Source organism: Brienomyrus brachyistius, unplaced genomic scaffold (genome assembly GCF_023856365.1).
Source record: "Brienomyrus brachyistius isolate T26 unplaced genomic scaffold, BBRACH_0.4 scaffold75, whole genome shotgun sequence".
NCBI lineage: Eukaryota > Metazoa > Chordata > Actinopteri > Osteoglossiformes > Mormyridae > Brienomyrus > Brienomyrus brachyistius.
In genome coordinates, this window is record NW_026042350.1 from 253,067 (window position 1) to 325,155 (window position 72,089).

General features: G+C 47.9%; 3 protein-coding genes across 3 annotated transcripts in view; 2 read left to right on the top strand and 1 right to left on the bottom strand.

Annotated features, from left to right (window-relative positions):
- Nucleotides 1–19,617: 19,617 nt before the first annotated feature.
- Nucleotides 19,618–38,487, bottom strand: cdk12 (cyclin-dependent kinase 12). The gene is given in 19 exon segments (XM_049003136.1): nt 19,618–20,325; nt 20,328–20,404; nt 22,243–22,674; nt 23,417–23,640; nt 23,722–23,853; nt 24,228–24,344; nt 24,457–24,534; nt 25,349–25,450; nt 25,627–25,683; nt 25,769–25,958; nt 26,585–26,755; nt 26,865–27,004; nt 27,162–27,256; nt 27,258–27,326; nt 27,328–27,340; nt 27,725–28,083; nt 28,085–28,430; nt 35,418–36,702; nt 38,324–38,487. Coding segments are annotated over 18 exon segments (4,329 nt in total). The 5' UTR covers nt 36,665–36,702; nt 38,324–38,487; the 3' UTR covers nt 19,618–19,845.
- A 2,519-nt stretch (nt 38,488–41,006) lies between these two features.
- On the top strand, nt 41,007–54,877 carry fbxl20 (F-box and leucine-rich repeat protein 20). Its single transcript, XM_049003137.1, has 15 exons — nt 41,007–42,227; nt 44,084–44,145; nt 45,378–45,432; nt 45,646–45,720; nt 45,986–46,080; nt 46,172–46,240; nt 47,723–47,818; nt 48,726–48,852; nt 48,939–49,013; nt 49,404–49,534; nt 49,952–50,012; nt 50,504–50,548; nt 50,779–50,835; nt 51,692–51,904; nt 53,006–54,877. Exons 1-15 carry the CDS (start codon nt 42,186–42,188, stop codon nt 53,111–53,113), a joined length of 1,311 nt encoding a protein of 436 aa, XP_048859094.1. The 5' UTR covers nt 41,007–42,185; the 3' UTR covers nt 53,114–54,877.
- Nucleotides 54,878–66,481: 11,604 nt separating this feature from the next.
- The window catches only part of LOC125726725 (SH3 and cysteine-rich domain-containing protein 2-like), an 18,243-nt gene continuing 12,635 nt past the window's right edge, over nt 66,482–72,089 (top strand). Inside the window, exon 1 of the mRNA XM_049003138.1 lies at nt 66,482–67,126. Coding sequence (XP_048859095.1) covers nt 67,034–67,126 — 93 coding nt within the window. The 5' untranslated portion in view covers nt 66,482–67,033. The remainder of the gene's footprint in view (nt 67,127–72,089) is intronic.

Consider the following 72,089-nt stretch of genomic DNA (forward strand, 5'->3'; position numbering starts at 1 on the left):
TGTGCTGGTGAATGCAGTGAGAGGGAAGAAACAAGAATTCAATGCATTCCAAAAATTATCCAATAACATAATGTGTCTTCTATTTATCATTATTCCATCCATCCATCCATCCATCCATCCACCTTCTAACCACGTATCCTAGTCTGGGTCAAGGATGTATGTCTTTACTATTTCTTAATTTCCAAAATTTATCACAAAACAAAACATTTAACTAACAATGCCTTCTGAATATTCTAATTTGCTATACACAGAAGTATTCTGATAACCACATTTTTATGACTATGTCGCTCAGTGGAGGCAGCCCAGGAAATATCTGTCGGAGATAAACATGTTTATTTTCATTCCATGGCTGCTTTGCCGATGCTTCCGTAGCCACTGATAAATAACCATGTATACAGCGGGAAGGGTGAGTGCGCTCAACGGGCCAAATGAACCAATAACCTTCGAAGATACAAATCCGGGTTGTAAACTGTGAAGCCATTGGCCACCCCGGAATCTGCAGCTTACAGTATGCAGGCACCCAGATGCGGACCTTTCGATGCACAGCGGGGCGTTTTACCGCTGGGCTGAAATCCCTGCTACCACGGTGACGGGGGTGCTGATTCACTGGCGGGTCACTGCAGCAACAGAACACAGTTATTAACATCCAGTGAAACTACGCAGATACCTTTTTCACAAACTGAAGATTTAAAAAAAAAAAATAAGATTCAAAAATAAAACAGAAAAGCACAACTATACAAAAATTATAAATACTGATTCTGAAGCTAAATAAAATAAAAACGAACAACAAATATGCCTCGTTACTGTTCTAATCTACTATTTAGGCGGCTTTTTCTTTTCTTGACTGGTCTCGATGTTTCTTGTAAACCATCAATAACCTGCCACGTTCTGCCCATTTTGAGCACATTCATACATCCTCAGACACACAGAATAGTTCTACAACTTTCAGTCAATCGCTGGAAAAGAACTGTAAACTATAAACTAAATAGTGATGTATCTTTTAGAAAACCAATAACACCACACTGTAAAGCTAAAACTGAATTTTAAGCGAAAATTTAAAATGATATAAAAGAAAGCAACATAGAAAATGAAAAGCATACTAACAATGCCTCAGAACATGCAGTGGAATGGGGGGGGGAAGGCTCCTAAACCCATAGGCAACCCCTTCACTGGAACCCAGTTCACTGGAGGTGCCCAAAATTCCGTAAAGCTTTGGGGGCTGTCGTCTTCTTCCTTTTATTTATTTCTTTCTTCCACCCCCCCCCCCCCCCCCCCCCCCAATGCCCGCTGGCACGTCGGGAACTGTGCCCCATCCCCCCCCCCCAGATGCCAGCCGATGGTCCCTCACAGTGTGGCGCACCATCTGCCATTTTCTCCCCGGCTCGGGGACCGCTACCCACAAGCCACCTCGCCCTCCGTCGCCGCGCCCGCTGCAGCCAATGGGAAGCTTGTGCATGGATCACCTCGCCACCACCCCCCCCCCCCCCCCCCCCCCCCCCCGACACTGCTGGCAGACACGCGCGCCGTGCGCGCACACACACTCGCACGTGACGCATCCCTGTGCACAAGTGTACGTGTGTTGTGGTCTGTGCCTACTTATCTCTGTGGCTATCAATTGTACGAAGCTATAGCCAATGGTCTAAATATCCCTTAAAGCCAAATCTGTGTCCAAACAAGGGGAGGAGGACGCAACAGGAGAGCATTTCCCTGGTCGTCTTTGTTTACCTGCCTGTGACATGTGATCAGAGGCACACAAACACACACACACAGAGAGGCGTGTTACACCGTGGCATCTTTGGCCCATTGCTGTCAGGAGGATATTAAAATAAAAGGGAATCATGCTGGGAAAGTGGCACACCGCCCCACACGTGATCTCTCACATAAACACATGCACTGATCCCGACATGCACTTATTTTGGGGACGCGGCGCATGTTTCCATGCACACGCAAAAGCTGCCCTGTCCGACAGACACACGCCCGCAGATCACACTGCTGGAATCGCTGCGCATCGACATCACGAACATTTAACCCCAGGAACGGTAACACGGGGGTGCAGTCATGGAACTGCCAACACCCCCCCCCCCCCACAATCACACTTACACTCTCTCACGCACTCCACTTTTAGGAATAAAAAGATGAATGAGCGCCAAAAGGCTAATTAAATGTTTGTTAAACTGGTTTGCGTCCCACCTCCCCCCCCCCCCCCCCCCCCACCCCCCCCCCCGAGAGCCAAAACGTGTGGAAAGAGGCGTGTGTGTTTGGCTATTTGTACTCTGGCAAGTGTGTAAAGAACGCAGGGAAGGCAGGTGTGTGTGCGTGTGTGTGTCTGAGAGATCAGAGGGGCAAGACAGATAGATTGGGAGGCTCGCCTTTATTGCATTGCCGCAAATTCAATTAATCTGTCCCAGAATTCAATGCCAGCGCCTTTCCCGAGCAATATGGCCACCTCCCCCAGAATCCTCAGCGGCGGGGCGCTAACTTCGTTAGCCTCTCGCGCCGCCATCAGTTTGCGGCTGCTAATGAAACGTGTACCGGAGATGATCTGAATACGGGTCCTTTGTGTTCCACTGAATTGCCCGATTTTCAGCCTGGGGGGGGTGGTTGGTGATGATAATATTCTTGTACATGTATGTATGTTACTTTGTGTGTGTGTGTGTGTTGGGGGGGAGGGGGGGTTAGAGCTCAGTTTTCTCACTTCGCTCGTCGACCGCTCATTTTTCCTGCAGTGAGACTCTGAATCGATCCCTACATTGTTCTATGTCCAATTTAAGACGGAAACGGGGGTGTTGTGAATGAGAAGGTGCGCAGCAGAGAGTGAGAGAAAGTGAGAGAGAGAGAGTGAGGGAGGGAAAGGAGAGACACAGAGTCCATAGAGACGACGAGCGAATTTTAGGCACGAAAACCACGGAAGGAAGAAAGTACGAAGGAGAAGGTGTCGCTGGGCATCCGCACGGCGTTTCCGTGACATCAGCCGTCCGGGGCGGCGACAGACCGGCCAAATCCAGCTCTCCATGTTGTCCTCGCCGTCTCTCTCCTCTCTGCCGGATTCGCTACCTCCCTCCCAGTTCCCAAGGTGCCCTCCTGGCACGACACGCCGCATACGGACCCAGCGCATTTTCTGTTTTCCAGTTTCTATTCTTGTTCTCCGTTCGCTGCTCCTGTCCTATTATCTGCCTCTCTTTGTCTGAGTCTCGTTCGCCATCTTTCTCCACGTTAATAATTCACCCATCTCTTCTCCACACTCCTGGCTCCCTTCCAGGCTCCCACATGTCTCCAGCCCCGCTCCCGGTGCACCTTGGAGGATGCCGCGTGTCAGAGGTCCCAACCTCTATGCCAGGCCTCTGTGAGACTCCCGGTCAACCATTAAATACATGCCTATGTATGTCTAAATCTCATTGGTGGGGAAACAGTCTCATCGTCGGTAACGTGGCTTCTGATTGGGCGCCTCAGGGTACCACCCGAGGGTGGGCGTCATGGCCGCAACGAATACGGACCATAGCGAGTGCATTAGCGTCGTGTATGTTCATCCCCTTCTGTCTCATCTTTCAGATTCCACCTACCGTTTCGTATTTATATCTAGTATTATTTACTCAATGGGCAGACACTTAATGAAGAGTGACTAACGAAAAAATAAAGACTGAAAACAATGTGTAGGAAACAAAAGGATGTTCACCATCCAACGCCTTATCCATTTCAGGGTCAAAGTGAGAAGAATAATCCCATGCAGCCGTGGAAAAATTTAAGAGGACCGCAGTACAATTTTTTGTTTCACTCATTTCTCAATATATGTGTCTGCGTCTGTGAATAATCTATTTTTTTTTCTGCAAACTCCAGCCTGGCTCTTCCCTGCTCCTCACTGAAGGGCTTCTTCCTTGCTTTATGGGTCTTCAGTCCTGCTCATAGGAGCCTGATACGAACTGTCCTAGCAGTGCACTTCACACCTGCACTTAATGGTTTCCATTCCGTTAGAAGGTCAGTGTACCTATCTGCCAGGATTAAACCAGGATTTAAAAATACAGATTTGTTTAAAAATATACAGCGGTCTCTAAATTTTACCCATGGCTGTATTTCCACATACGTCAAAACATGCTGCATGTCACTAATATAATGTATACAGTGAACACAGCATGATGTTGTGATGCGTTAACCTAAGAGGCAGACAGAGCTACTTCTTCGAGCCAATGACTCTCCAAAATCTTTCTATTGAGCACATCGTCAAATAAAGAAGCAGACGACAGGCGAAAACATCCATGATTCATTAAAGGAACATCAGAGGGAAATCCACGACACAGACACAGTTACCGGTAGGAATTTGACCGCTCCTTGCAAATTTGTGGTACAGTGCGACCCAGCTCTGTCAAGCACATCTCACCTCCCACTTGCACCTGGCACCCCGCTGCCGCCCCCTGCTGGGCCGGGTCTCTCATTACTCAGAATCTCTCACCCACGTCCCGCTGCGGCCGCCTACCGTTCGTCTCAGGCCCCACCGTATCGCGGCGGGAGCACAAACCCGCTGAGATGCTCACCTGAAGTTCCACCCTGCCGGCTCCAGACAAAACGGCAAAGACGCTCGGGATCTTGGGACTTCCGGGCTCTCTGTCCGCTCGGCAGCCGACGGTCCGTTCCTAACAGGATGCGTATTTGCACCCCACCCCCAGGGACTTGGACTTTTGTTTCTGACCCCCTCGAAAGTGGCTGAAGATAACAAAGGGCGTGCTGAGTTTGACAGGAAGGCATCCTGTAATTCCCCGTAACCTTGACTTACATGAAAACACACTAACCACACAAATACAACTGGCACCAGTGAGTCAACCAGTTAGATGCATCGATCCATTTGAATGAGGAAAGAATTCTACTTGAACCACAATGGCAAGTTTTATCTCTTCACTGGTTTCCTTTACAGCAGTGGTTCACAAACCATGGGTTACGACCCCCCTGGGATGGCGGTGGGGGGTGTCACCAAATTATTTGGAGGGACACCAAGATGATTTTCTAAATACGCTAACACACCCCACACTTGCTCAACAACTTTTGTTACTCACAATACATCAGCAAATTTTGTCACTGGAGAATAATACTGGAGAACCCCCTCCCCCCTGTTTGCCGAATATTATCATATTAAGGGGTCATGAGTCTTCACCAGTGTTTTTTTTTTTTTTTTTTTGGGGGGGGGGGGGGGGGGGGGGGTTCCAGACCAAAGATTTGGAAGCACTTCTTTGCAGGAACTGGCTGTTTTATTGACCTGCTGTAACATTTGAGACACTTGACTTAACCTCATCTTGCCTTTGGCGTTGTGTCTCTGGGAGTCGACCCATGATTTCTGTGACCTGGGGTGGATTAAGCGATGGTTGAAATTGGACAAAGGTGTCACACAGCTCAAGGGTTTAACCAGGAAGACATATGAGAGTAAATAACAGCAGACTAGGAGAGAAACACTACACGTCCAATTTATATCCACATATATGTACATATGTCCACCTTAACAGGAGACAGGCTGAGTAAATGGACAGCGTGTCTGACAGCAAATTCTCAACACGGACTCTAGTAATAAATCAAAGTACAGATGGGATACTCACATCCCACCAGGAGCACAGGAGGAGGGAGGCAGCATTTCGCATCCACTACTGTGATCTTCTACATATTCATGATGCGGCTGGACACCAGTGGACACTGTGGGCCCGCTCCAAATCCCAAACAGACATCTTTCCTGGGTGACAGGCACGGATTGGGTGACAGGCACGGATTGGGTGACGGGCACGGATGACTGTTCGGCAGGCATGCATCCTGTGGAATAAAGGGCGTCTCTTCCGTGATCGGGCACAAGGAATGGGAGTGGAGTTTTTATCACAAAATTCTGCACGCTGTGTTCTGGCTCAGTTAGGTCCGTGATTTGTCTCATACTTCCATAGCTTCTGGAAACTTCCGATGAGAAGACATTTATGTAATTACGCCTGATTCAGAGCGGTTCGATTTATTTCATTTTTTGAGACCCATTCCTGATATGGTTTCCCGAAGTTCTTACGAAAGAAGACGAACAGGGTTACACGTTCACGTAACAATTGTATCTTATCCGTGCATCTTCATCACATCCATTGAACCATAAGGATCACAATGACCCTGGATGAACTAATACAACCTAACACCTAGAGTGGGATAAGTAACCTTAAAATTCTGGGTAAAAGTCAGGAGATACTTTCAAGTGGAATGTGGTCAGTGATGCTTAGTCAGTCAACCAGCTGTGTTTTTGCACTACAGGCCTTGAGGGTGATATTTGTGCATCAAAATACATGCAAGAATGTGGCAGTATTGGAAAAAAAAAAAAAAAACAAAATGTGTAACCAACCTACACGCATACTGTACATCCCTATATATCCATGCATACAAATAAAGTACAAAGCATATACAGTATTATACATAAACTAAGACAAACTACTTTCTGGGAATTGTTTCGATGTGGGCATCAAGTTAGGTTCGGAGCAATTAACACTCCACTCTCCTCATCTCAGTGCATCCAAATGGGATTGATCACCGCTAAGGATGGTCAACACTCTCCAAACGCCTCTCCCGGTCCGCCTGCCCCCCCCCACGCGTCGCCAACTGAGCCACCCCCGGAGCAGCGGCACCCCCTCGCGCGCCAGACTAGCGCTGAATCACTCCGCGCCCACGCTCCCAAACACGCCCTCGCGCACCCCTCGGGACTGGATCGCGGCTCCTCTCGTCAAGTGTCAAGTACGCCATCCGCCGCCACCGGCGCGGGCTCATCATTGCCAATTAGTGGGTGGTTAATTGTTACCCAATACCGCGCGGACAGGCGCAATTCGGGGGCGCTATGATACGGGGAACACGCTCCGTTGCCACGGTCATCCAATGCTTTTCACTATATTCTATTTTTAAAAATAATGTTTTGTCATTATTACGCTCATTTATTTTAGCGATGCGACTCCGTCGACAAAAACAGCTAAAAAAATAAATTAAATAATGTCGATATATGAAAATAAAACGTCATGCATGAATATCAATGCTATGTGTGTGGATAAGTTTTGACTAGTAAGAACTCAAAACTACACAAGAACTGTTGGCAGCAAAAAGTGAATTTCCGCTTCCTGTGCAACTAGCCGCCTGGCCTGTGCCATTGGACTGTTGGAACCTTGGCAGTAATTACATTAAGTACTGTAAACACCCCACAGTGTAAAATCAAAATTATTTTTAATTCCATAGTGAAGCATTATAGGGTAACATGACACAGATTATGTTTTTGGAATTTACATTGCAAATGGGGTCAGGACCTCGTCGGAAAAAAAGCTCTAAAAAGAAAGACGGGGAGAAAACAGTGCAAAGTGAGAGTACATCAGCTAGACAAATATAATGTTTATAATTCTGTATTAAACCAATGTGTTTCGCATATCCGAATACGTTATGTTGACATAAATTGCTTATGTCCATGCATACACCCACAAGCGAAACCACTCACGCGCGCAGTAGTGCGCGCACACGCGCAGGCGCGCGCACGCAGCCGTGTAACAAAGCCGCCACCGCAGCCACCTCCTGGAACCCGCTCACATGCATGCGCGCAAACGCCCCGTCTGCGTGTGTTCCGCTCTGCTGTACTGAGACAGATGTCTACTCCCCCCCAGCCGAACCCCCCGCGACAGTATGCAAACCCCTAACCTGCGCTGTCAGAAAATTCGGAGATCGTTTGTGCGTGTGCGTGCATGTGCACGTCTGTGTGTGTGTGTGTGTGGGTCACCGGTGTTGACAGGTGCCTTTGGTAAAGAGAGGGCTCCAAAGCCCAAGCCTGACTGAGTGTGTGTTTGCATGTGTGCGCATGAGTGTGTGACAGAGAGTGAGGGAGAAGAAATAAAAAAATGGGCGAAAACTCCCAGCAGCTGTCGACCTAATTCCTCTAACACGGTGCTTGTGCTCCGATTAGAAAATGGATCTGACCCCTAATTTACTCCTGACACCGGCTAATGCGCTATATCTCAATCACTCCGTCCCTCATCGCCGCCACTCAGCCAGGCCCTAGCCAGGAATCCGCCTCTGACAGCAGCAGCCAGCCCCCCCCCGCACACCCACCACCGACGCTCACCACGCGAAAGGACGGTTCAGCACGGACGCGGGGTCGGGGCGCGCACGCTGCACAAGGAGCCGGTCGGTACGGACACGCACGTCACTCTGCGTGAAGACGAACGCTGATAGGATACCGATGTAACGTCAAGCAAAACTAGTGTGACAGTACTAAATACTCACTGCTTGGGTTTCATTTAAATATCGTGTCCACTGCAAAATCACTACAGTGATTTCTGCGCAGACAGAAAAACGCATTTCACATGAAATCTGCATTCATCGATGGAAATGTCAATGAAAACTTTTCACAGCGCCGACATAAAAACACATCTTCTCTAGCACCCCCTGATGGAGAAACCTGTTAATTGCAGCGTGTTTTTAATTTCTACCTAGTGCAAATATAATTCGGGTTGCTATTTTTAATTTAACAGTTTGGGCAAGCACCAGCGTGAGTAGTCATTATTTGAGCGTCAGCGTGAAAGGGTCAACGTGGGAATTCACGCATGTGCAATTGTGGAGGTGTTGGCTGCCTTTTATAGCAGTACAATGCGAATGTCAAGGCGTGAAAGTGAGTGTGTCGGTTATGAATAACATTTGTGTCCGCATGTGAGTTTCAGTCCAGTCTGTGAGGTACGTCGGTGTGTAAGAGTGGTGTGTGCGAGCTGTTCAGCAGTTCACTTGTCACTATGTACGGTGACATCCGAACATGTGTGAATGCATCACGGGTGTGTCAGGATTTATGCGCATACGCTTGTGTGTATGTGTTTTCATGTGCCGTTTCAGAGCGTATGCCTCTGTTGACCTGCCAGTGTCAGAGTGTCAGTGTGTGCGTGCCGTTTCCGTGCGGCACTGTCAGCACGCGCATGTGTGTGTGTGCGCGCGCAGTGCTGTTGCTGGGGCTGCCAGCTTGTGTGCAGCCAGAGGGAGTGGCAGCAGCACCGAGCAGAGCGGGAATCAGAGGTAAGGACCAGTGCCAAGTGGGTCCCTGGAGAGAGATTGAGAGGGACAGAGAGAGAAGAAAGAGGGAATAAACAAGAGGGTTTCTCTCTCTCTCTCTCTCTCTCTCACACACACACACACACACATACATACACACAGGCACGCGCGCGTACGGACTGGCAGACAAAGGCACACAAAAAACGCCCTGTCAAACATGCAGTCAAACACACATTCTGACACAAACCCACCCCACATGTGCGCAAGAAAAGAGACCGCAAACACACACACACACAAACGCAGGTCACACAGACACCACCTCCAAACACCAACAGCGGGTCAGAAATAGAACGATTAGATTAAACTGGGGAATAATGGTGCTCATGTTCATATTGGCGAAGAGGGGGGGGGGCAGGCAATAAAACGCACGGCCCTCAGCACACTGGACAGAAAGGCCACGCCGCGAGGTGGGACGATCGAATAACGGCGGCAGAGCCTCCCGCGGAAGGAGGGGGGGGGGGGCTGCCACGCGGGGAGCAGAGAGCGGGCTCAGGACGGCGCCCGGTGATCTCAGCGGGTCTGTCGCACGGCTCCAGAGATGGGCAGTGGGGGTGGGCATAGATGACAGGGAGGATGTCTGGATCGTTCCGGCTTCACCTCACGCGCGGCTGCCATGTATGTCCACATGGAGCTCCCGGTCTTCCTCGTGCGTTTGCGTGTGCGGCCGTCGCCTCGACCACTCTATCCTCGAGTGTTTTCGGCATCTCGTTGTACGAGGATTTAAAAAAAATTCTTGTACCGTTGTGCGTTATTTGTATTTTATTTATTTTTTTTCCCGGAGAGCAGTTTGAACGCGCTATGCAAATGAGATGGTTATTACCGCATTGCTCATCAAGCAGCACGTAGGAGACATTAATAGGCTGATGAATATGCATGTGAATTTGTTAATTAAGTTAATTATTCTGCTGAAAATGCATTCGTCTTCCAAGGACATCTTCCCTAGGATTTCAACCTGCTCCTTTCATTAGTCATGCAAAATTTTAAACATGGAGCGGGGGTGGGGGGGGGGGGGGAGGAGAGGAGACAATAGTTTTTAAGTTTTATTGAACAAAAAAAGCCCCAAAGTCACAGCAGTGGGAAAAATTAAGTTGGCATTTTATACTTGTCCTGGCGCAAGGAGGCCATTTTATACGGTTGAAGAATTAACCAATTTCCTTGTGAAAATTCTCAGTTCAGCCCCACCCAGTCCTACCCCCTCAGCTACACCCAGTTTGACTTATTTTCCTTCTCTCCCTCTTTGGTAGTTCTATCTTTCAGTTTTTCCTCTAATTGCTTATTAAAACCTCTTAAATGAACTTTTTGTGCCAACTTTCCAACACATTAATTAATTGTTGTAGCCAATTAAGTGCCGTTGTGCAAATGAGTTTCGGCACAAATGGTCCTGCAGGGCCGCCCTCCTCCCCGCCTGCCTGCTTTCCCACAAGCCCTTGCTCCCTTAAAGAGGCAGCAGAACACACACTCGGGGGCGGACCGTCGGGCCTCGCCTCCGGGATTTAGCCGGGGGTCGGTTCTGGTGTCGTTAATGTGGGGTATCTGGGGTCAGGACCGCTGCTGATGCGGCTGATACCACATAAGCAGACTTTGGAGGCTTTGGGCACAGAGGAGAAGCCTGGGAACAGATCTCACAATGCAGGAGGGGGCTGGTGTGTTTGTAGGGAGGGTGGGTGCAGGTGCCACCTGGCTGCCTCTTGCCCACTGAGCCCGAAGTTTAATGAGATGCCACGCTGGAGAGTGAGCAGCCTGCCAAGCTGTGGCCGCCACAACCACTGGGTGCGAGACGGACGGCACGAGCAGGACACACGCGGGGGCCGGGAGCGAAGCGCTGGAGCCGTGACCCTGCTTATTGCGGGAGCTCCAGCCTTAACCCCCCTAAACTGTGTACTAGTTTAGCGCATCGATCCCTGCGGGTCCCCTGAGCTGCCCGCTGAGCCGGCTCTTACTGTCACCGTGGTAGGACTGAGTCCCGATTGGCAGCTAGCGGTTGCTACAACCAACAGAAGACCAAGGTGAACTCCCATAGTAACGACCTAATGCTCTTACTAATAGGAGCGATTCTAGAATGTTTGAAGGTGGGAGGCACTAGAGGGGGCCAAACTTATCATTAGCCAATGATATGTTTTGAATTGGTGAGTGACGGGGAGGGGGCACTCTGGGGGCCAATCAGCTTTGAGCTGGGGCCAGTGCCCCTGTGGCCTCGCCCCTGTATACACCCCTGCTCACGAAGGCTCTCCGGTGAAGGCCTGTGTGTGTGTTGTATCCTGTCAACTTTCAGTTTGCCAGCTGAGTTGAGATGTCATTTTCGCCTGCACGATTCTTAGTTTTTCCGCCATTCATGAAGTAGATTAAGAAAAAAAGAAAACCAACAAACTTCGCAAACCAGAAAAGAACATTTTACCACTGCACCGCGTTATTTGCTAGGCCGGAAAGACTGAATAAAGTGACGTAGAATAAAAGCATTTAATGAATTTATAGCGGCACACGTAGTCTGGCGCGTTTGTCCTTGTTTTTTTTTTTACTTTGAGGTCCTTCTTCAAGGTGTCGCCTCAAAGCGCAACCAGCTGGAGAGCCGGCGGCGGGAAGATTGCGGCCCGTCGGACGACTGCTCGGCCCTTCAAAGCCGACGGGCATCAAATCAAACCGGCTGCACTTTCCACTTTCAGGCCACGCGGGCTCCGCGTGAACGTGAGACGGGCACAGATGTGCAAGCCCCCTTCGAGTTTCATGGACGCGTCCATCGCCGGCTGCATGTCCCCCCCAGTATTGAATTTGGCTTCATTCATCCCTTCAATAAACAGAGCTTTGTATTTAAATTATGAAGTTGTGTGCCCCCAATCTCAAACCATCCTGCAGATGTCCCCAAAATAACGAGACACCCCAGAATGACCTTCTGCGTGAGGTCCAGCGTGATTACGTTTCGTTGCAAGACCTCGTTTCTGCCATTCTCTCAGCCATGTTATAGTCTTACCTCATACGCCAATCACTACACGGTACAGCTGTAAATTTCAGTAGGCTAATTGAACAACGTTATACCGCACTGGGGTAACAGAAATTAAACAGGATTAAATAATGATAATTTCGCTCTCAAAGAGCGCTTGAACTGTGATACCAAATAGCTATTTTCTTGGTAGGAGCAAAATTCCAGAAAAGACATGGGCCCGGCTAACTACCTTAAGCCAGCTGTAGCTACTGCTAGCTAAGATTAGCCACCAACAGCCATTGCAAAGTACTATTAGTACAGTTAGCTACCGCTACCTACAGTTAGCCACTGTAAGCTACTGCTACCTACAGCTAGCTATCGCTACCTACTGTTAGCTACTGCTAGCTATTGCTACCTAGTTAGCTACTGCTAGCTATTGCTACCTACTGTGTTAGCTACTGCTAGCTATCGCTACCTACAGTTAGCTACTGCTAGCTATGGCTACTTACAGTTAGCTATTGCTGGTCACCAGTACCTACTACTAAATATTGTTAAGATCCTTAGTACCTACTTAGATTGAATGAAGATCTATTAGCCTACATTGGGCACTACAAAATACCACCCTTATTTTCATGAGGTCCTGGCAAAGGGTACAGCCAGGAGTCTTGGGAACGATGTTGCTGTGATTCTAGGTTGGTGCAGGTGACAGTTGGCACATGGGAGGCTTGGTGTGGCTGCCCCCGCTGATCATGGGCACATGAAGGCCCTGATCAAAGAGACTCAGTCATCAAACCTAGGATGAGATGCAGAAGGAGCTCAGTAGCGTGTCTGTCAACGCAAGAGCCCAGCAAAGGAGTGCTGACCTAAATTTCCTTTGGGATCAATAAACTAAGCAAGTAAGCATCCATCCATCCATCCAGACACGTGGGGAGGAGGAGCTAAGGGCCGAGCAACACCAAGAGGCTGTTGGTTTAAATCCCAGGAGAGACACCAATGGTCTGAAACTCCTCAGGACCACTGGGCAGATTATTAAATAATGTGTGGAAATATCTACACCCAACATTTTATTAAGCAGTCGCATTTTTCTAGGTGAGCGTGGCTTGTTTTTGGGACAGGATGTTCCAGTGAAGTGTTTTGATGCAGAGACCCCTAGCTGGAAATATTTATGAAGTGCTCAAGAACTGGCCTGTTTTTATAGCCGCGTCTGGGGAATTGGGATTTTCTATACATTGCAGTATGATGTATCTGCTACCATGGTACCACAAATATTTACATTATGTGTGCCATGGTTTACGGAAGCCTTAAAGAACTTACATCACTCACATTTCCCCGATTCTTACCAGTCCACGGTAAACCTCTCCCCCTTTCCAGATCACCAGACACTCATCACCCTCATCTCTCCGCCCCCCTACAGAAATATCCGCCCACTTCCTCTATTCCTATTCTTAGAGTCCCACCCCCTGCCAAACTGGCCACACCCCCTCTGTCCCACACCCGTCAAAGATAAAGCCCCCTGCCAGCACCCGCCTTTGAGGCTGTCACCCCCCCCTCCCGCCGCCCCCCGCCCCGCTCAGTGCTAATCACAGCCTTGAGCCTGCTAAGCCTGAGCAGGGGCCCTGCTGATCAGGGGGTCTTTGCCGCCAGCTCTCGGGCCGGTACTGCTGGGATTATGTTATTCCGCCCACGGATCTCGCATAATCTCACTTTCCACTCGCCGCCACCTGGGGAGCCCCGCCGAGAGGTTGACTCAGCCCCGGATTCGTCCTGGCAGCTCAGGCCCAAGTTACACTCAAACTTTTCACTGAGAAGAACTTAGAGCCCCGTCCACACGAGCGTTAACTGATGCTGCTGCTTTTCGTTTCTATTTTTTTATTTTTTTTTTTGCGAAAAGCTTGAAATAGACGAATAAATTTCCGGGTTTCTCGTGCAAACTTTAGGCACATGTCATGCGGATAAACCTGACGCGCAGTTATCAAGCGGGGGGGATTGAGAATTCGTTCTTCTTCATATGCAGAGTAATACTTTACAGTAGCGATTCCCAATCCGGTCCTCAGCGACTCACTGGCGGCTCACGTTTTTGCTCCCAGGGAGCTGGTAGGGAGCAAAAAGGTGAACCGTCTGGCATGGAGCTCTGAGGGAGGAAAAACGTGGACCAGCTGTGGGTCCCTGGGAACTAGATTGAGAAACACTGCTTAACAGAGGACAGCTTCCACACTGACCCTGGCCCAGTACTGGATAAGCTGAATGAATGAAGGAAGGATGGATGGATGAATAGGCACTTTATTGGGGCACCTTGGGTGATAATTTTGTCGCAAACACAGGATGACATTTTAAAGTGTTTGCGTAACTTGGCACCTGTGACCCTCTGTGCTAACACAGTCAGGGATGGACCATTTTCACTGGCTTCTGTGTTGGCAAACTGGCAGTGTACCAAGGTCACTGTCGCAGCTAAAAGCATCACTTATAGTTTCTCCTTAACCAAAACCAAACATGTTTATTTATCTGCTTACTATGTTACCCATGTTTTCATTTCCTTTGCCTGCCTGACCGTGAAAATCCTAGGTTGCCACACGCATTTTAAATCACACGGACAGTGGACACGTCCCTCCCCCCCCCACTTTTCTGTTAGTGGTTTGGTCCGGCCTAGGTGCTCCACCTGATTGACGGCTGCGGGACTCGTCCTCCCTCTTCCCCCGGCCGTAAACCCCGCCTCCTGCTGTATTCCTCCCCCCACGTTGGCACTCTTCCTCGTGTCCTCCCCGGGGTCTCATTAATGACCGCGCCGAGCTCGACACGCACGTACGCGTGCACGCACACGCGCACACAAACACGAAAATAAATAAGAATTAATAAACTAAAAACTTACACACGAAACACAGCTCATCCGCTCAGACTCGCGCGTGCTCGTGCACATGCATAAACAGTCTCTTTCCGAACACGACGGCAGGTGAAGATGCCCTCTGAACTCGGGCTCAGCTGTGCCCGCTGAGGGGCTGGGGGACGGGGGGGACGGCTGCTCTCTGCCACTCAGACCAAATGCGTCTGGCACGTGCCAAGCCAAGGAAGCCCGTTGCCAGGGAGACAGCGTTCCCCGGGTATCCATCCCTGGCCTGCATGAATCCGAGGCCCAGCAGGCCCATCATCCAGCTTGAGGGCCTCTTACTCTCTCAGCGTGTCCTTAATGCCCCCTCACGTCACCCCGCTCGTGTCCACACCGCACACTCACCACCCCAGCAGCCCCCTGTTCCCCATCAATCGGACGACTTCAGAACACCCAGCGTCACAGCGTAGGAGACAACTCAAGGACCTCGCTTACAAGTGACATTGATCCAGGTGAGCCAATACCAGACCGACCTCCTGTGAAGCTAATAGAACTTTCTACGGCTCCCCGACAATTATATTAAGAAGGTACCAGACAGATGTACAGCACACCATACAGAAAATGACACAATGGCAACAGCTATCAAAGATGTAGGTCAGCGACGTGGTTAAGGAAATATCTTTGCTTTGATATCCTCATAATTCAATGGAAAAGCCTGACCTTCTCCTTCTGGAAGTTGAGGTTGCCAGCTCTCACACATCTGGCGTGACAGGTTTTCAGACTCTCACAGTCACGCAAGAAATCTTACGGCGAATTTCTATTATTCCATCATAAAATTAAAATATGCTGCATCAAAAGTATTGAGGTAGTTTGCAAACCCTACAGACTATTAACAAGGTAATAAAACTGTCACATACATGTAAATGAATGTGAAGACTTGTCTCGAATTGAAAATCTCACGCCAGCCAGCTGACCGAAGCTGGCAACCCTGTAGGTAACAATTTCTTTGTAAGCAGGTTAAATATCATAAGTATGAGCTCGTACCTTGGTTAGATACTCTTGGATAGAGTTTTGCACCGCTAATGTGAAACGGATCTTACTCGCCACTTCTCGTCTTCGGGGTTTCAGGGGTTGTTCGTGGCGCCTGTTTAAAACTTCCCCGTGTTGATGTTCTGATAAAACGTAACATCGCTGTGTTTTATCAGTAGTTATTCATATAAAAAAAAAAAAAAACAACCAAACCACTGCTGGTGTAGCTACGAATGATAACATACGACAGATTTAGAAAAAGACGACATAAAATCATAATCAAAACATAGGCGTCCCGTGCTTAATAGCAGTTACAGAATCAATTTTTTTTGCACCCCGTACACTTTTGGTGACTAATTGCAATACATCTACGCAAATTTGCTTCCCCACCTATATGTTAAACCATGTATAAATAATTAGCACATCTTTAGCAATTATTCCACAAGTCTACAAGCATAGGCATAAGCGAAAGAGATGAATCGAGAGATATTATAGTCAGATCAGGTTGCGCCAGTGTCTGGCAGCTCAGATTAATTATATACATTTCCAGGAGACTGTGATCACGCTGAGGCGGATCCGATCCGCCATTGCACCTCGTCAGGATGTATTGCTCTTGAGCACTTGCGAAAGTGTGAACTTTAATTTGCCGTTTAATTTCCCTCCCCCCTGACGTGCGGAATTCACGGATACGGATACGCGTAATATTAATCGCACTGTAATGTGCGGTAATTACTTTTTATGGACTGAGCAATAACCTTAAATATCACTTTGGAAAACGGAGATATCCCTCATAACCAAGTTTTTAAAACAACTTTATTTAACTTAATTGTTACATTCGAATATATCGAGAATCCAGTAACCTATAGAGGTGTATTTGGACAACTTAGGGTTATATTGTATTGCTATTTTCAAATGAACGGGTGTCTCCCTCTAGCGGCAGTTCTTTTCAAAGCACGTTAAAGATCATTTTAAGAACAGTCTTCAAAATACAATAATTAAACTGCTGTTTGCTGAACGAGATCCTATGAAGTCTTCCTTCGAAGCTTCCCAATCCACTTTCCTCGTACTGTATCCACAAGGCTGCAATTACTCCTGGATTAACTCATTTTGTCTTCATATTCTCTACACGACAGTTAAAATTAATATATGATAAAATGGTGTCTCCACCCCTCGTCCTGGGGGCCCCACAGTGTATGTTTTCTTTCGTAGTGAAATCTTAATTAGATTTGATTAGATAGTTGATTAAATAGGAAAATCCCTTAAGTGTGTTTTTTGTTCCGTTTAGAATTAGCAGTGTTAAATTACAGTCAGTTATCAGAAAAAAAAATATTGCTTAATAATCCCCTGAACGATCAAATAAGAGCATGTCAAATAAGTGATTACGGAAGGCGCAAATGGAGCTCAATTTTAAATGTTTTCCTATTGAATGGCCTTTTAAACATCCTGCTCTTATTAACAGAAATCCTAGTTTACTCCGTCGCCAGGAATTAACGCAGCATGAAATCGCTCTTTCTAAAACACACTGTTTTAGAGATGAATCTTCGTCAGGTTTAAGACGAGCAAAAGGAGCAGCACATGCCATACTTCCCCGATTTCTGTCGTAGCTTGTGGTGATTTACCAACCAATTACCATCGTTTTAAACAACTGCTTCATTGTGCCTCATGATGTTTTCAGTAAAATAGAGCTTTTCCGGTTAAGAAAAACTCTTTCATAATGCCATTAAGTAGAGGCATTTCAGACAAACTCAGATGCGTTTCCCGCAGAAAAGGAAACGTAAAAAATGTCGCTAAATGTCTGGTCATAAAAACGTAAAAAATGTTTGGTCTAATTCACCAGATAAAATGTGGTTTAAGAAAGTGGGTGTTTCTCAATATCAAGAACGCAAAGACCGCATTTGTGGTCTTGGCAAGACCGGACTTGTTAGCTTGCCTCCCAAGAACGAACTTCGGGCGCAGTGAATAGTGGATTGATTTCGTTTAGCAAGAATGCAACCTATGTGTTTTAACATTTGAGAGAGTGACATCCGAGGATTTTTACCGTCCCCTGTACTTCTGTTTTTGAGTATTGGAATTGGTCTTGCAATGATCAGGCAATGGATGATGACGTAAACCGGGTACACGAGAACACGTATGGTCAAGCAGCGATGGAAAGTTCAGCTCCAAAAAGTAAATCTCCAGACCAAGATTTTGTTTCAACCTACCAGTTGAGTACCCTGACTGTGGCTCTTTATGCTCAACTGGTCGGTTGAAACAAAACCTTGGTCTGGATTTGTACTTCCTCAGAGTTGCCGACTTTGGTCAGATGGCTGGCGTGAGATTTACAATTCGCGACAAGGCTGTACACACATTTACATGATGCAAGAATTTTATTACCCAATGCTTTCGATGCAGCTAATTTTAGGTTTGTAGTGGAATAATATAGATTTGCCGTAAGATTTCACACGTGACCATGAAAGTCTGAAACCTTGAGTGCCTCCTCTGTGGTCAAGTACGCATATTGAGGGACACCCAGTGTTTCTCAACCTGGTCCTCGGCAACCCTCAGACGGTCCATATTTTTGCCAACTCCCAGCTTCCAGTCTGGGGGTCCCCGACGACTGGCATGAGATTCCTATGAAACTTGTGGAGAATCAGAGCAGCCTTTAAACCAGTAATTCCTTGGCTCAAAGCGCCACCTGCTGGTCGCACTTAAAACATTTAAGTAAAGACACGATTTTGGCCTTCGATTTCCTTTAATAAACAGAAAAGAAAACATATTACAAAATATCTTTACAGTCACAGGTGACCCAAAATCTGGCTCCTTATTTTCTACCATTTCTGAGCAGAAACAACAAAATCAATCTCAACTGTCAGCGTTAAACTTAAAAGTAGAAAAAAAAAACCTCACACACACCAGTGTTTGCTGGGTGGGGGGGGGGGGGTGGATCTATGGCATGGGACATGAAAGGTTAACGGCCACTTGAGACAGAACATAAATCAGACAAATGCAAAGGGCGGGGGGGTGTCGCCTAAAAAGAGTCTCCCAGGTATTTGTTACCATGGCAATACTGGACAGTTGACTCTTCCATGCTCAAAACGCCACCGCACAGCTGATAAGATGTCCCACAGACATCGGAAAGCAAAGCGGGAGAAGCGGTGGAGCAAACTAACGTCAGAAAACGAAGTCCACATTTGACATTTCGTGGGGGGGTGGGAGGGGGGGGGGGGGGTGACGGACAAACTCCACTGCAGCAACTTTGGCCCGAGACACCGGAAACAAACAAAAATACGATTATGCTAGCCGAAACGCGCTTTTTATATTAGGAGCTTTGCAATCACATGAGATGGGGTGGAAACAAAGTGACTGGGATTCTCTGAGGATTCAGAAGGAGGCACGTGGACAATCAGGGAAAGTTCTCTGCATTATTCAGTCGTATGTATTGGTACCCCCTGCAGCCACCCTACCGCTCATTTCCATGCATCCAGACAGACCCAGGGAACAGTCAAAAACAACTGCTTATAGAGAAGAGAGGAAAAAAAGGAGGGGGGGGGGAAATGAAACAAAAACATAGACTCCTGTACTTGACCCTCACAATGGGAAAACACATTGAGATGCCTCACATCATTCATTCTGTGTGCAAACAATCCATGGCAGGTTACATTCTAGGGCTGCTCTCTGCCTTCGCCTCGATACACACGGATGCTCGCTTTAACCAGGTGAAGACTGTGGGCGGAGCCTCCTCCCAGGGGCCTTTGCAGGACAGCCCCGCAGTAGCCTGGCTGGGGGGGTGGGGGTGGGGGGTGGGGGTGGGCACTTGGGGATTGGGGCTTACCAGACTGCCTTCTGCAACATCCCTCCAAAACCTTCAATGTTTACATGCCCCTCACTGTCCTCCCTTCCCTGGTCCCTTCTATTTTTCATCTCAGGCAAGTGGAGTATGACCAAGTACTAAACAAGCAGGTGTTCCACACTTGCTGTAACCCTGCCCCTGATTATTCAGGCTGCTCACATAGCGATAGATTCCTTAAGACGCCCGTCAGTAGGGTCCCCCTTTACCCCTGCCTGGACCCTGTGCCTGGGGTTGGCTGTTGCCCTGGAAGCCCTTGCTTCCCTGGCCCCAAGCCTCGTTACTAGGGAAACCAGGGACCCCAGGCTTGGCTGGGGCCCCGTGAGCGAATCGGAAGTCCTGGTCCCGTGGGAATTGCGCCGCTGTGCTGAGGGTCGGGACGGGCTCACCACAGAGCTGGGTCTCTGGAGATTTTGGAGAGTCTGAGGGCTGAGTCCAGGACACAGGCGCCCCCTGCTGCTGGGAGGACCGCGCCACAGCCCTGCCCTCCACAGACATCTCGTCTTTGTGGCCCGGCTGGCTGTCCTCTAGAAGCGGCCTGGGATCAGTGTCCGGCTGAGACAGTAACTGGAGGAGGGCAGCTGCTACTGCAGGGTTGATGTCCTCGCCCGTGTGCGACTCGCCAGCTGGGTGGAGCGGGCCGAGAAAGGCAGCGGGGGGGCGGCCCTGGTGGGGAGGGGGGGGCGTCTCTCTGAAGGCAGAGGTCCCTGGCCCACGCTGACCGGCTTCCGCCTTCTGACCGCGCTGTCTGAATGGGGTCAAACACAAACACGGGTCAGTCACGCGTCACGGAACCGAACACGCCTCCATCTTTATCTCACTCCACAATCTGAAGGTCACGTCAGGCTGCTAAGATTCAGACACTTCCTATCAGAAGAGCCAGTGCAAACTAAACACCATTTACACACACAGGCTCAGATGCAACACACACTGCAGCTATAGTCACCCAAGGCACTGCATGGAAACGCAGGCATCGATTTTAATCACAGTTTGCTAAACTGTGACTAGAATCTGCTTTGGATCCTGTTCCATCTACAGCACAACTGGCACACTGCAGACCCCTTAAAATGCAGACATATTACACTGCAAAAAAACACTGACAAAGTGGTTATGAACACCGAAATCCTGTGGTTAAAACACTAGACCTGGTAAATAAAAAGCACAGATTTCACACAGTTTTGAAGACATATACAGAACCCAGACGATGTAGCAGAATAACGTTCATTCACATGACAGCAATCTTAACAAAACTTAACAAAAACATGCTTCTGAGTTAGATTACCCCCAAACAAGTAGCCCCAGGCCCAGAACCGAATTCACCAAGATCGGACAATTATCAGTATGCAAACCAGTGAAAAGTTTTATTAATAATAATAAAAAAAAGACCTTCTGCATCAATAGTCTAGGTGGCAGTACGGGGTTAGAAGGTGACGGAGGAGGGTGTATTAGGGGGGGTGTGAACATGCCTTGAGAGTCGTCAGAGTTGGAGGAAACTCCAGTTGTAGTAGCTCACATTCAACCACCTCAGACTGAGTACAAACTAACGGTTCTGATTATCCTAAATCGGGATCGTGACTGCCGGCAGGTGGTCGTCCCACACAGTGTGGGGCAGAAACCTCGGTCATCCAATCATGGGTGGTTAGAAGACCGATTGACGTTAACCCCCAAATGCGGATGTGGCGGGTATCTTGTGGGCAGCACACAGCCACAGAATCATTGTGAAGGGCTCAGCCTGGCTGCCCGCAGCTCCCACTCCGAGGGGGGGGCAGACAGAGGGAACCCCTCACATTTAATCCTAATTCTCACTCTCTCAAAAACAAGAAAAGAAAAGATGAAGCACATAAAACATGATGGGAATGGAGTATATGGAGGAGAAGAAGGAAGACATGCAGTTGAGATCTATGGTTTAAAACATTTATTTTCAAATTATAATTTATTAGATTTTATGCATATAGACTTACAGACATGTTTTAAAAGAAAAACGTTGTAATAGGATGGGAAAAAAAAACAGAGAACCCAGTAGCCTTGAGAGGGTGGGGGCAGTGAGAGATAACAGTACGTGTTTGTACACCCCCACTGGTGCCCCCGTGCCCCCCCAGCTTAGGACTGCGCCCCTTCCAGTCCACGTGACTGACCCCGACCCCCCCCCCCCCCCCCCCCCCAGACAGATGTGTTGCGACAGGTGAGACAGGTGCTCTGCCAATCGTGACATTGTTGGAAGGGGTGAGATGGGAGACTATGGGTGGGGGGGGGGGTGTAGGGGGGGCAGAGTGGCTTGATCCCCTAGTTGAACTTCAGCTCCAGCGACAATCAGTTTGCACATTGAAGTGTCCGTTTAAAAAAAAACAAAAAACAAAAAAACATTCATTTAACAGTAGCGGATTTGTGCTTCTTTATAGCTGGAAAAATGTGTTTGCTTCAAAAATGTACAAATTCTAGAAAAGCAGACCCATAAAACATAAGCCAGCCGAGGGCGGGGCTGCGACACGCGGCTCCATTCTCGCCCGTCCCTGACCCGCCCCACGTGCTGGACATCAGTGCCCCGGTGCTCTCTCAGTGCCCCCTAGAGACTGAAGTCAGACTTGCCCTTGCGATCGCCAGCAGCGGCACCACGGGGGACGGGCTCCTCTGATTGGACGCCATTGCTCTCGTCGGCTTGCTCCGCCCCCTCGCCCGCCGGTTTAATCAGCTGTCCCAGCAGCAGCGCCAGGAAATTAGCCTGGTCCTCCTGGCTAAGGGACGGATCGGCCGGCGGGGCGGGCTCCGGGGGTTCCTCGGGCGCTCCCGCGGGCTCCTCTTCCAGCTCGGCTCGGAGCGGCGCCCCCTGTTGGTGGGAGGGCTCGCTGAGTACCGACAGCGACTGACTGAGGTTCTCCAGCTGCCGTTGGCTCTCGGGGTGGGCCGACACACTGAGCAGCTGGGCCACCTGCGGGAGGCTCAGGTCCGTCTGCCTCTGCAGAAGGTTCAGGAGCACCGCCAGCTCACTCTGGTTCAGCTGCTCCGTGGCCGCGCCCAGACCTGGGGACACATGGGGGGGGACAGAAGGGGGAAAGTTAGGGGAGTGTCTCTGTGTGCCGGGTCCTCATCCGGTCGTGGGATTCTCACCTGTAACAGGTTTACTGTGCTTCACGTGGTCCAAGGCTGGGGGCGGGGTCATCAACACAACCAACATCACCCACCTATCGCCTTTGACTAAACTCGCATCACAACGCTGCCCCCTGCAGCTCCCCTTAGCAACCGAATTGTCCTGTGGCCCGTCGCCACGGATAAAAGGAAATTTTGGGACACGCATACAAGGCAAATCAAAAGCAGCTGACGTCCTCGTGCGAGGTCGCCTAGCGACGCCGACCCGCGGGTCTCTAGCACGGCATGAGCCCCCGGTCACATGACACACGTGGTGCCTCGTACCTTATCTTTACTGACGCTTGTTATAATGAGCAAAAATATTGGGTTGACAGATTTAATCACGATTTGGGCCAAAATCCCAGACGTGTACAGTATCAGAAACCATGGACAGAGGTGGCACTGCCTTCCACAGAGGTTACTGTGTCACCGTGGACCTGGCAGTGACACATATTCGCTAAGGACCTGCTACATGGGGCGAGACAAGGGAAGGAACGACAGGCATGCTGGAGGCTGTCTGTCTGGAACCCCCTCCCATTCCCCCCACCTCTAGCTTAAGTGGACCTGCAGAGGCAAATGGAGGTGGCGGGGGGCTGAGAGGGCATGGTGGTCGGGGGGGGCAGAAAGTGCCTCTCACCTGCCAGCTGATTGTCGCCGGTGCCTGAAGACTGGGAGCGGCCCGGGGCGGCTGCAGGTGGGGGTGCCCCGGCGGGGCTAGCCGGGGGCCGGCTGTTTTCTCCACTGGGGGGCCCAGCGGGGTCCTTGCGGGGCACTTTGGGCACATCCTCAGGCAGCCCGCTCTGACGTTGCCGCCTACGTTTCTTGCTCCAGAGCTCATGGCAATCCTGCCAGTGCGGGAGGCTAGAGGGGTAGGGGGCCAGAGGTCATTTAATGGGGGGGGGGGAGGTCAGGGGTACATGCCACAGCAGGTGGGGCACTCACTCGGGCGGGGCCATCTTGCTGGGCTCTACGTCGATCAGGAAGTCGCTGTGGAGGGCCTGCTCTGCCGTGCAGCGCCGGCCGGGGTCAAGGGTCAGCATGTGGTCCAGCAGGTCGAGGGCAGCGGTGGGCAGGCTGCAGGCGGAGAGAACAGGTGAGACACACACAGGCGCCCACACACACAGACAGACAGGCACACACAAGCGTCTGTATTCATACCGTTGTAGGGACCATCCATTCCTTTCTATGGGCAAAGCCGTAATCCTAACTGATAACCTTAACCGCTACCCAGCCCTAACCATACAAACAAAACCAAAGACTTTCTGCCATTTTCGGTATTTGATTGCATTCACAAATTTTTTGAAAACTGAGTTATCCCTTGTGGGGTATGAGAAAATGTGAGTTTTTATGCTGCGGGGGACAATGGATCCCCACAGATAGACAGGCAGACAGGCAGGCAGGCAGGCAGACAGGCAGACAGGCAGACAGGCAGACAGGCAGACACCCACAAAGAGAACTCCTCGCGTAGCCGCCGCCTATACTGCTTCTTGGGCTTCATGGTGTTGAAGTAGGGCAGCTTGATGACATCAGGCCAGACTGCCGGGCAGGGGCTGCCGCAGAGGCGGCTGAACAGGGGACACAGGGACGGTCACTCCGTGAATTAAATGTTATACTCAAAATTACCGACATAATATGTAAACAGAAAAAAGAAGGTTCTTCCACAAGAGGGCGCCATACCTGATTAGCTCCAGCTGGAGTAGTTCCTGATTTGCCTGGAAAATGGGCTTCTTCGTGAAGAGCTCTCCCAGGATGCAGCTGTAATGGTACAGGGGGCGGGGTCACGAGCCTCTCACTGACACGCTGTTACCGTTTACTGCTGAAAGGATGTTTTTTTTTTTAAGCAGCCCAAGTGCTGAGGCTGTGAGTGGGTAGCAAGAGCTGGAAGAGGAATGCGGGGGGGCGGGGATGTCTGTATGTGTGTTTGGAGGGGGGGGGGGTATTATCCAGCCATAAGACTTAATAAATGCATTACAGAGGCAACTGGGACTTTAGTTTAAATTATAGAAGACCCGCATCAAATATTTAATTAGCTAAATTAGGGAAACAGCTAAAAAATAAACCCAAATAAATTAGTACATTTGTATAAATGGCGGAACAACGGTGACGATGGTGTTAATGTAGAATGAGGAAATTTAATTGGACATTTTAATTATTCAATAACAGATGGCACACAATAGTAAAAAGGTTTAAAGGCCATGATGAAAAGCAAACTGCTACTATGTGATTTAAATGTTTGTCCCCCCCCCCCAACAGAGGACAACTGAGACAGGAAATAAAATTTAAATACATAGTGCATATAAAGTAGAGGAGAGATGAACAGATGAGCTGCGAAGGGCACCGCCCACAAACATCTCACTGAGATTTGATTGGCTGTTTCCTAGAAAAAGCATCCAATGAGAAAGAATTATAGTATGCAGCAGTGGCTTGGCCAGCGTCGCATTGAGAGTGAGAGGGGAGGCTGTTGATTTGTGTGCATCAGAGAGGACAGGACATGTGCAGGTGGTTTGTGTGTGTGTGTGTGTGTGTGTGTGTGTGTGTGTTTGTGCGCGCGTGACGAGGGGGCACTGACCCGCAGCTCCAGACGTCAATGGCCGGGGAATATCTCTCCTCCCCCAGGAGCAGCTCGGGGGGTCGATACCACAGTGTTATCACCTTGTTAGTGTAAGGCCGGCTGTGGGGGGCAGGAGGAAGGCAGGGACAGTTACACCCGTGACAAACAGCTGAGTGTAGCTGCTCTGAAAGGCGGCACCACATGCTCAGCACGGCCGTCAGACACGGGCGACCTCGCTGTCCGCTGATCGCTGACCGCGCTGGGAGATCAGCGTACCATCCGGCCGTCGGACTCACCTCTCCTCCGAGTTGTAGAGCCGGGCCAGACCGAAATCCGCCAGCTTGATCTGACCGCTGTGGAGGAGGAGGAACAAACTCTCGTTAGCCCCTATTTGGGAGACGACGTCCCAACACCCCCTGCCCGAAATTCGGCTGGCACCTGTTGTTGAGCAGGATGTTGGAGCACTTGATGTCCCGGTGCAGGAAGTTCTTCTTGTGGCAATAATCCAGGCCCTCCATCAGCTGCCGCATGAAGCTGCGCACGTGCTCGTGCGAGAACTGCACCAGGCCCGACTCCAGCAGCCCCATCAGGTCGTGGTCCATGTACTCGAACACCAGGTAGAAGGCACCTGGAGGGGGCGGGGCCTGAACTGAGACCGCTGGCTCTTAGGCCAGAACCCCAAAAGTTTTCCTACCGTACGTGCGTGTGTGTGTGCGTGTGTGTTCATTCATTTAGCACTATAGGTGACTGATATTATCTAAAGGCACTTTAACCTATTTATATACAGGCAGCTCTCGACTATAAAATCAACTGGACAGTACGAAACACCCGACACGCAGAGTTCACGCAAGGCGACATGCATAAATTGCATTTCATCCTTTGCTTTAATATGTGTACTTCAGCAGGCATTGCAATACATTTTTGGCTTGGGGGGGGGGGGGGGGGGGGGTAAATCCGACGTGCGTAAAATATGACTCATGTTTGTGTGGGTTTCCAGTTACTGGAAATTTTAACGGGGAAATTCCAGTATGATGTTCCAGGAAAATACGGCAGTGTCGTGGCTCAATGAAGGATCTGCTCTCAATGCAGAACAGCGTGATCATGTAGGAGGCAGAATGAACATGGAGAATCCTGAGCCCGCAGCTGCCTTAGGTCTCCAGTCTGACTACAGTACTGCTCTCGTTTACCTGTGATATACTTATCCTGCATGATCCCCTCCCTCTTCTTTAAATACACTAAACAAGCCCCGCCTACCTTTGTCCTTCTTGAAGTCCAGGGCGTCCTGCTTGTCCGTGACGATCTCCTTCATGTTCACCACGCTGCGGTGGTTCAGCTGCCTCAGGATCTTGATCTCGCGGATGGCTGTGATGGGGAAGCCCTCCTTCTCGTTGTCCAGGCGGACCTTCTTCAGGGCTACCAGTTCGCCTGGGGAGGGACGGAAACAGCGCGGTGACTGACCTACGGAAGGGTCTAAACGGTCATGCAACTCAACTTCAAGCAAAAGGGGGGGGGGGGTGGTGAGGTGCAGGCCTACCAGTGTCCTTGTCCTTGGCCTTGTACACCTGTCCGTACGTTCCCTCTCCGATGATGCCGATGATGTCGAACTTGTCCACACAGCGCTTGCCCCAGTCGCTCTGGGTGTGCTTACGCTCGCCGTAGCGGGGGCAGCAGAACCTGGTTCGCCCATGATGGGGGGAGAGGATTGTAAGGGTTTCAGGAAGCCAATGGTTTTGCCCAAAGCTTAAAAGACCAGCCGGAAACTAGCAGTTGGTTGGTGTAGCTTCCTGCGTTTGGTTCAGCCCGGAAGGCCACCCCTCCCCCCCAAACTCACTTTGGTCTCTTCTTGAAAACGGGTTGCAGTGAGGGTGGGGCCTTTTGGACAGGAGATTGAGGGGGTGACGAGTCTCCACCGGCCAGAATGGGGGGGTAGCGGGAGGTCGCTCAGCAGCGGCCTGCTCCGCACCTCCTTCTCCTTCTTGTGCGGTCTTTGTGGGGGGGGTCTTCTTTGGGCTTCGGGGGTGAGAGAGGGAACATGGAGACGCAACTCTGAACAAGAGGAAATGATGGACATTAACACCCAAAACCTAAAACCATCTCATTTCTCCACGTTGCTATTCTGGCTGGAAGATTCTAAACGGGAACCGTCAGCATCCGTGCCGGCAGAACGGGAAGCCGGCATGGAAATCCGGTCCACGGGACGTGCTCCGAGGGAGACACTGCTTTATTTCTGTCGACAGCCGCATGGCCGGGCTTGTTGCGGGGGCGGTCGGCAGGGAGCTTTAGATTTGGCCACACAGATACAGAAAAATCACTAACTGCTTCACAAGGGGCGGCTGTTGGTGAGTCAATACAGCAAGGGGCTTATGGAGAGGAGTCAGCGTGCTGGCGACTCACCTGTCCTGTTCCCCCAGCAGCATAGGCGGCAAGGGCAGGGGGGGCAGCGTGGAGGTCTTCATGGGGGGCGGCTGGCGGGCAGGACTGCGTGTCGGCAGCACTGCTGGGGATTTGGGCTGAGCCGCCGAGGATGAGGAGGAGGAAGCGGAGGAAGGGGTCGTGTGAGTTGAGGCGGGCTGTGCGACCTCTGGGAGGGGCAGGGGCGGTTGATGTAGCGTGGCTGGTGACGGGGGCAGAGGAGGGGGCAGGGGAGGGGTCTGAGAGGGAGGCAGCGGTGGTGGAGGGGAGGAGAAGGGTGGCAGTGGCGGGGCCGAGGTCTTCTCTTCTCCGCGCTGATTGGCCGGCGGGAGAGGGGGTGGTGGCTAAGGGCGGGGCTTGGGGAGTTGGGTCAGCTGGAGGGGCCTTCTCCCTGTCGGGGGGCTCAGGCTCTGGCTTCACGGGCCGCTTCGCGTTGGGGGAGGATGCGCGGGTGGCCGCAGCTGCAGCGGCCTGTCGCTCCTTCTTCCGCCGGCTGAGCTCAGCGCCCAGACTGGAGTTGAGCGGCAGACAGGAGGTGGATGGAGAGCGGCTGGGGGGCCGGCTGCTGTGGGAACCACCACCGCCCCCCGCAGATGAGTGCTTCTTGTTACGCGAGCGTGAGGAAGAGCGCCGGGAAGAGGACGAGGAGAAGGGGCCCGGGGAGCGACTACGGGAGCGAGCAGAGCGCCTGTGGGGAGAGAGAGAGAGGAGGAGGTGTGGGACTTAACGGCACAGCTAGGAGAATTCAAACACACTGATACACAGTGAAAAGGTCTGGATGACTAGAAACATTTAAGGGCAGTAGCTGGTCTAGATTTTGGACATTAGTCATTTTTAAGGAAAAGAGGACAATAAAAATTTTACAGACCAATTCTCTACTGTCAGTCTAAAAACAGAAAGTTCATTTTCCACATATCTTCACTTCACCAAGCAGAAGCAAGCGTCAAACAACCTGACACATCCTGAACTGGACATAACGTGGAGGAGATCCCAAGCCGCATCATCAAAGCTCGCCGTGCTGAGTGCGCGGTCATCAAAGGGCCGACCGGGGAGACAGTGCCAGCACTCGTACTGGGGGGGGGGTAAATCTCATACCCAGTATTTTAGCATCTCTCCCTTCCCCCAGCAACACTAACTGCCAGCCGAATGCAACAGTCAATCCTGAGAAAGAACATTTTTGTTCAAGTCTGCTCAGTGCTTGTTTTTCACAGGGGTGTGTGGACCCAACGCCTGGCGAGGGATGAGGCCCAGTGAAACAGGGCGGCGTCTGTCCCATCCTGCCCCACACAGCAACAAGAACCTGCAGGCTCCTAATCTCCAGATCAGCTGTTAAATACTTCAAATTAATTTGTTATATGTCTGAAGAGATTTGGAACACCCGACCACAAAGTTGCGTATATACTCAAAACCCAAGGGCATGCCACACATTTTATACACATGTAGCAGCAATTACCAAACACAAGCTATTTTTTAAAAATAAATCAGTTCATCACATTTGCCAAAAATTGAAGGTGAGCATCACACTACTCATTTCCCCAATTAGAAAATCTAAAATATGAAGATATTAACACTGATTTGTAAAATGATGCACTGAAATATAAATGCACCCCCCCCCCCCAGTCTTCACACAACCAGCCTATTACTAGTGACAGTTTCGAAGAGGCTTCACAACAGCAGTAACTGAGAGGGATGGTTGCTTTTTTAAAAGGCTCTTATGAAACAGCCTCTTATAAAACAGACACCGGTCTTGACATGAAATCAAGCAGGAGGTCTGCAAACCACAATTACATCTTAATGCTGCCTTCTGCAACCTCTGCAGTCACCAGTCAAGGTGCCTGCACCCCCTAGTGGCCACACTGAGGATGGCTGGGAGTCGGGCTGCATTTGCAAAGCTAGACCACTGTATAATAATACGTTCGCCGCTTTTTCTTAACTTTCAGATCACAACCAGGCCGAGGCCTTTGCTGCCACTTTCGTCCTCACAGTTGGTCTCCACACGCAGTGCAGCCGTTCGCATTGAGCAGGCAGTGGGGAGGCTGGGCTCTTACACTGGTTCGCATATTTTTCGCGTGGATTTCCTCTGGGCCCTCCAGGTTCCTCCCACAATCCAAAGGCGTGCAGCTAGGCAAACTCGCATTCCTAAATTGCCCATAGTGTGAGTGAGCGCACCGTGATGGATAGGCATACTGTTCGGGGGTGTTCTTTTGCCTTATGCCCTCTGCCATCTGGGAGGGGTACTTGTCCCATAACTCCGACTCAGACAAGCAGATTAACTAGGAAGCTGCTACATTCATGTGCATCACCGTCACCTTATTCACAAAAGAGAATGACACAAGTAAAAGGTGGTGGAATCAAATTAAATAATCGTGTTCGACGAGGTTCATCCGCAGATGCTCACGAATCCCTCTCTAAACAAAGAAAACGTAGACCATGACCTTGAAACTGCTCAAAACAGAGCAAATATGAAGAATAATTCTGAGAAGTAAATCTTACTCACTTATTCAGCTCACAAAGGACCCTCTAAGCCTATGACATGGAGGTCGTCAGTCTGTACTAGAGTACCGATGGAGTAAAAGCTGCTTTGTGAAACATCCAATAGTGTTTGTGCCCTTCAGGGGGTAAAAGTAAAACATTAAAGACATTTTTCAAAGACATATAACCCAGCACTGCCTCCCTCTACATCCGCATGGCTGTAAGAAAAAAAAAAACCTTTATTTACACATCTTAAGCAGGGGTCAGTGGTTTGGCGCAACTCAACGTGCCACTGAAATTCACAGAGAAGGTGTGAAGAGGTAAACCATGGGAAGAAGCAGCTTTCATGAAAGAAACGCTCTTTAAACTGCGCACATCGCACTGCACCTCTTTTACAGAATACAGCAGCAGAAAATATTACTGTGAATTAGTGTTGCACTGTTCACCGGTTTTAATTTCCCGTACGGTATGAATTTTTCATTTCAATTTATCACTGTAGTAATTATTAAAATCATGCCAGTTAAGCAAGCATTTTGTCATCACGCTAAATATTCAGTAATAATCAATAAAACGTGTGTCTATGGAGCTAAATATTTGTTTATAATCAATTAAACAATGTGCTATCTAGGTAAATGTACATCATTACATGTCAGTGAACCAATTCTTAGCGAGCTAAGTACATGATTATAATAAAAAATGTTTTTGAGCTGACTATACATTAATAACTTCATAAATCATACCAGTTATACTACCAAAATAAATGTAAATAATTTTTATAATTAATAGGGACGGGAAAATATTTCAATTTTATGATTAACTGCGGTCCTGGCTGCGATTAAATATTTATTAACACAAAATTCCAAGAATGATCTACTTAATTTATGCCTTTACCCCGTGACTTGAAAATATTTTTGCTGCATTTTACTTATATCTGTCCTTTTACCATGTAGGTGGCGCTACTTTCTCTCTCACCTATAGGAGAGTTGCAACATTATTGCAAAATTGCCTTGTGCCGCCATCTTGGTGCATTGTCAGTCAGGGTAATGGGGTACTCTGAGCATGTGACTGCAAGCAAGTCAAGTCGGGCTTTATTCTCACACCAGTCATTTTCATTACACTGCTCATGGTGACGTGAAATACGTAAAAGCAAAATAAATAAAACCGTTATTGTGATATCAGTGGCCTGTACTACGAAATGGGGTTACTGGCTTATTGGGGTAACTTGTCAGATTTAAGGTACAACAGTTTAAATTCATATTCGTTTGCTTACATTTTGCCCAGACTACCTTAAATTCGACAAGTTACCCCGATAAGCCAGTAACCCCGCTACGTAGTACAGGCCACAGGGCCGATTCCCAGCCTTGAATAATACCTGTATAAGATTCTAATTTATGTCTTGGCACATGCAATTAAGTTAAAGTCCTTCTGAAACATGGCATGAGAGTTTTAGACATGTTTATTTTCAGCTATTCTTTTCAGCCAGAAGTCATTTTAAGTGCTTTGAAAGACAGATTGGTTTTGTTCTCGAAGAAATATCCTCACACATTCCTCAAATAAAACGATTTTGGTAAACAAGCCTTTGGCCTTTTCTTCGGAGGTTTCCACAATGTTTCAGGTGACTCTGCATTTGTAAATTTGTGTTCCATTTAGAGCTTTTTAAACATCTCTCCAAACATGAGAAGCGGCTCATACCTCATTCCTATCGGGCTGAAATCTAATCAGAATCGATTTGGATTGGACTGAATCGAATGGTCAGCTTGGGTACCGGAATTGAATTGGGGCATCTGTGCCAATACCCGGCTTTTTAAAAACATTCGCATTTTATTGACGCAAATGCTTGATGCCGCAATATGGGTGAACTTAGGTGGAAAAAAATAGTAATATACAGTGAAAACTTGAAAATCTTAAAAAAAATATTGTGATACAAATTTTTTCCAGTGTGTTAACAAGGCCGCTTGGGTTTATTCTTCATCTTACAGCAATTCATGCTGCTCATAAATATTTTTTTTAAAAACCCACAGATTAATGGTTCACGATGACCACAGATGTGTCCCACGGTCCTGCTAATCAGCTACTGCATCGTCCTCTAATTTAAATCACACTGGGGTGTGTTTCTGCATGTCTGGAATAAACTGATATTGCCGCAGCTTCTATCCTCAGAGTATTTCTTTGCGTGTGTGAATACACACGGTGTCAGAGACATGATGGACATGTTGAAATCAGCACACCTCTGCGGGCCGATGCAAGGCAGGCGGAAGGAAATGGGCGTGTGATTCACTGTAGCTAATGTGCTAATGCAACAAGCAGCCTCGATCGGACTGGAAACAGATGGGGGATTTGCTTCTTGCAAGTCTGCAAAGCAGAGTCTGTACGACCGGCTCGCTGGGTGACAGACCCAACGCACGGGTGACTGGCGCTGCTCTGGACGGCTGCGGACAGCCCTCATACGAGGCACGCACCCCTCGGCTGGCGGCCAGCCAACGGTCCAGGACAGTGCAGACCGCACAGGTGACACGCCCGGAATCCCTCTAACACACAGCAAGCTGGTACAGCTGTTAGGGCTGAAAGCCTAGACTTGCCCCATAAAGGCCGGACTTGTTTACCACTTCTGCAAAAATCCCAGCAGCAGGAAAACAATCGTTCAGCCCCATCAATCACATTTCAAAAGCTGATCTTGCAAAAAGTACCAGCAAAGTGGGAAAACATACATAGCACTGCGCCTTAAATATGGTTTTTATAAGAGCAAAGCTATTTGCAAAAGTGCATGTGAAAGGAGTAGTTTAAAGGGTTAGACATAGGTCACGACCCACCACATCCTGTACAGCCTTTCACCTGTTAATGGTTAAGTCCTATATATAATTTTAGTGTTTAAATAATTTATGGAGAATTGGGGTCTAGCTAGAAACTTTGGCCCCCCCGCTTCAGTTGGCACTTTCAGTCTGAAGGGTAGACAGACCCTACACAGTGTTGGACCCCCTGAACCTGCCAGGGCATCCATGACCCTGCGGCAGCCCAGATGGAGAATGACCCTCGGCCTTCTATCGATATACCAGTAGCCCAAAATGAGAGTGTGACTCACTTCAGGAGAGTCCAAAACGACAAGCTGCCCTGAGCACAACTTCCTGTCAGTACCGTGGAGGACATCCAGACCTGGGTTTAGAATAGGGCCGCCAAGCCGAGGTGACGGCGGAGGGTGGGGCTGTGAGAGTGACCCCAGTGAGTCACATGCTGGGCTCACGCAGGCCGAACTCTGGTGGGTGGGGCTGCAACACTCAGCCCCCAGATGACTGTCACATGCACAAAGCTCCCTGAACAGGCAGGCTGGCATGACACCCCATTTCCCCACTCACACCAACACAGACAAACACGGCTGCATAAAGTCAACACCCCCCCCGACATGGGCAGGCCTTAGATGTACATTACGGCAAAGAGCTTAGCTGGAACTCAGAAATGATAGGGGATCGTGTGCGACACTAAAATCACTCCCCGCTTCAGTCTGCTCAAAGGAACCATCTTAGCCCCCAAGGGGGCATAGAACTGACTGCCCACCAGCATCATAACATGCATCATCGTGAGAAGGTAACGGCTATAATAAAACTAATGGAATTCGGTGCAAGATGTTAATTACACTTATAATTTAGCTTCCCCTTCATGGACCTTGAGAGTAGGAAAAATTTTGGCTAGGGACAATTAGCCCCCAAGGAGAGATTTGATATTTTCAGGGAGGCAATACACTCTCACCTTTTGAGACTATGAAGGTGTAATTATGGAAATTTGGCTAGCTCAACATGTCCCCTATGGTTAAAAAGAAAAAGAAAAAAAATCAACCCTAATTAAAATTTCCCAAACCAAACAAATGAGTAATTAAATTTCACCTGCTTGTTAGGACATATATTTTTTTTTAGATATAAAAAAATACATCTGGCACTTTAGAGTTAGACACATTCTGTGGTCGTCAACAACCTGCTGAGACAGACTGGAAGTAAGCGAGCAGCACTGATTAGAGCGACTCGTCTCAAGCTGCGGACACGTACTACCGCACCATTTACGTTACAGTTTTGGACCCGGACCTTACCAGTCTGACAGTCTAACTCCTAACCCACGGAGTGCCGTGTCACTAATCTGCCAGTCCCACTAACCCAGTCACAGTCATTGCCGTGGAGGGTTGGTGTTCGTAATGATTAACCGCCGCCACCGCTGGTCACCCCGCGGTCTCATACCGCCATTCAGTGATGACGGAACACAGATTCACGACAGAACAAGAACACTCCCCTTCCTACAGCCTCTGGTCAAGGTCCAGCAGGCCGTCGAGCAGACGAGCAGAATCAAAATGGCCGACGAGGTGGATATTGATTTTCCTTCCTATTATAGGGCACTAAATAGAAGTCTTTGCAGCCCTTGTAGGACTACATGGAGACAATGCTGCAAATAGTGTGATCTAAAACTTTAGACGCAAAAAGACTTTGTCATGACTATGGTCAGGAGGAATAAATGATACTGAGATTAAACACTAAGCCTCAACAATCCATGCGCTAAAACAGCTGCTATTCAACCTACACCTCTAAATGTGATTTTCCAGACTGGTTTCCCTAATACTTGTGAGTAAAGACCTAGAATCACCTGAACACATTCTATGTCTTTTATGGCTTATGGGAGAGCTAACCACTCCAAAGCAATGCATGCTGGGAGAGCCAACCATGTGCTGCTGACAGTCAGTGACCTTAGTTTTCCACAAGAGACCACAGCTGACAACAAATGTCACCCGTCCCAACCCCCCCCCCCATGTCCGGCCTGCCCCGCAAACACACACCTATCAGAAGAATCTAAAATCACACCCGAAACATTCAGGGCCCATGTTCAGTTCCGGAAATATCATGACAAAGGTAATGTTATCGCTTTCCCACGGTCCCGGGATGCTAAGCGCTACAAGGCATGGACCCAGTGCACTTTGGCATCATGCCGCGGCCTACAGCAACGGCCCACGGATCTCCCCAACTCCCTCAGACTACGAAGAACCACAACCTGGACCTTGACACAATGACATGTGAAGCGGCACTGAACCCATGGCATCTTCGTGAAAAGTGTCAAGTCAAGGCCAGCTCCCCTGGGTGGTCACCCTGCGGCAGATGCGACTTCCTGAAAGAACCTATGCCATGACGGGCGCAAGTAACAACGGAGCGGGAAGCGGCTGTGCCGCACTCACCGGGACATGGGACTGAGGCTGGAGGATCTCCGGTTGCCATAGGGACTGAGCGAGGAGCGTTTCCTGGAGGAGTAGGGGCTGCTGTCACGCTCGTAGCTGGAGGAGCGCTGCCGGCCACCGTAGGGGCTGTCTGAGCGCTGTCGGCTGCGCCTCGACACCTCCCGGTACGGGCTGGGGCTCTGCTGGGCCTGTCGCCGCCGATGATGGTAGCTCTCCTCCACGTCGAGGCTATAGCTCCCACCCAAGGGGCTGTCAGCACCTCCGCGTTTGGGGCTGGGGGACTGGATGGAGGCGAGGGCCTTTCTGCGAGGGCTCCCCCTGGAGGACGGCCGGCGCTTGGGACTGGCCTTGTAGCTCTTAGACTTGCGGTGGCCCTTGTCGGCGCGCTCCTTCTGCGAGGAGCCGTGCTCTCCGCTTCCCTCGCGTCGCTGCTGCTTGTCCTTGCGTGGCTTGGCCGAGCGGCCGGCGTCATCCTTACTGCGTGAGGACGAGGACGAGGACGCTGTGCTGCTCACGCTAGCCCCAGGCTGGGCCAGCACACTCTGGGGCAGTTTGGCCCTCTTCAGTACCAGGTCCCCCTCTATCTGGGCCGGCTGCCGGGACCCAGATGACAAGGTGGCCACGGAGGCCACTTTCTCCTTACTTTTCCCTGAACTTCCTTTTTCCCGGTCCCTGCTGCTCTTTTTCTTGGAGCTGCCGCAGGACTCTGCCGAGTCTTTAGCTCTGTGCGAGTCTTTGGACTTCTTACGGGGGTGCCTGTGCTTGTGTACCCGGCCGTCCCTGCTCCCGCCGGCCCCGCCCCCCTCGTCCTTACCGTAATCCAAGTCTGCCTCCAGCCTCTCCCCCCCTCTACGGTCTGCGGAGGGGCGGGATGCGGGGGGGTCCGAGAAGGTGTCCGAGTCCGAGCTGATGTCGTCATACTCAACAAGTGGCTTGATGGCGCTGACGGCAGGAGGCGGTGCGGAGCCCAGCGCTGCAAAGGCGGCCGCCGGGCTCAGCGCCGACGATTCCCGGCCGTGCTTAGACGACTTGTGCCGCTTCCGCTTGGAAGAGGAGGAGGACGACGAAGAGGAGGCGGACGACTTCGAGAGGAGTTTGCCGTCTCTGCTCGTCATGTTGGCGGCTGAGGAGTGCGGCGACAGCAGCGGCTGATAAGCCCCGCCGGTGCCGCTAGCTGGCGGAGGCTGCAGTGAGGCGCTGGGGTCCGGCTTCCTCTTGCTTCCATGGTGTCGGTCTGACCCGGGCATTCCTCACGTCAGCGGCGATCCGTCTCCCAATCGCGGGCCTACGCAGCCGAGACAATACATTAACGGCAGAACTGCACTCCAAAATCCGGTTAAAATGGTCATTAAAAAAACGTTTACAAAGCAAACAACAAAAAAAAGTATGCCCACGTTCCGTCCTTATGCTTTATCCGAGTTAATCCCAGTCAGGTTAGTAGCATGTTTCTGGCGTTTTGTACAGGAAAAAAAAATTAGCTAGAAACAAAAAAATACGCTACTTAATAATGAGCGGCTCAGCGTGTTGCAAGTTTTAATAGCCGGTTACAAAGAATCAAGCGGTAAGTCGGAGAATGGAGCTCGGTCTCCCCCGTTTCGGTTTGCTTAGCCGGCGCTGTTGTAGGTAGCAAGCTAGCTAGCTAGCTAGCTTTTCGTAAAAAACGAAAAGGGGGGAAAAAATAACCCCCTTTTCAAACAGCCACCTTTAGCCTTCTGTGAGGCTTTAGCAAAGGTGGCAGTTCCTTCAGTTTACGTTGAGTTCGGAAACAAGTAGTAGTCCATGATGAATGGGCAATATTGTTTCACAGAACTGAAAATGAAAACTTGACCCGGTTGGTACTGTTTACATGTTCGCTTTAATTTTCAATTTTTGTCTCATTATATTTGATGTTTGGTAAGAAATTATAGTATATTCGTGTGCAGAAGATGTCCCAGTTTATTAATAGTGGCCCTGGGAATCGACCAGGCCTGCATTTAGGGCGATGTTTGCGGATATAAGAACACCCACTGCCCCTGCTGTTATGAGGAGAGGACAGCCGCCATTGTGGCTCCTCCTACGAGCTTCAGCTTCTGCGCTCCTCTTGCTCTCTCCAGAACTCGAGCCGGAAGTCTCGGTCGCTGTCAGTCTTGACGGTAACTCGGCAACAACCTTTTTTTCCCAAATGCGACGCCCGCCCTCCGTTCTTGGCGCGCTGCTGTGACACCCCTCAACCTGCAGGGGGCTTCGACATAAACTACTGTAGTTGTGAAAGTTGCACACACACAAAAAAAAAAACCGGCTGTCTCACAACAACCGCAATCTTCTGTGTAAGACCCCATTCATATTACCCAAGCATCAGTCCCGCAGTTGTAATAAAAAAAAAGAAAAGGCTGCTGATAGGGAAATGTTTGTGATTTTATTATAGAAAAGTCCATAAGTCATCCAAGAGTTCCAAACAAAATCAAATTAGCTACCGCGCAAGTTTGCAGATCAGTATTTTAACGTCATGACCACGTTTAAGTGTTACGTATGAGTACACCGTTTCCAAAAAATCTCGAATATCTACCTATATATATGATACGACAACGTTGAGCCAGAGGCTAAAGAATATTAATCTAGCGCTAAAATACCTGAGGCCTAAGTCTATATAAGATCCATCACAGAAGCAGACTAAAATGATCGAATCAAGTGTCCTTCTTCCACGGGAACCGAAACCAATGTATGAAGCGGAGCCCTTCCTAGCTAATTAGCGCAAAAATCCGCAAATACAAACCAGGTGAGAAAAGCTTTCCAGTAAGGATCTTTACTCGCTGACTACCTCTCTACTGTAGCTTGCTGTAACGACGGCGTTCGTTCCTCTCCCACGAAATATAACAATCTAAGAAAAGTAAAACGTAGGTTAATTTCATTACAATCGCACGTTTCACCTTCTATCTTCATCAGTGAGGAGTTGTGTCGCCGAGATCTTCCGAAATTAGCTATAACTAGCTTTTTAGAAAAATCACATGATGAGCGAGACAGCTTGCTAGCTAACTAAAAGCATTCCCTGCAGGCAAGCTTGTTCTTCTGTCACATGTTGATGACGTACGGGAAGTACTTCTAGTGGCGACGGAAGAGAAAGGGTTTCGTGTTTTATGTGCAGTTTGTATTTTTGTTATTGCATAGGTGATTATGGTATTCAAAAGCATGCCGTGTGTTTTCCATATAACTACGATTTTTCCATTTGAGAATAAGAGAATTGTTACGGTCAAAGCCATTGGACTTAGAAGAATATGGAATTTCGTTAACGGGTCACTTGGGGGGCATACAGAATTGCCATGTGGAGGTTACGGTTTGACGAAGGTCTGCGTTGTGTTTTGCAGAGGGAGCTCCGTTTTGCTGCAACTCCGGCACAATAGGTGGCGATGTACGCCTTTGCGTTTATTAATAAGTCGCCATTAACGCCAAAGACAACGATCAATTAAGTTTTAAAAAGGTATATTTTGTTGCTAGAACAAATATTGCTGTCTAGACTATTATCACAGTCTTGACTTTAATTTCCTCTTTTCATAATTATGTGGACCTACGTACCATAAAAAGGTAAATCTACCCACAAATATAACTTCTAACGTATGATCCACATACCGAAACGCATTAGGAGGTGAACATGAGGAATGGCATTCATAAATTGATCCTTGCATTTTATTTTTACTTCCTCACTACTTCTCTGGTAAATTAGGATATCCTGTTTTTGACGGAGATCTTCACTTTAAACCACACCAATCTGACCCCATTAACCTGGCTTCAATAGCGTTAGAACCACTTGGTGATAAACAACCATTCAAGTCATACATTGAAAACAAAACCCACGTGTTGTTAACCGTGTTTTGATTGACGTTACTGAACTATTGAGTTTTAGGTTTCATTGATTTTCTCTGAAATTGGATCGCGTGAAAGCTGTATTAGGTATTGAACCCACATTAATCAGATGTCTGCTGTGTGCACACCGCAATGCCAATGAAGCACTTACATGCCATGAAAATAGTTAACATTTTTAATAATAATGATAATAGTAACATACTTTACATCTGAAACAAATCTCAAAGTGCTGCAAAATAAAAACGTTATAATGAAAACAACATAAAACACCTTTTTTTTTTAAATGAGGCAACCCGCAAAATTAATTAAAACCCATAAGTTCTGCTAAAAAGAAATGTTTTAAGTCCCTTTTTAAAACGCAATAGTCTGTGGTGCCCTCAAATGATCCAGGAGGGCGTTCCATAGTTGGGGGGCAGAACAGATGGCCCAAATACCCATGGTGCTGAGCTTAGTCCTGGGGAGGAGAAGGTGATTTGAGTTCGTGTTGGGGATAGTGGGGTAAGAAGTTCTTTCAGGTACAGGGGGGCATTGCCATAGATACAGTGGTGAGTAAGAAGGGAAACCTTTTGTTCAATCCTGGCAGAGACGGGAAGCCAGTGAAGTGAATGAAGAATGGGTGAATGTGTTCATATTTTTGCACACTCTTCAGGGTCCTTGCTGTGCTGTTCTGATTGTCTTTGAAGATTCTTGCTAGGGATTCCAAGGAGTAGTGCATTGCAGTAATCCAGTCTGGAAGAGATAAAAGTGTGAACCAATTTAAAGCATCTGGTAAGGTAAGAGATGGATGAAGTATTTTCAGAAATACTTGACGTAGAACTTCTATATTCTTTCTCGACTCTTATTCTGGTGTGTTTTTTTTAAAAAAAAAAAACAAACAAAAAAAATATAAAATTCTGCACTACTCAATGGAGTTCTCAGAGATAGTATTCATAGCTTGGGTCCTTATTGAGCTAGCATCGGAAATTCATTGCAGAGTCTCAAAGCACTTATGTAAGTCGCTCTGGCTAAGGGCGTCTGCCAAATCCTGTAAATGTAAATGTAAATGAAGTTTTGCAGTATTTCTAAAGGTGGTGGAATGAAATCTTGCAGAGATGCTTGATACGGGCTTCAAAGGTGAGTTGAGCTTCAGAGGTCATTTTTATTGCAACTTTGTTGCGCATTGATATTTCAGCGGATCTATTACACTTTAATGTGAAGTATTATTATATACAGTTGGGTAATTCAGGTCCAGAGAGTAAAAGTCCAGACCGGGATTTTGTTTCAACTAAGCAGCTGAGCATAAAGTGGCAGCCGCACAGTACTCAGCTGGTTGGCTGAAACAAAATTCCAGTCTGGACTTTCTCTCTGGACCTGAATTACTCAACTCTGATTATGATTTCATTTTGGGTTGAACAGTAACTCAGTAATAAGAGGTATAGTAGCCCCATGTGGTATCAGAGCAAATCTCACTCCGCGAGTCGTCAACAGCCCACCACAGAAAGCAAGAAACATCGTGTGAGGCTGCAGCAGCAGCAGACAGGAATGTCGTTCCCAAAAGGGGCCCCTACTTTCCGTTTCGTGCTTTTGTATGACCTGCTGGACGTCGTCTTTTCCTTAGTCATGTGTCAGGTGGAGTTGACTTTAAATAATTGCAAAACCTATGACCTGCTCTGATGCCACAAGAAAAGCAAGCAAGGCTCTCAGTAGTTTGTCTCTACCAGACTAAGGTACATGTAAATAAATGCTTTTAACACAATACTGCCGTGTATCTCTTGTTCTTTACACTTTGTTGCAATAGTATGTACATAATGTTTATGGGGAATAACGACAGACTATATTTAGTCTTAATGTTTTAAACATTAGATCTTATCAGCTACAGTGATAAGAGTTACACCTCAGATCCATATGCCTTTTCATTTTTATATGAAAGTGCTATATTTGTAAGTGGTGGACTGTGAAAAGGATGAGCAATCATGCTGTATACCAAGGCCACAGGTAAAGCAAAAACCTGCATGGATGTTAAACAAATTAAGTGTAAATTCAGTTGTAGATATAATGTTACTCAAAGGAATGTTGACAAGCCACACAGGTGCCGTTTCCAGTTGGTCAACTGCTACCCACTGTTGTCTGTCGTTAAGGATGTTAGACATCACCCTGTGTACCGTTTCGGTGTTTTTTTCTCTTCATCTACAGTGGCCGTATATTTCACAGCAGAAAGCAATCCTGATAGAAGCTGTTCAACCTTAGTTTTCATTTTTACTTGCCAGTAGTTAAATCCATCTGAGTTCTCTTATCAAATCCTTACTTCTCAATAAATTTGTATTTGATGATAACGGAGAAAACTAGGTCTCCTTTTTAAATATCTCTAAGCACAGTCATAGTTATCAATGTAAAATTTCTCAGAAATACGACATAATTAATATGCGTGAACAAAAGGATTAGGATGATTAGGATTAGAACTGCGTACTTGAATTACAACCTGGCAAAACGAGTTGTAAGTGCAGAGCATTTGCAGTGGTATATAAACAGTATTTGGGTGCGGGTCGCATCACGTGAAGTGATGTAGAGACGAGAAAAAAAAATAGGAATGACCTCAACTAATCAATTGAGCACTACTGTCATATCAAAACAAGCCCACGCCAGGCAGGCATGGTGTCACGTCCGCTGTTTATGCCCTTATGTATCAGGGTACATAACCAAGATGGTCAAAAAACTATATAATGTACTTACAAGAAGGGTGGAGGAGGGAAGGGACAGAGCGATTCTGAGCAAATGATATAAGAGGGGTTTGTTTTGGCGTCTGAAGGAAAGACACTGTCTGTAGCAGCAGTTTCAGAGACATCGGCAGCATGGTGAACCCGAAGCGGGTCCGCGAATCGCTTTTTGCGCGGTACTGCTGTGGTGACACTGGGTTTTCTGTTCTGAATTGGACCGGATAATTCGCTGTCCGAGATGGGGAAGGAGGCGAGCGGGGGGTCGCGCAGCCGATTCGAGGTGAGCACAGTCGCCGGATTAAAAGGCGTGTTAATTGGCGTGTTAGACTAACAAAGCGGAAATAATTACTTACTTGGGCACAGCGAGATAGCTAGGAGAGTTATCGGTATTTCAATAAAAACGATTATATTAGATAGACTGCGGTAGGTGTTTTTGGTTATTAGGTTATTTTGATGGATTTCGGTTTGGGTCCGATCACGTTGGGAATAACAAGCCGTACTCGCGTTAATACCAGAACATTCTTGCCTGACGGTTTTCGCACAAACAGGCGCGTTAATCGCGCTTTTAATAACAGCCGCAGCTTTTTCCACGTTGTCTGCGAAACGACGGCGTCAGGGATGTTACTGCCGATCGCCTTAACAAACACGGACCTTAACTGCTCTCCCCTCTGTCCGACGTGTTTTTATTAAGTGCAGAATTTCAATGGCTCTCTGTGTTTAAAGTGCCGATTACGGACACTTACTGGTACAAACTGACTAGTTGTATCCTGATGACCAGAGACGCCCAACTCTGAATAGTAAAAGTTGTTTTTCCGTATTAGTGACGACAGATTAAGCAGGTCACCATAAGTAATGGTGACATTGCTTTTCCTTATAACGTCAGCTGTTAATGTCCAATGTAACTGTACGATTTATTTAATCCCAAACGTTATTCTGCGTTACAATATCAATTCATTTGTATTCGTTGTATACATCGTGTAATAAACTGTTTTATCGTTACTCAAAGTGTGATTGTTAACAGGTTTCTTTTGTTCCCCAAGCATAATGGAAATAATGTGATTGTTTATTTTAATAGTGCAACAGATGACTGGCAAGGAGAGCTGCGCCGTACCTTATGCTCCGACAACTGCGACATGAATGTGCAAAGTAGCTTTTTACCCAATAATTAAATAGTATAGGTTTTACAGATACGTTTTTTTTTTTTTTTATAGTAAATCAGATATCTTCAGATTTGATCACCGGATTCCCCAATATATCAGAAAACAGAAAACGATTAACCGTGTTTAAATTAGGGTACGTGTAAGTTCGGCTACATGTATAGTAAATGGCATTGTATGCATCGCCCTGAGTGATCTAAAGTCACCCTTTCATTGCCAGATTTGTCAAACACGGGGTTTTTGTTAACGCTTACGACAGAACTTTTCGTTCAGTAACATAAGATAGATCTTTATTGTCACTATTACAGAAATAGTGAAAAAAACAGTTTAGCAGCATAAGAGCGATAAGAACAGATAAAAAAGTTTTGTAGAGAAATTAAGTATATTCGTTTTATTCGGAGCTAAGAGCAGGCTGTAGTCTTAGGAGTTGTCACGGACACGAGTCTCCATCTGTCGCTTTGCTTGCCTCATTTCCCCTCGCATAAACGCCGCCATTGAAACGTTGGAGTCAGAAGGAGGGGGAACCTATCCGTGTGGCTTTGCGTGGTATAAGCCAGCAGGGATGACAGAACAGGCCGGTCACTGGAGGGAGCTGCTAACTAAGAATTATGCGAGTAATTCCTACATGGTTACTTCTATGCTGCAGCCAAGTGCTTACAAATGTATAGAAGTTAATTTACTGGAAAATTGGTTAAAGGTTGGATTATATTTGTTTAGTTGGCTTTGGTATACATGTGTTAAAAATATTGCTAGACAGGTTATGATGTATTAAGAGCAAAAATAAAAGTATTCATTAGCGTTTATTAGTAATATGCTTTGTAGATCTTTGACAGGTTTTTAAACAACTTCCTTCACATAAAACCCGGTTAACTGAAGGGCAGATGACCGGTATTATGAGTCACGCCAGTTGCCCAGAAAGGAAAGTGTTTGGTTTAAAATGCCAGGGTGACCTCACAGCCGCTTCATCCCCGCATCCTAGATGTTCTCGAACATCGACGAGGCGGCCATTAACAGGAAACTGCCCAAGGAGCTGCTCTTACGGTGAGCATGTTGGGAGTCGTCGCTGTACCATGGGCTCTCTTTGCCTGCGGTGCCCTTTTCTTTTCCGAGCAGGAGTGAGCTGTCCACCTGCATGTTCCTGAAGTGCTTACTGGTTTGTGGATCATAGCCACACTCTCGGGGCTAAATGCTAATGAGATTAAATGCTCCTTGTCATTTGTGAGTGCAGGTAAATTTGAATGCTTCTTTTTGCACACAAAATCAGACACATTATATGTACAAACGTACTGCAATACGCCTCGTAATCACTGAATTCAGGCCCATCGCCACAGGTGTATAAAATCAAGCACCCAGCCATGCCGTCAGCTTTACAAACATTTGTGGGCGTCCATGGCTGAGCAGCTGCATGCAAGCCTCACAATGCCAAGAGTCAGATGCAGTGGTGTAAAGCATACCTCCACTGGACTCTGGAGCAGTGGAAATGTGTTCTGTGGAGTGACGAATCACGCATCTCTGTCTGGCAGTCTGATGGAGAAGTCTGGGTTCGGCAGATACCAGAAGAACATTACCAGTTTGGTGAAGGAGCGATAATGGTATGGGGTTATTTTTCAGGGGTTGGGATAAAACCCCTTAGTTCCAGTGTAAGGAACTCAATGCTTCAGCATTCTATGAATTCTATGCATCAAACTGCATTCATCATCAAACTGGTTTCTCTGAACCCCCCCGGACCACATGCTTTAACCCCAATGCCTAACCCCACTTCCTGCCGTTGCCAGACACCCGTTCATCTGCCAGCAGGCGACTTTAAATCGATGGTGAAGCTTGAATGGACGCTGGTCCTGGTTAATTTTTTTTTACTCACACACCGGCTGACACTGCTTCTCTTGGGGGAGAGGGGGGGGGCGGGATCCCGGGGGCAGATTTATGCATATTTACTCTGGTTCAAAGATGGAGAGCATGTGGTTTAGACCCCCCAGGCTTGCGACTGTCTACAGCAGCACCTGAGCCTCCAATGAGGAACTTTCCTGAAAAGGAGGGCTTCCTCCTGGTCTGAATTCAGTTTCTATTCTCTGTTAAACATTTACCAAAATAGCTTCATGTTTCGTAGCGTAACATCAGGACCCTCAGGATGTCCTGAAGATCTCCTGCCACTAGAGATCTGGAATAATCTGGAATCTGTATTTCCTCCAGTCCCCACTAACCCAGATTATTAAAACACAAAGAATCACAACTCACCCCCCAACTGTGCGTTGATCATCTCTCTCTCATTCCAGAATCTTCTCCTTCTTGGACGTGGTGTCGCTGTGCCGTTGTGCCCAGGTCTCGCGGGTGAGAGTGTCTGGGAGTGCGGTCGGGGGGGTCGGGGAGGGGCAGCCATGCCCCTCTTGTCATGATGCAGGGACACCCTGAGTGTGTGTGTGTGTGTGTTTATAAATATGAGTGTTTGCATGGGTATCTATGTGTTCATGGGTAAGGGGCGAGATGTTTCAGCTTTAGTTTGATGATAATAATTTATTCAGCTCTCCCCCTCTCCCCCCCCAGGCCTGGAACATGCTTGCCCTGGATGGTAGCACCTGGCAGCAGATCGACCTATTTGACTTTCAGAGAGACATTGAGGTCAGAAAGGCTCCTCCTCTTGCTCCGACCCCCCTGTTTTTAGGATATCAAACCTGTATTCAGGTTTCAGACCAGCAGTGCCGTCAGGCCCAGGGGGGGCAACTGGGGAAGTGTGGGGGGGGTTGTGTGTCATGGGGACTTGGGAATTATGTGTGGCGGGCCTGCTGACCCTGACACTGTAAATCGGTCAATGCAGCACACATGCTGGCGTTCACGGTTTACTTATTGGCACCCGTCCTGCTGACCTCACTGCCCCCCCCCACAGGGCCGAGTGGTGGAGAACATCTCTAAGCGCTGTGGGGGCTTCCTGAGGAAGCTGAGCCTCAGGGGCTGCCTGGGCGTCGGCGACGGTGCGCTGAGGTAGGCAGCGGGGCATGCTGGGCAGGAGGGTGGGGGTCCCGGCTTGGGGGGGCCCTTGCACATGCTCAGTTCGCGTGTTGCTCTCCAACAGGATCTTCGCCCAGAACTGCAGGAGTATCGAGGTGCTCAGCCTCAACGGCTGTACAAAGATCACCGACACGTGAGTGTGCCTGTGCTTTGGGGGGGGGGGGGGTCGGACGGCCCCCTTCCACAGATCCTCAGAAACTCTGTGCCAATCTGTGGCTTCTTGGATTGGCTGAGTGTTCACTAGTTTTGGGTTCATGTAGGTTTATTCTAGGATTGGGACTGGGTCTGATTGTGGATCAGCTGATTGTGGATCTCTCAGTCCGGGTCCCGTCTCCTCAAACCAGTGGTGGTATCCTAATCACCACCTGTGCCCCCCCCCCCCCAAAAAAAAAATAAAAAAATCACCCAAAGATGCTAAGAAGACAAACAAATGATCACAACCTATTGTGCAAGCTCTTCGTTGTGTGCCAACGAAGACAACTTTTACCCCCCCCCAGTAATCAACTTTTGCAACTTTTATTAAGCCCCCGATGGCATTCTGATATGCCCCCCCCATCAGGTTCAGAGAAAGTGTGGCATGATTGTTGGCTCAGGAAGTAAATCCAGTGACCACCAAAAACTTTTCCTACATGCCAGATCCCCTTGAACTTCCCCAGCCCCCGTTTGGTGGGTGGGGGCCAATACTGACACAGACATCTTGGCCTCCTTTAGGAGGAAGGGCCGTTTGTCCCCATCCTGCCTGCAGTAGAGTTTGGGACAAGATCATGTTATTTTGGGGAATTCTGAGACACCCGCTGATGAAAGGCAGCGTTGCCTTGACCTCCTGTAGCCGTGATGTGAGTATAGAACACAGGTACCCCCCCCCCCCCCCCGTTCTCTATACGCTAACAGTCATCATCTCAGTAAACGGGCTGCCAACCCCAGCTTATGTTAAGTCTCCTTGGCACAAATAATGACTGGATCTTTGGATCGGCCGCACGGTTATAACAGGAAACTTTATGCCAGTCGTTGTCTTAGGCTCCTGTTTTTGAGACAACGCAGAATACTCATGATATTCATTCATCATGTCTGTTTTTCTCATTAATGGAGTTAATGGGTCTTGTTATCACGTTATCCATTTATTTATATACAAAAGAATGAATATTTCTATCAAATTAATACATAATGTTTGTACAGTCGTCACCCCAAATGTACTTGCATAAAGGTGTACGAACAGTAAGACATTACCAGCTTTTAATACGGTAATAAAGGGAGTCTGACGTTTTAGCTTAAATGATCATGAGACAATAGAACGATGAATAAAACTTCATGTTAAGGGATGACGGAGTGGTGAAAGTCATGCCTTCGGAGGAACATTGAAAAGACATCGTTAAACGTTTAATTATTTTTTTTTTCGGATGCGGTAAACCATGGATAACAAACTGTGGATAGAGGGACGCTACTGTATAATTTTATCCGATTCCTATCTCTATGTGAACATTTATTGACTGAACTGAGTTCTTGCCCTGAGACAGCTGACGGAGACGCTGAGATGACATTATGTACCTACCTACCTGAGTGGAGTTACCAGGAGTCCCCTTAGACCACTTTGCTCCTCTCCCTCCATCTCCCCCAGGACCTGCACCAGCCTCAGCAAGTTCTGCCCCAAGCTGAAGCACCTGGACCTGTCCTCCTGCACTTCCATCACTAATCTGTCCCTCAAAGCACTCAGGTTAGGGTTTCGCACGGGGGGGGTCGTGCCCAAAGACACGTACGCTCCTTTTGCTGCCTTTATGAGGATCCGCCTCGACTTCAACGTCACTGCAATCTACAGCCCTTTAACCCACATCTCCAGAACTGATGATAATTAGAAGAGGGGGGTAAAATGTCTTGTAGCGGCGCCCCCAGGATGTCTGTTTGTAAGGGTTTTTCTGTCTCGTGGGACTGAGAGCGTGTCCCCGTAGTAAGGATGCTGATTCCGGGGGGGTGGGGCGGGGCGGCAAGTACGGGAGGGAGATCAACCAATCAGATGTCTTAGTGCCGCCTCCTCCAGTAGCTTGGACCCACCTCCTCTGCAGTCTGATTGGTTATCTTTCTGAACCAATCATTTGTCGTTCTGCCCTCAGAATTACAAAGGACAGTGTGTTAAAGCATTTTAGCAGCGCTTGGGTGCCCTGTATTTAGACCAACCAGTTGAGTACTCTGAAAATGAGTCTTTATGATCAGCAGTTTGGTTGAAAAGAAAAGCTGGATTTGTGCTGTTTGGGCCTGAACTTTCCACCTCTGCTGTACAGGGCATGTGACGTGGACGCCGACGACTCCCCAGGCAGCTCACCTCTGAGATATTAAAACCCCAAGGGTCTGAATTCCAAGCTCAGGGACGCATCTGCTCCAGGGCGTAACCTCAGCACTGGAGTATGCTTATTTAATCACGCCGCAGATGCGGGTCGCACTGGAGGTCATCCTGAATCTGCTAAGCAGCCCCCCCCCCCCTACTTGGCCCCATTAAAGGATGCCACACTCTTCATGAAACAGACGTAAGCCTTAGTCCAGGATGCGTCATCGGCCAGGGCGTAGCAACCGAGGGGAATGGGGGGGGGTACGTGCATTCCATTTGGATTCATTCCCCCTCTGTGCAGTGAGGGCTGCCCCCTGCTGGAGCACCTGAGCATTTCCTGGTGTGACCAGATGTCCACAGACGGAGTACACGCGCTGGTGCGTTGCTGCCCGGGACTCCGCGGACTGTTCCTCAAGGGCTGCACACAGGTACCCCCCCCCCAACTAGACCAAACTCGTCTGGCCACGCCCATCCCACACGCCTGACCGCCTCCTCATCCCTGCCCCTCCCGCAGGTGGGGGACGAGGCCCTGAAGCACATTGGGACCCGCTGTGCAAACCTGCTGACCCTAAACCTGCAGACGTGTTCGGTAAGCGCCAGGGCCGGCCCCCGCCGCCTGCAGTGGGGGTGAATTCAAGCCGTGTCCCCCTGCAGGACATGTTAAGTAACGCTGCGTGAAGCCAGCCTGGATGAGATATTTTTATCTTTTGTTTGTCCTTCCCTCTAGCTTCTCTCTCTCTTTTTCTGGTTCTTTCATATTTAAACTCCCCCCCCCCCCCACAGACTTTAGTTCCCCTACACCTTCGCCCCCCCCCCTTCCGTTTAAAAATTGCTCTTTCGAGTGTCCCTCTCCCCCAACCACCACCTGAGACATTGTGTCTTCATCATCTCCCGTTGCCGCTATACAATCTGCACCCAAAATGCTGACACTGCCCCCACCCCATGTGCTCCATTCCTGTCTCCCCCCCCACCGGAGCAGCAGGTCACGGACGAGGGACTGGTCGCCGTCTGCCAGGGCTGCCCCCGGCTGCAGACTCTCTGCGTATCCGGTTGCACCAGCCTTACGGATGTCATCCTCAACGCCTTGGGCCTGAACTGCCCCTGTCTGAGGTAGCGGCCCCTTCCGTAGCTTCCGGGTACCGAGACGTTCCTGCTTCCCGCGTTAAAAAGCCCAGGGCTTATCTAGGTGCACTAATGGTGCCAGGCCTCACTTTCTGGAAGGGCTCATTCTAGGATTTTTAATGTGGGAGACCTACTCCAAAGAAGAGCTATAATTAATGCAGAGGGGGCAGCCTTATCAATAGCCAATGATATTTTTTGAATCAAATGAGTGACAGGGGAGGGAACACTTTGGGGGCCAATCAGCTTTCATCCCCTGTGCCCCCCCCCCCGGCTTTGGGTCCTCACTATGGCCTATGGAGATGTAGTGAGGCAGAGTCCACTGTACGATGAAATGGGGGGGGGGTTCTCTAAGCTCCTGCCATATGTTTTTCTGTATTCCCCTTTGTCCCTCTCCCCCCCACCCAGGATACTGGAGGTGGCCCGCTGCTTCCACCTCACAGACGTGGGCTTCACCACCCTGGCCCGAGTGAGTCTCCCCCAGCGTTGTTTATGTACTGTATAGCTTACATGACAAGTACCATCCACACAGGGAGGAGCAGTCGTAAAGGAAGGATTTATATAATTTATTTTTTAGGGACAGAACAGGTGGGGGGTCTCCCCCCAACTGTGTCATCCGCCATTTATGTAATCGCTCTGTATTGCGTTCAGACCAATTGGTTTCGTGCTCACGGGTGACCACGCGCTGAGTCATTCAGACGCACGCTCACAGGTGACCACACACTGAGTCATTCAGACGCACGCTCACAGGTGACCGCACACTCTCTCGCTTTCTTTAGCGCGATACCTGCCTGCCGTCGCCAGTGCAATTATAGCCGCGTTGATGAGTTACAGAGTTAGAAGTTTGTGTTTTACAGACCAGCCACTCACTCAATACTAAATCCAAAAAACAGAAGGGAAATGCTTATCTGTTCATTCGGGCCTATGCTGTGCTAAACCTCACTCTTCCTACCCCGTCAGAACTGTCACGAGCTGGAGAAGATGGACCTGGAAGAGTGCGTGCAGGTAAGTGCCCTGGAAAATCGCCCCAAGATGCCCCCTGTAAGCCTGATTCCTTCCCTACATTGGATGAAGTCTGAGACATGCCTCTACCCACACCTATGAGAAACCCCGCCTTCAAACTTGACTCCACCCCTGCTCAAGTGAAACCCCACCCACCAAAATGACTCCACCCCTTGCTCTGTATAAACACTGCCTCTGAGACTGACCCTACCCCTCCGTCTCTCTACCCTCAGATCACAGACGCCACGCTAATCCAGCTGTCTATCCACTGCCCCCGGTTGCAGGTCCTGGTGAGCAGACACCGGTTTGTCCAACCCACCCCCCCCCCCCACACACACACACACACACACACACAGACACACAAGTTGGCCTTCCTATCTAAATGGGGACTATCCATTCATTTCTATGGGGAAAAACCCTAATTCCAATCACAACACCCTTAACCCCACCTTAACCATAAGTAACCAACCAAAATAGTTGGCCAATAGTTTTGGCACTTTTACTTTTTTTTATTGCATTCACAGATTTTTATAAAACTGAGGTTATCCTAATGGGGACCTGAAGAAGTGTCCCCACAAGTAAGGAAGTTTCAGGTTTTACCACACACACACACACACATGCACGCACGCACACACACACACGCACGCACACACACACGCACACACACACACACACCGCGATGCACCAGTTGCCACATAGCTCACCTAAATGGAAGCCCTCACCACTCACTTGTTTATTTAGCAATCCCTCTCATCTAGGGCAACATGAAAAAAGGCAGATATTGTGTGGCTGACAGATCTGCTAATTGCTTTGACTGCCGAGCCTATTGGGAATATGTGTCTGACTGAATCACAAAAACACCGCTGGCCTGAATGAGAGAGAGGAGACACAGAACAACACGCCCCACGCGGCACTGTAAGTCAGCCGCTCCACTTTGGGGCCTGAGTAGAAGCGATAGAGCAGTGAGCTTTGATCTTGAAATATACTGGTAGCTTTATTATGGAAATTACACAGCAACCGGAACTTTAAATATCTGCACCGCGAATGGAGGCCGACGTACAGAACAAGGGGGAATTGTTTGGAAAATCATGCGTGTCGTTCCGGGAATGACATCGACGTGCTCGCTGGCTCTGCGCCCCCCCCCAGAGCCTGTCCCACTGCGAGCTGATCACGGACGACGGCATCAGACACCTGGGCTGCGCGCCATGCGCCCACGATCGGCTGGAGGTGGTGGAGTTGGACAACTGCCCTCTGATCACCGACGCCTCCCTGGAGCACCTGAAAGTCTGCCACAGCCTGGACCGCATCGAGCTCTACGACTGCCAGCAGATCAGCCGCGCTGGCATCAAGAGGCTCCGGGTGGGTTACTCTCACTCGCTACAGGAACACACGCCCTTGATGTGCTGTCGAAACCCTCACACTCGCCTGGTGTTACTGAAATACTCGCCAACGCACTGCCAAATACTCACATTAATGCAGCATGAAGTGCTTTCCCGTACTGTACAAATACTCATTCAGTATGGAATGCTTTCCCCATGCTGTACAAATGCTTGCATGCCTTCAGTGTGAAATGCTGTCCTGCGCTGTACAAATACTCATGCTCATTCAGTGTGAAATACTTTTCCACCCTGCACAAATATGTCCATTCAGTGTGAACTGCGCTATATAGATACTCATATTCATTCAGTGTGAAATACTTTTCCACACTGCACAAATACGTCCATTCAGTGTGAACTGCGCTATATAGATACTCATATTCATTCAGTGTCACATTTTCCCGCACTGTACAAATACTCACACTTATTCAGTGTGAAGAGCTTCCCCACGAAACTCGCATGCAGTCTGCTTCTAGCATTTCCAGTGATTGCCTCGTTGTCACAGTGTTATGAAAACGTATTAAAAGCATGATTCTCATCGCTCCACCATCCCCTGATACATATTTTTTTAAATCTCTCTATCATCTCTTGAGAATTAGGCTGAAACGTGAGAATCCCTTTCATCTGAGAGTGCACAGTACTGTACTTTAGTTTAATAACGTGGAATTTACTATTACTGTAATGTAGTGTGTTAGATTGCATTATATATGAATATGTACTAACACGAAAATCATGTTATATATGGGGTCCGCAGATGGTTCGCAGTTATCGGCGGTAGGTCTTGGAACGTACCACTCACAGATACCGGGGGACTGCTGTACTCTAACATTCCGCCCTGTGCTGTACAAACACTTCAACATGGCTTTGCACATCCACACTGACCTGCATGGTTTCGCATGCCGTCATACACTCCTAACCTTCATAAATTTCACTGCACTGATTGTTAATTTATTTAGTTTTGGTCCTTATTTTCAAGTAAACAGCAGCATAAAGTTATTGGCGCAAGTTAGCTAACCGTTTAGTCTGTGCCGCTACACCACACCAACTCTCCAACTCCTCCTTCTCATCTCTCTGTCTTCCTCAGACCCATTTGCCAAACATCAAAGTGCATGCCTACTTCGCTCCCATCACTCCTCCCCCGTCTGTCGGGGGGGGCCGTCAGAGGTTCTGCCGCTGCTGTGTTCTGCTGTGAAGGACCCCTCCCACCGCCGGAGACCCGGAGGACTGACGGCGTGTATGCACACGCGCTGGGCCACGCCCTACCACCGTGAATGCTCTGATGTTGCTCATCGGCTGCTCGAGAACAGCAACTGGGTTCATTCCTTTGTTTACTTTTCAGTCCGACTCCAAAATTTCTTATAATTCTTTAGGCGAAATGAACTTGGGGGGTCATCAGGGTCACCTACAGGAAGTACGTACCTCGACTTTCAAAATTCTGCTGACCACCTTTACTGTGTGGAATCTTCCGGCGAATCTGATGAGGGACAATGTGCTTTCACCTCCCATGCTGGCTTCCTGACAAGAAATAAGAAAAATATATAGAAATACAAACACGGACTAGAGCGTTGTAGTTATTTTTGTTCTAAAGGTTAAACGTATGGATGTAAGTATTGTAGGCCAAGCTGTAACTGGAAATGACTTCACTCTGGGATCTACATAGAGAGAAGAGCTGGAGATGTAACTGCAGAAATGTGCAGGTGCCGGATGGTCATGGAGGTGGAGTGTTCAACATCAGACATTGCTGCTAGAGATACATTGGGGGGGGGGGGGGGGTATTTTTGCACAATTATCACATAATGAGGTGTATTGGAACCCATTGGTTATTTGAGGGAGGGTGGGAAAACCTGTTAAAGCAAATCGGCGTTTTAGAATTTGCTGTGACATGGAGGATTACGAAATGACACGTAGCTCATGATGGACCTCAGGGGAGAGCGACTGCCCAACCTGGGCGCATGTCCCACTAAATCCAGGTGGAAGATAACCAATCAGATATCTTGGTCCCGCCTTCCTCTAGTTCCTTGGACCCACCTCCTCTTCTATCTGATTGGTTATCTGCCTGAACCAATCATTTTCCCTTCTGCTCTCAGAACAATTTTATGCAAGAAAACCTCCCATGAGCTGGATCTCAACAGAGGAATATAAGGCGGATCCGTAACTCTGCCGTGTCCCCAGCCTCGTCGGTTCACCCCCCACCCACCCACCACTCAATGAGGGCTTTTTGTTGCCCCCTCATTGACTTATTTTCCAGATGTCCTCCTGAAGCAGTAATCAGCGAGCTGACTGTCACTCCCCTTCAGTGCCGAATGTCTAAATTTTTCTTTGTTTCTCTCAGCCAGCACTATATTACTTGAGATACCATGTTAACTCTACTGAGGGTGGATGCAATTAGAAGGAAATTAATTTAGCTGGGGCTCATGTTTTATCTTCGAGCACCAGACTTTTCCCGTTTAGGAAATTATTCTCAAACATCACAGGGAACGTGGCCATGTAGGGACTTGACCTCAATTTCTCCAGCATAATCAAATAAATAGGATAAAGTGACTAATTTTCATTGGAAAAAATATCAGTTCCTAAGCCAATAATCAGAATATTATCGGTCTATAATCAACAACTTTCCCTTACATTGTGACCAGATCTTCTTGGACTGGCCCAAGCTCTGAAATGCCATAATTATGCACTTGTTGAGAAGCTGGGCATGTTGTCGTACATTCATTCCCCCCAACACAGAAAGCACAAAGTGCTGACTCCTACTGGTGGGAGGTGGTACTGCCTGCACTCTGTGCATCAGCTCTACTCAGGAATTGTGAATTTAATGAAGATGACTTAAAATGGATAAAAATGGTTCATATTCCTTTATCTGTACATGATTTCTTCTTTTTTAAAGATTATATGTAATACATGATGCATATATTGTACATGCATTATACATATTAAAACTTTTTCTCTGTGCATCATACTGACGGGACTCTGAAAAACCGGAGAAAAACCCTCCCTCCCTCCCCACGGAAGCAGGATCTTTATCAGTGGAAGCTGTGACTCAGTGTTTATCCATGTTGGATTTTTTATATCACTTGCATGTTTACAGGACTGAATAGCATTTACATTTAATTAGCAGATGCTTTCGTCCAAAGAAACATACAAGTGCTACTGGAGCAGCTGCGGTTAAGGGCCTTGCTGAAGGGCTCAGATGTGATTTGATCACTGTGCCAGCTATGGGATTCAAACCTACAACCTTCCGGACACCCCGGATCCCAAACCTGCTGAGCAACAAACCGGAACGTAGATGCTACACGTCTGACATTCCGATGTGCCGCTGGTCTCGCGGCTGAAATACATTTCTATACCCAAAATCAAACTTCATTGGCTCTGCCCTCCATGTGCGGCCAATAGCAAGAGCCGGACCTGAAGTTATGATAAACATGCCAGGAATCGATCTTGGTGGTTGTGCCCTGGTACAACATTTAACATCCAAGACAACACAGGACAACGTACATTTTTCAAAACACAAACTATGTGTGAAATTATAACACTAGGCTCTCTACCAACAGTGAGAAGCAGCCATGAGACAGAATGGTGGATGGATGGATGGATGAGTTATAACAACACAGCTGACTAAAGTGCTAAGTATCTGTTAGCCGGTCGATATAAACACCCATTCTCCACTAGAACCTGCATTCTACCTGCAGGCAGAAGGTGCCGATTCAGTTCTTCATAACAGGTTCTGCCTGTGGAGTAAATATCCTGCCTTTGGCACCTGCTTTCCAAAACGGGCTGCAGATCACTGTTAACCTATATATGGATGTAGGAATAGGAAGACATAAGAAAAAGAGAATTATATTCCGCGGGGTGCTTTTCATAATGTTATATAATATACCTCTTCTAACCTATAAAGCAATATATGAACATTTCATTTTTCCATTTCGATCCGCTCATCCTCGCTTGCATTACAGAGCTGGTTTATCGATCTTCATTCTTCTCCGCATTATCCGCCTCGTGGGACGACGGGGAAGAAGCTTACAAAGGTTTCTCTTTGGGCTGGAAACCACCAGATGTGTTCCGTTTTACAAATCTAGTTTACTTTAATGACTGCTCGTAAATTGTGTCGGGTCTGATTTTAGTGTGAATAAAAAAAAATTAATCAGTATTTAACGATCCAAGGGAGTATAATCATCAGACAATTTCCAGGGCTGTTTTACTTATTGCATTTTTCCTTGTCACGTGCTATAATAAATATAAAATGAGGTATTTATAAATACATTCATGAAATATATTTATATATTTTAAGCCATTTGTTATGTGCATGGAGCTCGTTTAAACAGATAAATTGGTGCTATGGGAAATGAAAACTGCACCATAATTTATAAGCTATTGTAAAACACAGAGGATGCTCCTAAGCTAATTTGAGGCCAAAATAATGATGACTGTGCATTTATCTGCCAGGAATGGTTTGTAATTAAAATACCGACCTGCTTATATCAAACGTCAACGATTATTAACATTTACATTTATATTCGTGTCGTAGCTGAAAAGTGAACGCCGCTTGTGTAATTCACTAACTGTCCACGTGGTGGTAGCAGTGGGTTACGTTACAGCACCCTCGTAAACACCTGAAGTGTTTCTTGGGTGTACTGGAGATCCGAGGGGCATGAGTCATGCCAGGATGACTGTCATGTTAAAGCGTCTTGCGGCGCCGATGAGCAAAAGACAGTGAGAGGAAAACCGAAATGTCTCCAGGCAGACATCCGTATCACGATGGGCGCTGGCACGTGAAATGAGCAGAAAAGAGCAGAAAAAACAGCCTGAGGGAGAGCGTCGCCTGGTTGTCATGGTGACACCGGCGGGACAAGTCCAAATAACAAGTTAAAGTCCTGCGGGGTCGCTGCGCCATCGCCTACATGACTCCTCATCTCAGACTCCCCTGTTTCTCTAGATAACACAGTCGGGCTTCATTTTAGCGGTTTCCAGAAATCCGACTCCCTGAGTTTTCTTTTTTTAACTTCAGTAACTGAAACAAATTCATCTGATCAAGCGTTAGCATTCGCCAGTCAAAGGAATGTGAAGATCTGTTGGACGGGGGGGGTTGAGTTGTTTTTTCACAAGCTTTGAAGCCATACATAAATGTATTTCTGCTTGGCTCGACGCGTTGAGACGACGAGACTGCTCACCCATTCGCTTCGTGCGGGATTTCATATTTACACTGATAATTTATGTTAACATTCTTTTAAAAAGTATGCTTATAAAACATAAAACAGCAAAAGAAAATTTTTGGTTGATGACCTTTGAAACACTGTGGGGGGGGGGGGGGGGGGGGGATCATCGGTGAACTTTTTCTCCTCCTCTGATTTGAATCTGAACTTTAGGCACGTCAATATCGCATAAAAAAATGTATCTATTGCCCAGTTCCCCAACATGTTTTATTACGCCATCGTCAAACTACAGTCTAGTGTGGCAGGTCACGCCTGTACAAGGTCAAATGCAATTTCACCAAAGTGTTGGTAGTCTAATGATTAATTTGCCAGTGCCACCATGCAAGTAAACTGTATACTATTCCAAATTTAAACAGGCATTTAGAAGAAGTGGCAAAGAGAGGAATATTTGGGTCCTATTTCTCCGCAAGTCCAAACAGTAAGAGCCTATATCTGAACACATCCTCTGGGTGCCTTTGGGGGAGGCATCCGTGGATAAGGACGCGTTACAGAGTCCAGAGCCAGCGGAGCGTTATTGCAGCGATCCTTATCTCACTCTTCCAGGCGTCTGGGGTCCTCGAAGCCCCCATGACACTTTCCAGTGGGACAGCTGTGTGAAGTGGCTACGGTCCTAAGGAGAGTGGTTTTCGCAGAAGCCACCCACGGTGTACAAGCCTGAAACTTTAGCGAGGCGTCTGGGCCACTGCGGGCTACGGGGTTACTTCTGGTCAAGTCCCCCCTCCCGCCCTCCTGCACTCTCTGGTCATCCAGCATTAATCACTCATGAGGCTGTGACCGCTACTCCGTACAGTATAATTTTAGGGAAATATCCCTTGGCCAGCTTAGCATGGTGTCCCACGGCTCGGTAAGCAGTAATCTGGCAGCACAGCGCCGCTCTCGTCTCTTCAGAGTCGCTTGAATTTTGATATGCCGCTCGGATGTCTTAGTTTAACGTGCAGGCAGGAGATGCATTCTGTAAAACACTACCATTCCCACCCCCCGCACCCCCCACGACTCTCTCAGCTATTGCACTCCGATGCTAGCCTTTTTATTTGTGTTTTACTGCTTGCACACACACACACACACACACACACACACACACACACACACACACACACACACACACACACACACACACACACACAGCTGTCATTTAAAGCAAACAGCAACACACCTATCCTGGCTGAACCACACTAGATGTAACATTTCAATTACGTTAACATCAGTGGGTCATTCATATATAATCATTTATAGAAGGATTTTGTTGTTTTAATTCTGTCTGCTGAAGCCTGTATAGTACTTTAATAACATATAATGGCAGGTTCTTTAACCTACTACCTATAATTATAGCAGGCTTTATTTATATTCTTGATTAAATCCAGTGCCATTTCTATTTCTGTGATTAAAGAGGAACAAAAATGCGATATATCAGACAGACATACAAGCTAAATAACAACAAACCAGTAGCTCTGAAATAACATGAACGTCACACTTTTATTACAGAACACTTATGTGGCATTTGAAGTAATCTTTTAAATATGTAAATAATTCATCTCCAAAAAAAAACAAACAAAACAATTAAGATACTGGGAGGTGTCACATGCTGCAGGAATCTGCCTTGGGGGTGCATGTGTTCGTTTGACTTTTTAAAATGCGTGCGAATGAATGTAACCCTATTGTTTCCGATGACGAAAGCGGCAGTGGGTTTATGCTGAAGTGATGATCGCAATACAACACGTAACCAAAGTGACAATCGTTTTGCTTTGCCGTGTGTATTTCTGGTGTCTTTTGTTTATGATTCAGTTCACGGTTTTGTTAAATATATGTATCCCAGATAAAGTGCCCACCCATGCCCACGCCACACAGTTCGGTTCATTGATCAAAATTTAGAAAACCGATACGGAGTGCCAAGGTTTCAATTCCAAAGATGTGGGATGTAGGAGATGCCAGAGCTACTAGAAACCGTGTTGTTTAACTACAAACCACACATTTGCCTGGGGTGCCGGAGGTTTGGGTCCCTGTTGGCCAAAACAGTCACTACACTAATTATTAAATAAACGCGTCCCTTATTTAGGAGATGCTGAAGCCGCATGTTCTGCCAGCCGTCTAGCTAGCTCCGACCTTCTGTCAGTGCTAGCTATTTCTTTAGTTTTTTAAATATCTGGGGGAGAAATCAAAATTCTACCTCTCATTATGAGGGCACCAGGGGGTAACAGTCCGGGCGTATGATGAAAAAGACACGTTGCTGTCCTTCATATTGACAAATTACTGCGACTGGAAGACTGTTATCTCCCGTACACAACTTCAGTTTATGTAAATTATTCCACTGGTAACATAAAATTACTATTTTACCCTCCTTTATTTCCCTTGTTCCTGTTATTTCCCACGTTGACAATTCTATTTAAGTTTTTATGCGTTTTTTTTTTTTACAAGCAGCACACAGATATGAAATATTTAAATCTCAGTTATGTTGTCAGAGGATCTTAGTTCCCATCCCGTTCAAAGCGGATGGGGGCGTCACTGATGAGAATGGAAAAGATGACAAGGTTTTTTTTTTTTTTTTTTTTAAATCCGATTACCTGTCAGGCGGCAGCTTCCCGTGACAGGAGGAAGAGCGCGATACCCTGAAACTTGCCAGAATGTACGCTACCACCCCCTGTTTATTCAGACTAAACGGTGATAAATGGACACCCAGTGATGTGAATTACAGGAATCTACAGCTGTCCCCTGACACACGTGTGCGTGGCTTGCACATTAGGGCTGCCACTAAGGACTATTTTTCTATCGGTTAATCTATCGCCTGCTTCTGTTTGGTCGATTAATCGAAACCATTCATTTTCCTCCAAGAAATCAGATTGACCGTTTGAGTTAATTTTATTTGACTGTATGTCATTGCAGAGCTTTAGGTAATGGACGCCGGCTTTTCGGCACTATACGCATGTTATTTTCACCCAAATTAATAGCATGGCTAAAATATTAGTGAGATGTGCAATGATGCCAATAAGTTAGAAATTTGTATAAATTTGGCGTATCTTTATTAAATTTACTAGTACGATCAATCGATAAACAATACGCCAGGATTCTAGGCTAAAAATTATCTCAAATACTTATTTCCCAAAACTATCCAAAATGCCCAAACTAATCACCAGAAGTTTACATTACGCCTACGTCCCTGAAAAACAGCCCACCCCTTCCTGCCCCAGTGCTGGCAGGGTTAAGCGTTTAAATAAACGTTATAGCAATGCTGTCAAACACCTGAATGTTTCAGCCAACGAGACTGTGAGCCATTTGGGATGTGAATCGTACAGGGAGTTGGCCTTATAGGTTCAGAGATTCGAAGTCGAACAGGGTCCTCCCCAGTGAGAAAGTGCCTAGATCAACTTGACTTTCTCTAATGCAAAACAGATGTTTTAATGAAGAGTGGCAGAAAAGTATCGGAAGGACATTACTGCTGCCAAACCCCCCCACAGCACACACACACACACACACACACACACACCCTCGGCTTCTCACATCAAATCAAAACTGGAACAGGATGACCTTTATCAATATGACACGACAAAAAAACATGCCAAAAAAACCCTTTTCAGAGGAAAATCCTGAAAGCCAAAATGTTACTAATGTGTGGGTATACATCTTTGACTGAATACTTATCAAATGGAAGACAGCCGGGCATGACACAAGGCTCTCTATTCTCCACTACCCCCGGCTTTCCTGCAGTACGACTGACAGTCCTGACAGACCTCAGTGGACAGCGTCTGGGCCTCCCCAAACCACCGGCGCACAGGATTGTTGAGACTGGCTTGAGACAAGGAAGAGACGCGCTGGTGGTTCCCTAAGTCACCCTCCCCCTCATAAGATGCTGCCCTGGACACTTGCCCACCTTGCCCTTGCTCATGATGTCATGCTATTCGACTACATGTTGCTGCAGCCTGCGTGCGGTCGCTGGTCTTGATAGTACTGTCATCTCAACGTCACGTGTGTGAAAATGTGCCCCGGTGCTCTTTCACGCCCCACACCAGGAAGTCTGGGCCAAACGGCGTTGGCTCGCCTGTCGTGGGTCCTCGTGCCCGCAGTGCTCTGACTCGCTCCCCTATCAACACACCCGAAAGGTGCTGGGCGCGGCAGGGTTACGGCTTTGAGTGCACTGACCTCCTCTCGGGGATCGTATGCTACCGTAGCGGGGGGGTGGGCGGATGGCAATGATGCTCAGCGGAAGGGTCTAGAATCCTTCGTCTGGGCTGGAGTCCAGGCATCAGCAAGGAGGGAGAGAGAGAGACAGAGAGAACCTAAGAGACAGAGAGAGGGAGACAGACAGACAGGCAAATAGAGAAAAGAGACAGCAAGAGACAGATTGAGTGAGAGAGAAAGAGAGAGAGACACACGACAGGGGAGCGAGTGAGCGGGCTGCCGCCTACCCAGGGCCCCTCACCCTCCCGACAGACACAGGCTCTGAACTCAGCCTGCCCTTTGTCAACAGCGGCTGCCATGACCTGAACACAAACACAACAACAATCAGGTAAAACGAAATGGCAGCAGGCTTCTATCAGCCCAAGGGCAGACCAGAGGAAAGCAGCAGATGGAGGCTGTGATCTAAAAGCTGTACCAGGGACCAAGCCTTTAGATCCTCACACACCTGGGTGACACCAGCACATTTAAGGCACCCGTAAGCCCCACTTCAGCAACTATCGCAACAGCCCCCCCCCCCTCCATTCTCCAATTTCTCAAATATTTTGCATTGATACACCTTTCCATTAATTGCACACCGGCGCTTGAGCGCCCTGCTCTGCCAGGTGGGGGCGCTCGCCGTCAGGGTATGAAAGAGTGCCTACCTCTGCAACACCCTCTAAGAAAAATGAGGCTTGGGTTGGGGTTGGATGCGATGCATAGCCCCTCCCGGTCTCACTCACACCCGAATGTGAACATGGATACATCACCACACGGACAGGAAGTGGGCCAATAGATCCCACAAGGGGACCAAATCTGCAACAAAGACCAAATAAGCCTCAACTCTGGCCATCTGGGATAAATTTCCCCATAGTCATACGTGTGAATGAGTACAGACGTTATATCTGTGACATCCCTAACTTTCTGCTATATTCACCTCCCCACTCCTGCGGAGGGTTGTGGTGGCACGTCTGAGAACCGTGTGTGTTTAGGGGGACGGGGGTTTGCAGTAGATTCAGTCCCTACAAATGTTGATAAATTATAAAATGATAAATCCTTTATTTGCCATTTGCACAAGTACAGGGACATTGTAATTTTTCTCCTTGCCTACCCCATCTCGCTCTCCATAGCCGGGGGGGTCACAGCCCAGGGTCAGCCAACGTGCAGCACCCCTGCAGCTGGGGGTTAAGGGCCTCGCTCAAGGGCCCACGGACATGTGATTGTTCTGCCAAGGCCAGGGCTCAAAGAGGTGACCTTCCGTTAACGGGCACAGAGGCTGAGGCTTAGCCCGCTGAGCCACTCATGTTGAAACTGAACCTATGCCCTTTTGGTGCCACCATGCCGAGCAGGTCGCACCAGACCGCTCTTTCCAAGCCCAAAGACACAGGCACTGGGGACACCGCCCCCCAGGCTGACATGTGGTCCAGGCTCAGCAACCTAATTCCCAGAAGACTTGAAATCGCTGGAGAGCCAGCGGGGTCAGGCCTGTTGGGGATGGGAACTGGTGTTGTGGTGGCGTGTCACCTGCTGCATGGCAGCACTCGGGTCTTAATCTGAGGCGTGTGGAACCCGTCTCTCCAGCATTTGCCCTCGTTAAAAAAAAATTAATCTGCCAAAGGGACACTGAAGGCCGTCCCGCCCCGCTCCCGCAAACTGGGTCTGCCTGCCATCTGTCACGCACTAGGCTGACAGCTGAGGGCAAGGGCAGCTAGACCCTTACAGGAGTAAAACACGGTTTGCAAGCTGTTTGCTGAGTTTAGGAGCCAGTGGAGAAACTTCTGCTGACATGAGGGGTTTCGTTGAAACGTCCCCGGTGCATTTATGGGACTTTTTAGGATGATCTGTAAGGTTAATCTAATAAATGACACCATAGCCCTTGACGAGTGGGGTGTGGCCCACACATGGAGGCCTGACCCACCAGATGCCTCTTCAATAGACAGGGACACCCCTGCCCCCATTCACCTCAATGGCCGAGCCGCCGGCCAATCAGCACCGAGGCTCCAGGTCCCTCTTAGTTCGTGCGAAAGCCCATGAGGCGAACGTATATATGATGGGGGGGTTCAGCCAGGAAACCAGGCGTGAAACAGAGCAGGCCCAGACCAATTTGTACGGCCTCGTTTTATATATGTATAAATTAAGAAACAACCAGAGGAGTCACAGCGGAGCGATTGTGGTTCGGGGAAGAGAGAGAAAAGTGGGACTTAAGATAACGTAATGCGAAAGGCATTTTCGGTGATCCAGCGGCCTATTTTCTGGTCCTGACTGCATAATTCCTGTTACGTATTTTATTGCAGCCTGACTGACAGAACACACACGACCTGATCGCAGCCTGCACACCAACCCATCGAACCACACGCTCTTAGACGGCCGACTTGCATTTGCATGCTTCATGGTTTTTCAAGGGGGGGGGGGGGGGGAGAGAGAGAATCCTTTTCTAGCCTGACGCCTCTTTATGTTTCCAGAACGTTCTTATGTTGCACTTCTGCTCTTTCTTGCTTTGTTAGTAGCTCTGAAGCTCCTGCTCCGATTCTGCTTACATCTGTACCTGGGCATTCGCTGGAAGTTCAGTCTAGCTGCACTTACTACCAGTCGGCTCCTTGACTGCATGTACGTCTGCAATGTCCCATTCGCCTCACTTGTACGTCGCTTTGAACAAAAGCGTCTACTATGCGCGTAAAATGTAAATGTGGATCTTTGGAACGAGGGAGGAAGATGGCTGGCGGGTCTTTGCATTTCAATTCAATAAATAACCAAAACGTTTCTGCGTCACCGTTCTTGATTTGAAAGAAATTTGGCATGTAAATTTCACATACTTGCCAGAAATTAAATATGCATAGTTTTTAAAAATAATTCCCTTTGAAATATTCCTTTGAGACATTCCCCTTTCTTCACCACAAAAAAAAAAAGATTATTCAAAGTGTTCAATAGGCTGTAATTTTTTTACAGCTGCGTGGGTCAGCTATAGTTCTTCGGAAAGAGTACTTCGGTAGAGTACTATGGGGAGCATAAAAGAATCACATCAGCATCAAATTCTGCACCCCCCACCAGAACAGCCCCCCCTTGGCAGCCCCGCCATCAGCACAGCTGGTGGCATACAACTGACAATGCAAAAAGACACTCCTCGCAACAAAGCATAATGCTCTGCTATCCAAGTTCATGCACAACTTTCTGCTGATTCGCATTTCGCATTTAGGCGTGGCTAATTCTGCATCGGTTAGCTGTTTTCAGGACTGTGTCTAGGTGCCTCAAAGGCTTTACACACTAGTGAAAACTACATCACTAGGCAGGGCAGCCAATCAACTTGGCGAGCGCACATTCCTGATTTTGGCAAGTTCGATGGGAAAGTCATTGTCTTCGTTGTATGACATCACTGCATTAATTAAAACCAGTGTTTTCTGTTGGGATGTGCACAGATTTCTAAAGTACCTGTTTCATTGTGTATGACTTTTGTTAAGGGACATGTCATAGATGAACATGGAAAAAACATAGGAGTGTGCTTACCTGCAAAGGCTGCACAGAGCAGTTTAAGAGTGCGTCTTTATTTCATGATGATAATTATAACAGCAGCAGTAAAAAACAGTAACAAAAAACAAGGCTTGAACCAGCCGCAAGCAGAGGCTTAGAGCACTAAACCACACGCCACTGCTGACTGAACACCTGGAAGCCTTGAGTTTGAAGATGAGGGGGAAAAAAAACAGATCGATGTGATGACGTCATACGACGAAGACTGTGATTGGTTAAAGAAGTGAAACACAAGCCCCTCCCTTGTGGACCCAGGAACACATCGAACTTGGCAAAATCAGGACGTCCCTCAGGGAGCAGTGGCTGCAAGACAACCGCACGGTCCTAAACAGTATGTTGGGGAGACTGTATCCAGTATTGCCTTCTGATGAAAATCCTCCTACACGCTATGCACCCATGCCAGTTATACTCCGCAGAACATCCAGTCACAATCAGCAGTGCATTATTTCACACTGTTTGATACACACTGCATGTGATTTCATACATTATTTCATGCCATTATTTTTGGCACGTCGCCCCGGTGGGCGGCTGAGAAGCAAAGTGCCTTTTCGCTAACCGCTAACACCCAGGATCAACACCGGCAGTGAAGCGATTTCGCCATTTGAACTCCACACCCTACCAGCATGACTCGGGCTGGAGGGGGCCCAGCCCTGCAGTTGGGGGGGGGGGGGGTCCACATCCAGCTTTGAGTCCCCTTTTGTCCACAGGTATCACTGGGCTTTCATGCTACCCCTCTGAACATTTCAAAGCGCTTTCACACATGAACCCAGGTCCATTTTTAGTTTTAGTTGCAAAAAAGCTTAAATGGTCAGAAGGAAGCTTTCTAACGCTCTGGGACACGCCGAGGACCAGTCAAGCGCGAAAGCCAGGAAGAGTTGTGGTCAGGGGGGCATGACGACTCTGGCAGACTCAGGGGTCCAGCACTTCATAAGGAGTGCCACTGGAGATTTTGGCCCCCATGAAAGCATATCATATTGGGCCCCCAACCCAGACCAAAACAACTGTATTCATAATATTTTTAAGGCCCTTGTGTTAAGGGCCCTTGGAATAATCCTAATTTCCCCCACCCCCACCTTTATGGCACCCCTGGGACTCAAAAATGTAACACTGGGGGCCCATTCTGCAAAATCTACTGAGGAGGACCACCCCCCATCTAGTAAAATCTCTCAAGTAACTATTCATCAACTGTTTATCCAGTATAGGCAGGGGCACAGGAACACGTGGCCCACAATATTTAATTTGGCTTCATTTACGCCCCCCTCTCCCGTTTTGCTTTTGCCAAGACATTCTCTGTACATATGGATACCAAAACTGTGACTGCAATACTTTACAGCATTTACATTTCTAGAGCATAATATCATACATAAGTGGTTGGAGGATGGAAGGGTGATTGAGAATTCAGATTCAAACACTCATGACGGAAACACCCCGCACATTACATTATGCTACAACACTCTTGCATGTAACCGCACAATTTTACAAAATTAGCCACATATAAAAAAAAAACACTTAAAACACGCGGAAGTGTGTAAAAATCCCAGGTATAACACGCGACGCAGAAGCAAAGCATTTACCTATAACTGGTTTCCACCGTCCGCCTCACTCGCAAGGCTGAAGCTAAGGCGCTCCAATCAGGCACCGGTGACGCACGGAGAGACGCCGAGCCCCCCCGCCGGACGCGGGTATTTTGCTGCAGGTTCTTCGCACGGGCAGCGCTGCACCCTGGCAGACGATCTGTGAATGAAAAGACGGCGCATTTCTAACTAAGAAACAAAACTCCTGCAACTCATCGAGTCTGTTATCCAGACCGGAGCTCATATGAACGCGCCATCACCCGGATTCCAGCATTTATTTACGTTTTGCTTTCCCAAACTTTGCTGTCATTGCTGTCCGGTTTACAGTAGCTTGCATGTGGTGCCAACGCTGAGCAGATTGCCAGCATAAAAGGGAGAGATGTAGTTAGAACTGGTTTTGAGTGGAACAGGCTTTTGCACTCATCACGCTGGTAAAATCGAAAACGAGCTTATTCGGTCCAACTGATGTAATATTACTACAGAATATTTATTTCAATACTCGCAGTAAAAATAATGGAAATGAGCCACTCGCTGTGCGAATTTCACTGACGTCTCCAGAAGAGTGGATATTTTTGCGAGTCGGGGAAGGGATATATACCCGCGGCATCCCATCTATCCGCCGGCCCTGATCTTACTCCAAAGTGCAGTCTTTCTGCTAAACTGATGATGACGGAAAATAGCGAGAAGGAGAATGAACCACAGAACCGGGTCCTTCAGCGGTCACCGAGCACAGTGTCCATGCAGCCGGTATCCAAGGTAAGCACAAGTCCACAATCAGGAGCTTCAGGTTTGTTGAACATCGACCGAACCAGAAACGCGTATTTACTCATAACATTAAACACCATGTAACGGACTCAGCAATTGCTACAGCTGATTAATGCACAGGTGCCATTTCTGCAAGAGAACATGAAATTTCAGCTTTTTAGAAGAAAAACAGCGAGTTAACAACCCTAATATATACACCTATAACATCAAGTACTTAGTGCTCTCTTTTTCCATTTTCATTGCTTAAAGGTAACTAATCGTATATGATGCTCTTGCCAGCCAAATGAATGAAACGAATTAAAGCGCTTAAAGAAAGGCTGTGCATATTGGGTGTTTTTTTTGCCGTCTCATAATATTCTTTGCATTATAATCAACTGCTACCAAGAATACCCCTATATATTTTTCCGTGAAGTTAACCTTTCCGTGGGTTTCAGGTAATAATATCAGCGTCAGGTTCTTGCATTGAAATGTCAGTGCAAGTGCAGATGAATAAAAATGAGCCGAGAGTTTATTATTAGGCTATCAAATATTGTATAAATTAGCAACCGATGTCATGTGGGTCACTGTTTTGTAATTGATTGTGGTAATGAAGGGGACGTAACCCAACGTCACACAGCCTTGTTGCGGGGGAACTAATTACCGCAATTTCTTCAACAAGAGGCTTTCGACGTTATGAAAGAGATGCACATTGACTTATCTGAGAAGGTCTGATGGAGCTGGGATTGCATTCGCACCTAAAACATTTGTCAAATGTGGAATTATTTTTCTGCAAGAGAAGCAAAAGAGCTGTCACGACAGAGCAGTTATCTCTCTGAGTCATAATTAAACACAGTTCCGCAGAAGTATTTCGTTTACATGCCGTGACTCATTGTGGTGCTTTTTTATTGGGAAAGTTAGCTGGTCCAATCAAGTGCTGCCCGCAGTGTTCACTTCTGAACACCAGGGAGCAGCTGGCGAAACTGCTTTATTAGATTTCATGCCCGTGATCTTTACACGTTAATACCGTTGCTTCGGCAGACACGGGATGTTTCGCGCCGGCAGTATAATAAAGACACGTAGTTAGCCATTGCTCTAGGGCCCCTTTGTAGTATTCGGAATTACAGTAGAATCTAGTTGATGATCTAGTTGATAGGTGAGCAAAAGCGCGTGATGCGTTTGGCTCGATTATTAAGATTTGGCCCAAGGCTATGATTAATGGCTTTGTAGAGGATCCCGACTTTTAACCATACAATTGGAATAGCAGTGTATACGCAATCTGACGTGTGTCACAGAATGGCGGAATGGCTTTTGAATAAGGGAACCTTGACTCCCGTCAGTCCGTTTCTTATGTGGTGCCTTTCTGCTTCAGTCATTTAATGGCTGATGGAAATTTCTCTGCGCACAATAGTGCTTTAGTTTTAGGCAATTGAGAGCGACGAACGTGCCACTATTGCGTTTCTTTGTGAAGGGGACAGCGGATCGAGCTCAAAAGTGAGCAATTGTGTTTTCAATTGGTGCCCTTCCGGATCTGCTTAGTGTCAAGGTGAACCTTTTTTCCCCGTTTTAATTAATGGAAATTGCGTTGTTTCTTCTTTCCCAAAAAAAAAAAAACTCGGTGAGGATCCGCGATTATCGGGAAAAAAAGTATCTTTAACCTTTTGGTTTACCTCAACTCCTAATTCCCTCGCATAATGAAGAAATCAACGGACCATTTAAAACCCATTAAGCCCAGGTCCTGAGTCATTAAAATAATTCACCTAGATCAACCCAGCTAGAATCTGCCAAGGAACGCTGAGCTAATTTAACAGATGACCAGCATGTGCTCTGTCATATGGTTTGGAAGAATTTCGCTCTATTCCTGGTTTATGAGAGAATGGGTCAGGTACCGTTTGAACAAGACAACTTCAATGGTGCGCATGAGCTTCCAGCTGTGTGACCCTGAAACCTTTTTTTAAAAACTGCCCTGGCTAAGCTGAGCCCTCTGAGTAAACAGACATAAATTAAACCGGCTTGCAGATGTGGCCTCCCAAGACCAGGGCTGATAGGATGAAACGGTTTATTTATAAGAGTATTTATGGTTGTCCTTGCTGGGTGTTGGAGATACCATTAGCAGACAGCAGAGAGTTCGGCTTTGCCGGACTGGAAAACAGAAAAGTGTCGGTTGCAGTGTGAGATGGTCGCAGAACAATCTGGAGCGAGTCAGTCCCGAGCTGAGGTGTGCCGTCCTGTACCTGGGTTGCGAGAACTGAACACCCACGTGCGGAGAATTGAATACCGTTCTCAGCGTCTTCCTTTTTGTTATGTAAACAGCCATTAACTAGTCATTTACATTTAGCCTGTACTTCTGGCGTGAATTCAGCAAAGTCGTGCATCTTCCACTAACCGGTGAAAAAAAGGGGGTCATCTTAGGGTGGGTGATGCTCCGTCTTACAGCAGAAACCTCGCAGAGGTGCAGACTGCGCTGGAAGACCAAGAGAGATGTATAAACATGTGTAAGACGTCCTAATGGACTTAGAGAGGGTACAAGAGAGGAGTGTGAGTATCTGCTCGTGGGCTCTTACCGTTCTCCGGTCTTGGTGCAGTAAGTGTCCCGGATCTCCACGGTCAGCTGGGACCGCTGGCCACAGTGATCACCCTGCGGGAATTACAGCAAATGCAGCTCCGCACGGTCAGTTTCTCGGTCTGTTCTGAATTCGTTCCAAATTCCTGAGTTTGGCCAAGTTAAGATATCTGTGAAGAATGCAGAATTCGAAAGGTTTTCTGTTGTTAGTTCTCGTACCAATACTGCTGCAAAATGATTCAGCTCAGGACATAGGACAACACTTAGGTAAAATAAAAGCATTAACATGAATATGTAAATATGGATATCAATATATGATACGCACATATATGGATATAGACTGTGAGAATTGGGTATTCTATGGAGAAGACAGAATTCCAACACAGTGGTGATGTTGGATGCGGAGTCATACTATGGTACTGCAGTAGTAGTCCATAGGTTGTTGTAGGCCTGTGAGATTTGTGATTGGTCAGTGACGGGCAGCACAGCCAGCCAACCGCAAGTTACCATAACAGCAGAGAGGCGTGGCCAAGAAGAGGCTGCATTCATTTAAAGAACGGTCGGCTTTCATTAGCAGTTAGCGCTCCGTCACTGTGCCCTGAAACGGGCCTCGTGCCATCCTTTGACATGAAGCAGTGCGTCTTGACAGACCGAGCTGGCGACCCAAGATTAATCATCTCCCCTGTTTCATGAGCCTCATTTTTCCACCATTACAGACAGACCCTTCTCAACGGACGTCAACGAATGTAATTCCCCTAACTGCAAAGTCATGACGGTGGAAATCAGGCTCCCTCCACGCTGCTACTGTTACCAGTGACCCACGCTAACCAGCCACTTTATTCAACATGCCCTGGGTAACTTTGTGAAAGATAGATTCATGCCTTTTGGTAGATGCCGCCCCTTCATTTGCTACATTTGTTTAAATGTGAGTTTCTGGGTATATTTAAATCGTAGACTGAATTGGTGGGGGGGGGACCTCATGACTTTATAATTCGGACGAATGAGTCCCTTCGAGAGCCAGGATACGATGTTGTCGTCAGTCATGTTTATTACAGAGACACGCGCGCCTGTGGACGTCACAGCAGTAATAATGGTCCCCGCACAGGGGATGTGAGGAGCCGGAAAAGACGACTCCGGACGTCAACAAGAACCCGTTCCGGAGAGCTTTCCGGAAAAAAGAAATCACCTTAATCCTGACCTGCTCGTCAACCCTAATCTGTCTGTCTGTTGGAAATGGAGGGGATGAGTATTGGGGGGGGGGGTGGCAGGAGACTGAAAGTGAGAATGACACAGGAATTTGGGGGGGGGGAGCACTCATTGGTAACTAGATCAGAAATGCCAGCCCCTGGAGGACGGGCTCCCGCTTTGAGTCTGGTTCCTCCCAAGGTTTCTTCCATCTAGGGAGTTTTTCCTTGCCACTATCGCAATTGGCTTACCCACTGGGGGCTTTGGGCAGGGATGCTGTAAAGCGCTTTGAGACGATGTAATGTTGTGAACATGCGCTATACAAATAAAATTGATTGATTTGAGTGTGTGCATGTGTGTGACACACGTGTTAGACACCCTCCACGAAGCAGATCTGGTAACACGTCCTGTGAAGCCCATGTGTATAAGAATCTATGAATACATCCATAACACATTATAATGCATTCATAAGGCATTATAAACATGGCTATCAGTATTTATAAAAAGGCATAACACATTATAGCCATGTGTATTATGCATTATTAAAGCTCTCACCTATAAAGCACTATAGATACCTTTATAATGCATTATAATGGTCGGTATAAGCATTATGGATACTTTGTGATGCATTATGATGTTATCTATAGTGCATTATAGATGAGAGCTTCATAAGGCAGTCAATGCATTATAAACATGACTATAACGCGTTATGCCTTATAAATAGTTATAGCCATGTTCATAACACATTATGAATGCATTATGATGCACTATGAAGGTGTCTATAATGAAGTATAAGGACTGCTTTAAAGTGTTACCGCAGATCCCTCACTCCCACTTGAGATAAACCACACTGCTTATTTTGTTTCTTGGCCATCCTGAGTCAGGGAAATTGTCCCTCAGGCAGGCCCTAGAGCCTTCTCATGGAGAGCAGGCAGCGCAGATGGCCACACACACACACACACACACACACACACACACACACACACACACACACACACACACACACACACACACACACACACACACACACACACACACACTACAGCAGCTCAGGTTCTGGAGCAGCACTCCCAGCTCGAGCCCGTTTGGACTCACCAGCTCTCCTCAAACTGTCAGGCACCCACTGCTGCTCTGAATCTCTAATTAACGGGCAGCAACATCTACTTTTTTTGATCCACTTTTCGAACTGCTACTTCACCCCATCTTCAGAGGATCCATGCCTGACTTCTC

Coding starts and splice junctions, on each gene's coding strand:
- fbxl20 (XM_049003137.1), top strand. CDS start 42,186: ATGGGGAAGGAGGCGAGCGGGGGGTCGCGCAGCCGATTCGAG. Junction 46,241..47,722: donor TGTACAAAGATCACCGACAC/GTGAGTGTGCCT, acceptor CATCTCCCCCAG/GACCTGCACCAGCCTCAGCA. Junction 49,535..49,951: donor CTGAACTGCCCCTGTCTGAG/GTAGCGGCCCCT, acceptor CCCCCCACCCAG/GATACTGGAGGTGGCCCGCT.